Source organism: Alexandromys fortis, unplaced genomic scaffold, assembly GCF_014885135.2.
Source record: "Alexandromys fortis isolate MF-2015 unplaced genomic scaffold, M_Fortis_MF-2015_v1.1 scaffold_95, whole genome shotgun sequence".
Taxonomy (NCBI): Eukaryota; Metazoa; Chordata; class Mammalia; order Rodentia; family Cricetidae; genus Alexandromys; species Alexandromys fortis.
Genome location: NW_026067990.1, coordinates 2,304,358 through 2,376,446, shown reverse-complemented (window position 1 = coordinate 2,376,446; position 72,089 = coordinate 2,304,358). Strand labels below are relative to the sequence as shown.

Genomic DNA, 72,089 nt, shown 5'->3' with positions numbered 1-72,089 from the left:
GTTAATTTGCTAGGTAGCAATAGAAAACAGAGATAATTTGCCTTTTCAATCTGTATTTCCTCTCCAATGAGCAGTGACTGTAATTACCCTCATGTTTTCAAAAAAGGAAAAGGTTTTAGTGTTTAAAAGTCCTGCAGTTCTCACAAAGTGATTTAGTGGCCTTAACTTCATTTGAGATAGACTCTCATTTTATAATCTAGACTGGCTTCTGAGGCATGGCAGTCCCTACAGCTTCTGCCTTCCATGTACTGCAATTTAAAGTTTTAGCAACAGTGTCCAATTCTATTATAATTTTGTAAAGTTTTAGATTTCTTTATTTCATGTGCATGAGTATTTTCTCTCTCCATGTACATACACACACACACACACACACACAAACACACACACACACACACACACCTGTTATCTGTGGAAATCAGAAGGGGGCGCCAGAGACCCTAGAACTAGAGTGATGGATTGTTTTGAGCCCACATTTAGCTATTGAGAAGTGAACATGGGTTGTCCACAAGAACAAGTACTCTTAATAACTTAACCATCTTTCCAGTCCCAATATATTTTTTATCTATCCCCTTTGCTGAGTACAATCTTTTCTTCGTCTGTTTCTGTACCAATGATTTCATAATACTCTCCACCTAGAAATAGTCCCTAAAGGACTCTTTAGTATCTCCAGTATAAATATAATTCTTTAAGATTTAACTCAAATGCCATGTCTCAAAACCAGCTATTAATTCCTACAGCTTTTATGAATTTCACTTCTCTTTACCTTCAGAGATTTATCCTAAAGCTCTCATGAATTTTCCAAGTTCTTCACTGTATATTATTTATAATATTTTAATTTTCTTTTTAAGGAGGTATCATCACTATAACACTTTTGCTATCCTGCATATAAGTAGTAAATTCAGTACTGGGTGGAGAGATAGGTAGAATATAGATAGAAATAGAGATTAATGAGTTAGTGAATACAGAGAGATGACTTTTATTAACTTAATTATCTATTCAACTTTCCATTCCCCCTTTGTAAATTTCTCTTTCTTTGATTTGATTTTTACCCATCCTAGTCTTCTCATCTTCACACTTTTCCAAAGTTGAATTTCCTATTGGTGTTCTTTTCTTCCCAGACATATAAAGGAGTAACTTGAAAACCCACTGAATGAGAAATTATGCTATTATTTTAATGCTCTGATTTTGTCCAAGTGTTTTGCTGAATGTGAGATATGTGATAATTCAGCTGCTCTCACATAATTCTGAAATAACATTCAGAAATACATCTTTATTTTATATATTGATATGCATGTGTATGTGTTTGAATTATCCAGATATTTTTAGATTGTTTTAATTTGTTTGTCTATTAAGCATTTGCAAAATATAAGTAAAAGTAAAAATCTACTTCACCTGGTGGTGCAATGTTGAATTCAAGCTACTTGAAAAACTGAGGCAAGGGAACCATAAATTAATAGCTTGGTAGAGATGGGCATCAGGATAGGTCAAGGCAAATCTGAACAATCTGGCAAGATGTTTTCTCAAGATAAAATATTTTCTCATGGCTGATGATAGAATTTGGAGAATATTGGACACTATCCCTAGTACTCTCTTTCTCCCCCTTTTTTCCCTTTTCCCACACTTTCTTCCTTACCGTCTCTCACACACATGTGTACAATCTCTTGCTCTCTCTCAGTGTATGAATCTTTCTTATACTCATAAAAATCAGCATTTGCATACACACAAATAAGCATACATACACATAAGTACACAGACTAAAGAAGTCAAAGTCCTTAGAGACTAAGACAATAGACCTTTTTTGCTCTTATATTATTTTTAATTTTTATAATTGCCGTACAGAGTAATAGATCTCATTATGGCATATTTTCCTTTATTTTCATTCATATTTATTGTGATTATATTCACACATATCACTTTCAGACATCCTGTTTCTTCCCCTCTGAGCTCCTTCTTCCTCTCTAGTTCCCTGTTAGAGAAAATGACTTCTGTTTCTCCAGCAAGCCTTCAGAGTCATTTACTCCTCAGGAAGGCATGGGGTTTCATGAGCATGTCTATCCATGATGAAACATTGGAGGGTCCAGTCTTGTGCAGGTATCCAAAGCTGTTGTGCATTCATCGTTGCAAAAGAAATATACTTCCTCATCCTCAGACTCCTAAATTCTTTCTGTCCACTCGTTTGTAATGGTCTCTGTGCCTCGGAGAGTGACATAGATGAAGGATGAGAATTCACCATTAACTTAGTCTTTTGACTAAATATGAGAATTTACATTAATTATTAAATGAGCTTCTACCTGGGCTATGAGTCATATTTTTCGGTGTATATAAACACAAATATTTAGAAGATAGTTTGACGTGTCCATTTAAGAAAGCAACAATTGTTATGTTATGCACTCGGGCTTATGCCTTCCCAAGCAATAGCCTTTAGACTAGGTTCATTGTAGCAGGAACATATTCATTTCTGTGAAGTGAGCCTCAAATATGATTGCAAAATGGCTGGTCACGGCCAAGATACTTGGGTCCCTATTGAAGCTGTGGGTATATCTTGCCTGTTGTTTTGATATTGTAGCTCACATGATTTACAGCTTGGTAAATCTTTTTTTATGAGTTTAATCTCACAAAGCCTGCATAGCACCTTCCAGTACAATGAACTCTAGAGAGCAGGGCAGGAATCTCTGGCTGAGTTTCTGTTTTGACTTCTCTATGTCCCATAACCCAAGTTCATGATTTTTGTAGCAATCGGGTCTTACTATCTATTTCTGGAGGAAAGACCAATGGCAACTACAACAGCCTCCTTTCATGGAGGTCCCTGAGACCAATCAATTCAATAAATCGTGGGTAGATGTCCTGTGCTTGGCACCAACTTTCTTGTTTATAAGCCTATGACTTCTGAAGAGCAGTACTATATACTATATACACATGGGGAATACCTCTGTTCCAAGTACTCTTTGCTTTATTTTATTTTTATTCAGGTTTGAAATAATGTTTTTAGTTTATAAAACACGGCAGTTTTCTATGTGGCATAACAAATCCTTAGATTTGTTAACAACCTGAAGAGTATCATTTGTGGTGACAATATAGTGACAAATATGTGCCACAAGGGTGAGGAAAAACAATCACAATGAAATGTTTCTAGTGCCATGATTTTGTAAAATACATGGAAGTATGTGAATTTGAATGTTTCTATGAATATTTGATCAGGACAGTTACTTTTATTACAAAGCCTGCAAGAGTGATGGTAAATATATAGTGGCTGGGGATTTAATGGATAGTTTGTGAGTAATTCAAATGATAGTTGTTGATATTTCTTACTATTAGTACTAAAGAAGGGATTCCAATTAGTAGATAATATTTCAGTTAAATAGATGGGAATACATCATGTGTTTTTAACAATAACTATACTATCTAGTTGGTGCTTGTTGTGATAATATAGCCATAATTTTCCATGTAAACAGAAGTTTCTCTAAACAGAAATCTCTTCAACTTGTTCTCTTCCCTTTGTCTGCTTTCTTTCAGCCACTTTCTGTCCCCCTCTGCACACACACACACACACACACACACACACACACACACACACACGTATACATTTCCCCTTTTTCTTCTTTACCTTTCCCTTCATCAATGAGATGCTAGGAATAGAATCCTTGTCCTTATTCTTGCACATTTTACCACGGGAGTATATCCTTAGCCCCTGGTTTTTGATTCATGGCTATCTCTGTGATGATGCTAAAAGTCACCACCAGATAGTGAGGGGTTGTTTGTGTTATTTAAGTTAAGTGTTTATTTAACCATGTAAGTGGCAAGAAATTTCTGCCATTGGAAAGCAGGCCTAGCAATACATTCTTTAGGAGACTAGAACTCTGCAGACTTTCATGAAACTCAAACCCCTTGTCACTCAAAAAAAGTAGTCTAAAACACCAAGAAAAAGATATAAGCAAAGGAATTAGCTGACAATAAAGAACATAAATTTGAAAAAATATGTTAAAACAACATAAATAACAGAAAAATGAAGAAAAGCTTGGAAATTCTAAAAGCCTGATTGATCTAAGGTGTGAAGCAGAGACACTAGACTAGCAATACTGTTAAGTAAGCATACAAAGCAAGTTAGTCAATCAATACTAACCAATTAATTATGCATAACTTTCTGTTTTAGTTGCAATGAGGGATTAAATAAATAGGTATATTATATGTTTTTCCTGACTCTGAAAATGAGTTTTCTTGAACAGATGCTTTCACTTTGATAGATAAGCAGCATGAAGCTTAATAGATAATCTCTTACAAATCTAACATTGAATTTAACACTGGAAATTCCAGTCAGATCTAACATTGTAAATATAAGAAAAAGAACAGCTGAGGAGATGGCATATTTATAATGTGAACTTGAAAACTAAAACCCATATTTTATTAATTCTTTGTTTTTCTGCACAATGAAATCTTAATGGACAGTATGCTATACAAGTTTTCTATTGAAGGGAATGTAGATTCTATGTGTTTTACATTATGTGTTGAGCTTCATACAGAAACAATAGAAATTTTAATATGTATAGAGCTTACAGATTTAAGTATATGGAGAAAAGGAACACCAAACTGTGATTAACTATGATTCTGATAAGAGTGAAGAGAATATGAACTTATGAAGCACTTATAAATGTGATTCAATATGAAAATGGTTGCGTGAAGTTCTGCCTTGGCGCCTGCCCATCTCCTCCTTTCAATGCTATCTAATTGGTCTTTTAAAATCGTATCAGGTGGTCCAAATCAGGAGCAGAAGGAGAGAAAGCACGAGCAAGGAACTCAGGACCGCGAGGGGTGCACCCACACACTGAGACAATGGGGATGTTCTATCGGGAACTCACCAAGGCCAGCTGGCCTNGACTGAAATCTCAAGGTCCAAATCAGGAGCAGAAGGAGAGAGAGCACAAGCAAGGAACTCAGGACCGCAAGGGGTGCACCCATACACTGAGACAATGGGGATGTTCTATCAGGAACTCACCAAGGCCAGCTGGCTTGGGTCTGAAAAAGCCTGGGTTAAAACCAGTCTCGCTGAACATAGTGGACAATGAGGACTACTGAGACCTCAAGAACAATGGCAATGGGTTTTTGATCCTACTGGACCTACTGGTTTCATGGGAGACTAGGCAGTTTCGTGGATGCTCACCTTACTAGACCTGGATGGAGGTGGGTGGTCCTTGGACTTCCCACAGGGCAGAGAACCCTGACTGCTCTTTTGGCTGACGAGGGAGGGGGACTTGATTGGGGGAGGGGGAAGGAAAGGGGAGGCGGCGGTGGGGAAGAGACAGAAATCTTTAATAAATAAATTAATTAATTAAAAAAAAGAAAATGGTTGCGATACTATGGGTAACTTGTAGTTACAGTTACTAAGGATATCCAGATGTTTGGCAAGACACTCGGTTCATTTTTTCACAACATTCCAAGTCTCTATAGTTACATAGCAAGATTTTACATATACTCAGAGCCTTACCTGAAAAATGGGGAAGTTAATCTATAAAACAAAGCACATTGTGCCTAACAACATAGCTACTTTCCCTTAAAAATAGTTCCTGTGGCTATATTCAGTAACATAACTCAGAAAATATTAGCATACTTCTGACAGTTGGCTTTTAGCATAGCACATCATTGGAACAAGTTAAACCATCTAAATATTTTAACTCAGTGTTACTTTTTCTTGGCTTTTCATCTTCATCACCATTGCGATGGAAACCTTTTCAGAAGCCTTTTTATAGGAAATTCATAAATCTAGATAAATTGTCAAAATCCACATACTCTGCTTAATAGTTTTTTCAATCACAGTAGCACAATTAATATACAGCATAGATTTCCCAAGACTCAAGTGAATTTCTTTTCTTACTGCTTTACAAATACTTTATGATATGTCAAAAAATGCGTCCTGGTTGATTTTTAATTCAGAAAGGAATGTCCTTAAGTAAATGACATGTGTACATGTGTAGTTATTTTATAATGTAAACCATTTTATATTAGCTGTAAATAGTTCAAATATAATTAAAAACCCTATTTAATCTGTGAAAATAATAGAACAAAAGAAACTCATTCAAAGACTTTATCTTTGCCCTTTTAATAGGGAGGGTCTCATTCTGTTGGTAGACTGACCTCGAACTCATGGTCCTCTTGCCTCAAACTGTCCAGAGAGCTGGTATTACAGTTGCAATTTGGCCATTTTCTTTTAAATGTAGTCTAGTAGTTACATATTTTTTCATGTGTTTCCTATATGGCCAACCATTTTGGTTTAGAAGATTATAACATCTTTTTCTTTTCTCTTCATGATCTCTTGCTTGGGTGATGCTCGAAGGTCAAAACACTCCAGCCCTACATGTGCTTCTGAGAGCTTAAAAGGGGAAAACAATGGTTTCTCAGGGTGTATACCTATTCCTTATAAGGCAAAGCCTAAGAACAAGGTCCTGTGGCTCTGAGATATAACAGTAGGCCTTATGCTTCTTTAAACCTTTTCAGGAGTGACTTCAAGAAATAGCCCAATTCAGGGTCATAAATTGGTAGTAAGATGGGAGACCAGCCTGATATTTACCCTGGTGAATGACCAAGTCTATAAAGTTATATATGAGTCCTGTGTCTTTCTTCCCTAAAGCAAGTGACTATTTATGTGTGACAAGAGGATGGTCTAATACTGGGGGTTGGTGTTTTAAATGTCTTAGTCTGACATGCATGTACAGGAACCATAGTTTGATCACCAAAGCATACGTAAAAAAGCAGTGTATATTGGCATGTACTGGGGAGCTAGCATAGCTTGCTTTGCAAGACTCAGGCCAGTGAAAGACATTGTCTCAAAAATCAAGGTGGTATATCCTGAAGAATGATGGTTTTCATAACACATATACAAAACTAAATTATCAATTAGAATGTACAGTGAATCTTTTCTGAAAATTAATCTAAACCATAATTACAATCTCTGCTACACTAATTCACAAAAGAGGAGATCATAGTTCAGTAAGTGGCAGAGCCCTTTGGAATGAACACTGAATCTTTTTCCTTTTGTTCTGTTTCCCAAAGTTTTTCTTTCTTTTCGTCTGAAATTAATGTTTTTCTGCCCTCATTGACCTTGTAGGCTTAGCTGATTCCTAAGACTTCAGTTTATTTTCTGGAAAATCCAAGTCTATACTTGGTTGTCATCTTCCATCTTTTTCACTTCCTCCTTTCATTTCTCCGTGATTGTCTACCTATTCAAAGAGAGAACAAGTCTACACTGTCAGTTAGATAGGTGGGCAATCAGTCATAGAGTTGATATTGCTTTGTATCTGGTGCAGTGATTTGCACTAGACAAACAAGTAAGTTTTCCCATTTTTACATTCCAACCCAACATTCCTTGTCATTTGTTTTTTGTTTGTTTGTGTGTGAGAGTTGTTGTTTTTGACCCAAGTATTTCTGACTAGATTAACATGAAATCACAAAGTACTTTTATTTGCATTTCCCTGATAGCTAAGAATGTTGAATATTGAAAAGGTTTCCCAGTCATATTTATTTTTCAATATATTGCGTGTGTTGAAAATAAATTTCTTTTCATACAAAATATTCAGATCATAATTTTCTCTACCCTCAAACCTCCCTGATCCTCCTCACCTCCTCAGACACACCCAATTTTATATTTCTTTAGAAAACAAGCAAACAAAAAGCAATGAAAATGAAAAAGAAAAATACAAAAAAATCACAACACACACACACATGATCCCATAAAAAACAAAAGTGGAAACTATAATATCCAAACCAAAGGCCATTAAGACAGTATATTTTCCAAGACGGGGCTTCTCTGTGTAACAGTCCCAGCTGTCCTGGAACTAGCTCTAGTAGATCAGGCTGGCCTTGAACTTAAAAAGATTCTCCTGCCCTCCACCTCCTGAGAGCTGGGAATAAAGGTGTGTGCCATCACCACCTAGCTAAGACAGGTTTTCTAGTTTACTCACTGTCAAAAGAATAGCTAGTAAAGATTTTTTCAATCTTTTGCAAGCTTCCATCTCACTTGACTAATAGTGTCCCTTTCTGTACAGAAACATTAAGTACGGCATTGAAGGCATGGAAAGGGTGGACATACTTCTCTTGTTCTTGATATTTGGGCAAATGCTTTGAATTTGTCTCCATTTAGAGCGACATTGTCTATGGGCTTGTCAATTACCTTTTTCATGTAGAAATATGTGTACTATATGACTAAATTCTCCAGAACTTTTACCAAGATTGGCTGTAGGGTTGCATCCAAGAACTTTTCTTGGCTTCATATATCTGTGGGCATAATTTCAGATCTGCTCAATCATAGTTTCTTGCTATTCCATGTTATAAGATCTAGAATGAGGACATGATAAAACTATACATTGATTTTCTTTTTTATTTTTTTAATAAAAATTTCCACCCCCTCCCCTCCTCCCATTTCCCTCCCCCTTCCCCCATCTCCCTTCCCCTCACTCTCCAGTCCAAAGAGCAGTCAGGGTTCCCTGCCCTGTGGGAAGTCCAAGGTCCTCCCCCCTCCATCCAGGTCTAGGAAGGTGCACATCCAAACAGACTAGGCTCCCATAAAGCCAGTACATGAAGTAGGATCAAAACCCAGTGCCATTGCCCTTGGCTTCTCAATCAGCCCTCCTTGTCCGACACGTTCAGAGAGTCCGGTTTGTTCACATGCTCCATCAGTCTCAGTCCAGCTTGCTTTGGTGAGCTCCCATTAGATCAGCCCCACCGTCTCAGTGGGTGGGTGCACTCCTCGTATTCCTGACTTCCTTTCTCATGTCCTCACTCCTTCTGCTCCTCATTTGGACCTTGGGAGCTCATTCCAGCGCTCCAATGTGGGTCTCTTAATTTTCCTACATAATTTTATAGCAGAAAACACCCCAAATAACTTGGGATGGCCTATTATAGCCTATTAAGGAATCAGCTACAATATTTGGACTTTTATGCTTCCTGCATTTGAATAAATGCAATTCATTGTTTTAGGAGTAACTGTCCTGTGCAATTTGGAATATTTAAGGACATTCCCATACTCTATCTAGTAGAAGTCAATAGCACCATACACCATAGAAAATGATAAATATCTCCAGATTGCAGGATGTGCCCTTGCTTGAGCCCCTGCATTGCAGCATTGCTATAGTAAGGAAATGAGAAGGATTTTGCTTTCCAACAAGAGATAAGGACACATGCCTCTAAGTGTTCCTTAAACTTTGAACAGATCTGAATCAGTCTGACTATTTATTCACCGAGTCAGGCCTTTCTATGCCTAGTAGGCTTAGGTTTTACTGAGGGGATGTCAGAGTCAAAAGTTAGAGTCAGCAGGAAGGTGTTTTCCATGTCAGGGAATGGAAAACTCTCTGAGCTTGTTTAGAAACTTTGAGGAGATCCCATATAGATTATTGCAAAACTTATGTGTTCTCAGGACTAGAAAGAAACTTCTGAGCATAGAGAAAGGGCAGAACAAGAAGGTTGCAATGCCAATCACTATGCTTCATTTTCTTGGCAGAACTCTGGAAGCAGCCAGATTCAAGGAAAAAAAAATGCCTTAAATGCCTGAGGTAGTTTTCAGTACCCTAAAATAATAGGGAGTGGTGCTATGATTTCAGTGTGCCTCATAAGATACAAAGAGTTCCTTTGAGAGAGGACCATGAGTATGTGTGCAAAGATATCTTATTGTTGTTGAGAGACACAATGTTGATAGGCAGAAAAAGTCCAGAAAAATCATTAATAAAACCCATTCTCAAAAAAAAAAAGTACAGAAAATTTTGCCATAAGCCACAGAGGTGTAACAGATATTTCTGAATTGGCTTCTGCTACCTTAGCCAAATGGTACTTAAAAGAAAAAAAAAGGAAGGTTATATTTCTTGTTCCCCTGAGCAGGTGAAATGATATATAAATTGGTAAGTATAAAATGGAAAGTAATTCTTGTGTCAGAAGATTCAGACATGAAAACGTAATTTGATTTGTCAGTTAAACTGTGACTTAAGAAGTTCCTACTAGGTAGCAAGAGCTCTATGCAAGGCACCAAAAAGAAGAGAGAACTTCTGTCCATACAGAAGTGGACACAATAATTGATATTACTTCTTGTTATTAAGCTCTATTATAGAGTATGTTTAAGGTAATGTACGAACCCAGTACAGGGACACTTAAACAGCTTCAATGACAGCAGTAGAAAAGAATTCTGGATTTCTGAGTTGAAGATTATACAATATACATAGACTTCAGCATGCTCATAAGCTTTGAAGCAGCCACTATTTGCTAAACAAACTTCAAAGGCCAAATGTTATTGCATTTGAAAAGCACTAGAGACCTGGGTTTGTAATTTACACAGACTTAACACTTGAATTCCGTTGTATCTGTGCAAATATTTTAAGTGCATTAGCACAAAGTTCAAATGCTGACTCTGGTTTATGGGACCTTGTTTTTTGAAACTGGTAACACACAACTTTAGAAACATTCATTTTGATAGCTCCATATGAGTCCCCAGCATGCATAGAAGAGTTGGCTGCAGTTTGGTGGCTTCAGAACTCCAGATTTTAGTTTTTCGAATACAGATGGCAAATCCGGAGGGGATATTGCTAGTCACAAGGGATGATGCTAGGCACAGTCACTATCTGGCAGTAATAGCTGACAGAAAATGAAGTGATTATAAGTCCTTTCGTAGGCTGGATGGTTTGCACTGAATCACCACAGCTCTGTTTTCTTCTTTAAAGCAGCCCTCTGCAAACCCTTATGTTTTGAGGCTAATTAAATTTCAGCAGGGGAGAATGCATAATAAGCAGTGGGTGCTATGCACCTGGAATTTATTATTCATCTTCCAAGACCATACATACTCACTGGCCTTTGATGATTAGTAATAGGTTAATCATTTGAGAGTAATTGGCAGTTATATTAATCACCCCCTTCCTGAGCTCTCTAGAACCTGATGACTAGCTGCCTACAAATGATTTAATGATACCTAGATTGTTGACTTTATTCCTGATTGGTGCTGATACTGTTAGAACATTCATTTGATGCTTACAACGAAAATAGATAATTTTATATTCATATGCTTTCTATAGTAGCCTTACAAATTCATGCTCTATAAAACATTTCCAATTTGGGGAGAATTTTATGAAACTTTTCTCTAATTATAAGGTAGGACTCATATTTCTTTTTTGTCTGTGGGGCTACTTAATCATAGCTATTATCCAAGTAAAACAAATGTTTTTAATTATATCGTCTTTGTATTTTGCTTCGTAACTATGAATGTTTTATGCGATATGTTTAATATATCAAAGTCTATATTAGCTTCTCAATGTCTTTATAACAATGTCCCTTAGAACATTAATGCCTGCCTTTAAACTAATAATTCCTAACTATGGATATTTTGCCATCTATGGAATATTTAGCAATATTTGGTTGCATTATTGATTATAATAATGACAGACAATCGGGTGTTCTTAGCATTTCTGTAGAAACCAGGATGATTCAAAGTATCCTAAAGGAGAAAGGATAATGTTGCCAATCAAATAATTATCCTGCCACAAGCCCAAATCATGAAAAGATATAAAAACCTCAATTCTAAGCTGTCATAATACTAAAAATAATTTTAATTTTTCATAATTTCATGCATGTGTTCACCTGATTAGAATGATGTATTTATGTTGGGATACCTCTTCCCTAGCTAGTAAAAGATTGCTATGGAAATTGAAACATTGAAATGAATTTTCCTAAAATATCACTAATGTTTAACAGATATAAATATCCAGCACCAAAAGTACTCATTTTACGCAGTATAAACCAGTACAGGAAGATGATATTTAATTTGTGAGAAAATTAATAGCTAAAGAACAGTCTTTCCTAATTAGATTTTAGTTTGTGATACAACAAATTATAAGTTAAGAGTTATAGTATGTTTATAAAGCCACATTTATGTTTTCAAGAAAATGGTTGGTCATAAGCCTCTCACCATAAATAGTGATTCCAGAAGAAAGTTATAGCTATCACAGGATTTTAATTTTTAATTTTTCCCCAAAGAATGTGATCTGAGAAATATATACACATGCTACATAGAATTTGTTCTAAATAGCAATTTTCCATATACCTTTAAGAACATTTAATAAACTTGGCATCATGAGAACATCGTGATTTCAAGATGATTTTTCATACAAGTATTGTTTTCTTACATTTTCAAATTACAGAAAACGTCACCCCTCAATGAATCATGTAGAGAAATATTTGAAAAAGCATCAAGTAGTCTAGGCAGAGATCAATATGGTTATGAAACCAATGTTGCTCTTCATCTTCTACCATTTTTCCTCTATCTCCCAAATACTGGGATTATTGTCATATGCCACCATGCTCAGAAAGCATATCACCATTTTGAATTGGTACATTAAATATTTTTTCTTCAACTATTAAATTTTAAAATTATGTGAATTTTATGTGCATTTAAAATTATGTAAATTAAAATATGAAAGCAGAAATCCTCCTTCAAAGTGAATCAATGAGTACAGGCAAAAACAAGAGGGCAGGCAACAAAAACAAAACAGATACAAATAGTCAGTGAATATTTTATGAAAAAGATCATGGATTTGAATTTGGGGGGACAATATCGTGAATCTGAGAAAAGTTGGAAGGATAGTGGATAAGAGCAAAGTACACTGTATGTATCTATTTCTCACAGAATAGATGAATAAAGTTTTTGGAAACCGTTATATTCAAGGAGCTAGAGAATGAACCTAACTGTTTAGTTCTTTTTTTCTTTTTAAATCTGTCTTTTTAGTGAGAAATTAACCATGGTTCATAAATATATTCAATATTAAATAAAAATTATCATAAATAATAGCAGCCTTTTACAAGCTGAATTTTAGCAAACAATATGATACTCATTATCCTGTATCCCTCTAGCTTCTTCCTTTCTATTTCCTTTTATTCTAGTTAAACTTTCAGAATGCAGATTTCTCTTTGTTTCTTCTTTATCTAATGCTCTCTGAGTGCAATTGCTATTACTGATCAGCAGTTGCACTTTGAAAGATTAATAAGGATGACCTAATTATCAAATTCAATATCTCCTTTGTGGTCTCAAAACAAATCATATTTTCTTAGAGATGACCTTTCTGATCATCTGAAAAATGTCACAAGGTAGACTCACACATTACCATGTTTTCTTGATGGTCATTATTAGAGGTTTATGGCACTAGACTGATTTTCTTTATGTTTACATTAGAATATAAAAACTGAGTAAAGGGGCCGGGCAGTGGTGGCGCAAGCCTTTAATCCCAGCACTTGGGAGGCAGAGGCAGGCGGATCTCTGTGAGTTCAAGACCAGCCTGGTCTACAAGAGCTAGAGTTCCAGGACAGGCTCCAAAACCACAGAGAAACCCTGTCTCAAACAAACAAACAAACAAACAAAACCCTGAGTAAAGGGACTAACTTGCTCTTCCTATAGATCCAGCTCCTAAACTATACTTAGCATTTGTAAGGTAAATATCAACTAAGTTTCTGTTCACAATTGGCACTCATTTGTCTTCCTCTTGCAAGGCCTCTCTGAAGCATGCGTATAAACACATACACTGCATACCAGCCTCCTTACACAAAATCCAAAGCTGAATATACTTCAAAAGTGCTGTTTCACTGACTCATGCTGTAATAATGGAAATTATTACAAGATATACTGACAGTGTTGTAAGTTTTTTTTTTTTTTGAGGAAAAACTGTGTTCTTTTTTATTCATGGCTTCTAAGATTTCCCATGTGTTTAAATGTATTTTGCATCTAGATTTTTCTTTTAATGCATCATACCTTGTAAATATAAGCAGGGGCTTAGGTCATACACATGAAAGTGACATTTTCCCTGTTCAAATAGTGAGTCACTGGCTGATCTGGAAAGGAAAACCCCCAATTGGTACTCTTAGACTTCATAAACATGTCTAAAATGGGTTTTCTATCCTAAAATGATGACTATATAAAAAGAGTTCTACTTCAATTTTTTTAATTGCTCCTGTTCTAGGGTTACGAGTTATTTTAACTTCACTTTTAAGCTGTGTTTGATAAATATACATGTTCTATAGTTTATTAAATTATTGTTTGTATTGTTTAATTTATAATTTTGAGAATAAATGTATATTCTTGAAATGTATTGTTCTTATAACAGGTGGTTCATGAATAGGCTTTATTGTGTACACAGCTATTGATGAGTCTCAGTCCAAATCACCACCTGACTATAATAAGCAAATCATTCATTTTTTCAGCTTTATGGACACAGATATTAGAAAAAGTTTTGTTATTAGAGTAAATATGCACATAAGGGTTATTTTAATTAAAAATATGAATTCAGGAATGCTACAGGTTGTTTACTACCCAGTAGAAGGCATGCTTTCAAACTGGAATGTAGAAGCTGTAGACAAAATCTGCACATTGTTCAGCTCTGTATACAGTAATCAGCTACCCTCAAATAATTCAGGGTTTCACAATCATAGTTGAGGCCAGCTTGGGATATGTGAAACACTGTCTCAAAAAAAAAAAAAGGCTTGGAGATGACAACAAACAGAAAGCTTGGACATGAACTCTGAGTACTAGTAACCTAAAAGGAATGTTTAAGTCAGAAGATTGCAATGTGCACAGTCTCTTACGAAAGAATTGGTTTCTTTCCAGCACCACCAAAAATGCAGATTATGGTAAGTGAGAATGATATGCAACTGAAGAAATAGACTATGTTAAATTTTATTTTATTTTCCATGTAAAAGATAATTATCAACATATTTTCTTTCCTTCCAATTTAGACTTTTCATATATTCAAGAACAATATCACTATAACCAAAACATTTTATGTGAAGGAAATCTATCTCTGAGGGTTCTTACACAGTTTTGCTAGGTGACTAGATAGGTGTCACTGTAAAATGAATACTGACTACAGCTCAATTGAGTGAAACATATATGGGTTAAGAGGTTTTATTTTCCTTTTCTTAGTACTGTCTGTTTCTAAGTTCTATGTATTTTTGTCCTTGTGTCAGTTCAAGTTGTATAAGTTGATGTTCATTAACTCTAGAGGAGATCCTACTGATGATATTTTCCTAGACCAGTATAATTTCTAACTGGTTTCTAAATATAGATCCTTATGTCCACAAATATGTGTAGTTTCCAGCCTTCATGAAAGAACCTTATCTTTGTAGCAGAGGCCATTACAAAAATCTGAAACCAGTTAAAATACAGGAAATAACTGACTGTAAGGTGATCAAATCTAATTGATTCATTTACAACATAGCCCCTATGATAAATTTTGGGAGTATTGGTAAATATTGTAAGAACCAGACAACCAGGACTTCTCCTGCAAGAATGTTTCTTATAGATATGACAGTGGTGTGATACCCATGAAATATTATAGTTATATGGATACCTTTCACAATGATATCATTTGATATACCAACGTGGATGATGGAAATATCACAAATTCCCACCCCTCAGTGAAGAGTTATAAGTAATTAATGATTACTGAGAGAGAAACAACCAATCGCCCCCAAAGATGAGCCCCCTGATAGGTTATCCAATCTCAAGTAGTCAGCCCTAAACACATTTGAATATGAGCAACACTAAATGGCTCAGCAGATCGTATTTATTAACTTTTATATATATACACACACACACACACACACATATATATATATATATGTACATATATATATATATATATACGTAGCCATATAAAAAATAAGAGACAAAGAATTCAAAGCATAGATAGTCCACAAACCCAATTAATAAAATGATTTTGTAATGATTATAGAATATTTAAATACTTCTCAGTTGATACTTTTTATAATATTGTAATCTGATGATCAAATATATATGCATTCATAAATTGATAAATTAATTTTCTATATCAATTACATGTTTATTTGATGAAAATGACTTAGAAAGTATGACTCTACTCAGAAGTATCTATGGATTTTCTTATTGTACACAGATATAATGTAATTATAATGTGACTTACAAGAAAATAGAGAATTAACTACAAAGACAAATTAACCTATCATCAGTAAAGCAAGAGCAAACATCTCTGGTGTGAGATGGGAAAGTATTATTTTGTGGGGGACGGGATGATTCTAACTAAAATATATGTCTAATAGATTAATTCAGAATAGTCATACTGGGCATTTAATAGTGTTTTATCAGATTACGCATATGTGCAAGGCACTGTGATTAAGTTCACCAATACTGCGAACTGACATTAAATAAACAGCAAATTTGTTTGATGAAAGCTTGAAAACTATCTCTCATAAGAAAGTTATAAAATGTCTGATTACTGATATATTCCGGAACTGAAAAATTTTAGTGACTCACAAGTATAGGACACAGTAAACATGAAACTGCTGCTTTTAAGTCCAATATTAACTTTATGAACCATGTGCAGGATCAGTAAATAAATTGAAAGTGCCTAATTTATCCTCTGAACACCACATGTGGCAAAAAGAAAAGTTAACTCTCATAATATTCTCAAGTGTTCTGTTTACTGTTCAAAAAGGCAAACAAAGCACGATGTCCACTACTGGAATATCAATTGGTAGCTTTCAAACTCCTGAGATACCATCTGCACCAATAACAGTACTGAAAATGACTCAACATTCCACTCTAGAAAGGCTCAAGTAGTCAAACATGCCTTTAGCTCAGAGGCTTTATTATGAGAGATGTACCTTGTCATTTTATTGCGATCCACTTTTATTTGTTGTTCTCAAGATATTAAAAGGAACAAAGTGATTCCAAGAAATATACGCAGTATGCCACTAGACACTGGAACATGTTTTGTTGGAAGTAAATTGCCTGAAGAAACCTGAGCATGACTCCAGATGAGGCAATATTAGTCTCTCATATTTCAGAAGCCCTTTCTACAATACTTCTGTGTTCCCACTAATGCATCAAATATTTTCTTAACAGAAATAAATCTTAGTGTATTTGATGAAAGGATGAAACCCTTTTCATTCCTTGATTCATGATCAAATGAATACTAACAAAGTAGAAATAATTTTAAGATAAAATTATGTACAATTTATGTTAGTCTGTGACAGAGTGAATATAGTAGCCTAAAAATGTAAAGACAGTGACTAAAACATCTTTAGTGGATATGGCTTGTGTCCTCGAATATTTTTGGTCAGAATTCCATTGGAAAGCCTCAAAAGACTCTCTTCTTAGAATATCTGACTCTTAAGTCAAACAATTTATTCAATGAACACTGCTTATAACTTCAAAGGTTATAAGCAAATTTTAAATGGACATAATGGTAGCTCCTACCTCAAATGTTAAGGTGAATTTAACTTAGCATTGTGTGGACAGCATTTAAAATAATACAAAAGTGGTACAAATAAAACAACTAAGAACCATGATGTATGTTTAAATCAGCCTAAGTCTCTCAGATTAAATATCCTTTACAAAAATAAAGAACTCATTAGAATGAGAGTGGCTATGAAAAGTCCAGACTTTGAGAACTTGTAATTTATAAGGAAATTGGACCCAAGAAGTAGATCTGTTCATCTACAAACAGTGGCTCAATTACTGAAGAGCCCTCCCACAGGAAATAAGGTAAAATCTGCATTTTACTTCATGTACATTTTAGAATTATTCATTGGAGAACCTGGGATGCTAAAACTCTTCTGAAGTATTAATCTAATTAATCTTTTTCAATAAAATACTGGGAGTCAGATATATAGGGGTAAGAGCCTAAATGATCAGAGAAGCGGGAAGCAGTTACCAGGTGCCTCCTACTTCTTCCCTTCCTCCATCCAAACATCCTGAGATCCTCTCAGCCTTACCTTACTACTTCCTGTTTCCTCTCTGTCTAAAGTCCTCCAAACCTCTGTGTCTAATTTTGGTCAGCTAATGGCTAGCTCTGCCCTCTGACTCCAAGCAAACTTTGTCTGAACAAAATCAAAATATCACACAACACTCTTCATACATATTTCTCCCTTCCATCAATCCACCTCAGCCTCCTTTTACTCACCCTTCTTCCCCTTTCTTGGTGTATATGGGGAAACTAGAAAACATTTGGATTTCCAAGAGCCTAATGCAACAGTATTTCTATATACAAGGAAAATGAGCCCGTAGTAACATTTACATAGGTAATTAGGCAGTGTTTTTCTAGAACAGCTAAGAAAAGAGGATGTTTGTCCATCATTATGGATTGGAATAAAGTAAAGCAATTAGTTTCCATCACTTTTTTTTTAAAACTACACTAGATTGAACCCAGTGCCCTTGTTAGTCAAATGCTAGGATATACCTTTAGACCCTTTATGATATACATGCTGAGACAGGATCTCACTACTATGCTCAAGATGCATTTGGACTCACTCTCTAAACTAGGCTCTGACTTTGCAATCTCCTGGTTCCACCTCTGAGCAACTGAGATTTTAGACCTGTTACATCCAGAAGATGTTAAGCAATTACTTTAAAAAGTGTATTCTGATTAAGAATTCAAGAAAAGGGCAGATGAACCTAAAGATACATATGCATCTCATGTAATTTGAAGATATCCTGTGACAACTGGGGATGACTTCTCTAGTGCAATCAATGAAGAAAATGAATAGCAACAACCTTTTGCACTTCCTAAGTATTGTGACATTTAATATAATTTCTTTTAGAAGTCTCTGAACAAATCTTAGAGGCAAATATATTTATGGCAGGACTGTCTCTTGAGGGTATATAATGTAAGATCTAAATGGAAGCCATTATAACGAAATCTCAGTCCCATCATATCACCTACAACATTATGTATTATAAATGTCTCCAAGTACATTTACACTTCCTTGAAGTTAAGTCATTTTTCCTCATCATTAGAACATAATCTAAACTCCTTTATTTTTTAAACTTGGAAGTCCTTTTCTTGGTTCTGGTTCTTTTCTGGCACTTGGATCCTTGGCACCCACTCTTTCTTGCTTTACTTTTACACACACACACACACAGAGAGAGAGAGAGAGAGAGAGAGAGAGAGAGAGAGAGAGAGAGAGAGAGAGAGACCGTAGAGTTCTTTGAATATATCAAGATCTTCTTGTCTCAAGACATTGTGATTGTGTGGTTGTTATTCGCTGCCTGAACAACTTTTTTTCCCATTCCACAGTGGTCTTTCCTCCACTGATCTTATGTGTCTGCTGCAACTTCACCAACTTAGAAAAGCTTGCCTTGACATCTTGGCTCAATTCTCTTGCGATTTCCTGCTTCCTGCTTTTCACCTTATCACAACATTAAAAATCATCTAGCTGAGGTGTAATGTCATTCTTCATTATAATATTACTCTAAAAGGATAAGTAGGTGCTTTTTGCTGATGTATGCTGATTACATAATAGGTTTTGAGCACATATATCTTCAGAAATAAATGTACTTATGCATTGGTGAGAGGCTCAGCAGTTAAGGACATTTATGGCTCTTTCAGAGGACCCAGGTTCATGCCCCATCAGCCACATGGTTGCTCAAACCTGTTCATATCTCCAATTACAGGGAATTAGATGCCCTTTTTCAATTTCTGTGGGTAATAGGTACACCCTTGTTATACATACAAATAGGTGAAACTTCATACATATAAAATAAAAAATATAAGAGCTATTAAAAAATAAAAGTGTGTTTAATGATGAAATATGCAGTATGTTTTCACCATTATGGGAATGTTATTAATGCAAATTTTCTTCTAATGAAGCAAATAAGTACCTGTGTTTGAGTGATAGTTATGTTTTCCAGGAGGAAGATGAATGTAGGTAATCAGGGGAGAATTAAAGAATCTTGGTCTTAAAATTTGGATCCCCAGGGAGATGAATACTTCTAATCATTTTCACATGGAAATAGGGTGCATCATTGACACATAGATATTAGTTCCCTTCATAGTCTGGGCTTACTTTGTTTCCTAGAGTTAAATGTCAGGAGTTATATACTTTTGGGACATTGTTAAATGGGATGTTCTGGTGCTTGCTAGAGAGGATTCATAGACTATGAAAGAGCATGATGGAAAAATTGGTAAGAAAGACATCTGGGGAAGAAGTATGTGGATAGATCTCTCCAAATATGAAAAGGATGTGAAGATACACATATACTATGCAAATGTTCACTCAAAGGTGACTTAAGCTGAAGAGCATTTCATTAATCAATTAGTGTTGTCTGGGTTTTCTGTCTTGCCTGGTTCCCATAGTTGTGAGGTCCCAAAGAAATCACACAGAGGTCTACTTTAGCTATAAACTGATTGGCCCATTAGCTCAGGCTTCTTATTAACTCTTATAACTTATATTAACCCATTATTCTTATCTATGTTAGCCACAAGGCTGGGTACCTTTTTTAGCAGGGCAATCACATCTTCCTTCTTCTGTGATTGGGACAGGACTGGGGAGGAATGAGCTTCCTCCTTCCCAGAATTCTCCTGTTCCCATTGACCAGCCTCTACTTCCTGTCTGGTTGTCCCCCCCCCACACACACACATACTTCCTGCCTGGTTACTGGCTAATCAGCATTTATTTAAAACATAATTGATAGAATATAGACAATTGTCCTGCACCACTTACCCCTCTAAATAACAAAACCAAAAACAAACAAACAAAAAAAACCCATAAGAACATCCATAATTCATTTTTGGGGAATGTGGGCATAGTTTTCCAGGCTACTTCCTGCTGGTTGGGGTTGCTGATAATCTTATGGGGACCTAAAGAAAATTTAGAATTATGATCAAGTTCTGACTAGAGTATCCTGTGAGTCTTGATCATCTCAAGCAGCAGTCTTGAATCTGTTCTGAATGTAGAACTCAGACATCCAGGTCATCTGTTCCTACCAGAGATTTCTCAGGTGGTCTTCCATGATCAAACCTATTTTTCGTAACTGAGAATAAATTCACAGCCTCTCATTTTTTATGGAAAATGTGTACCACCACACCCAACTATTCTCTTTCTTTTTTATTTTAAGGACTTTAATCTTTAGCCTGCATATATTTTTAACACACTGTAAACCATTTAGAGGTTTTCTTCATCTTGTTGTCTGGGTTTCTGTCCTGCCTGGTTTCTTCAGTCATTAGGTCCAAAAGAAATCACACAGAGGTCTACTTTAGTTATAAACTGATTGGCCCATTAGCTCAGGCTTCTTATTAACTCTTATAACTTATATTATCCCATTATTCTTATACGTTAGCCACATGGATGGGTACCTTTTTTCAGCAGGGCAATGATATCTTCCGTCTTCTGTGGTTGGGACAGGACTTAGAAGGAATGGGCTTCCTCCTTCCCAGAATTCTCCTTTTCTCATTGAACCACCTATACTTCCTGTCTGGTTGTCCTGCCTGGCTAATGGTCAATCAGCGTTTATTTAAAACTTAATTGACAGAATATAGACAATTGTCCCACAACAAAGTATCTAGAATGTGTGACGTGTTTTGTGGACAGTCAGCCTCTTTCCACAGACATTCCTGCCATTGGTCAATGGGCCTATGAAAAAAGCAGCCATGGTGACAGAGATGGGAGTTATGTGTGGGTTCAATAAAATGGACCTCCATTCACCAAGTTTGACCCGGCTACAGCTGCTGGTGAGTGTCAGATCTGACAACAGCAGAGGCCAACACCGAGTCCCAGTATGGCAACCATTCACTGGAGTGACTAGCCAGCAACCTGCTGGAAGGTTGATTATATTGGATCATCTCCTCCATGTAAATGACAACACATTGTCCTACTGGAGTAGATACTTATTTGCCTTTCCTGCATTCAGTGCTTCTCATCAAAACCACCATCCATGCAATTATAAAATGCCTACCTACTGACACGGTATTCCACACAGTATTACTTCTGACCAAAGAAGTCACTTCACAGCCAGAGAAATGTGATGGTGGGCCCACAATCATGGAATGCACTGGTCTTAACATGTCCCCCACCATTCTGAGGCAGCTGGCCTGATCAAAAGATGGAATAGCCTTTTCAAGATGTAGTTATAGTGCCAATTAAGTGGTATCAGTCTGCAGGGCTGGGAAAAGGATTCTCCAGAAGACAAAATATACTTTGTATCAGCATCCAAAACATAGCACTGCTTCTCCCATAGCCAGGATCTATGGGCCCAGGAATCAAGGGGTCAAAAAAGAAATAGTTTCATTCACTATCACTCCTAGTGACCCACTAAGAAAGTTTTTGCTTCTTGTTCCCACAATTCTAAATTCTGCTGGTCTAGAAGTTTTGGTTCCGGAAAGAGAAATGCTCCTGCCAGGAGCTACAAAACATTCCATTAAACTGGAAACTCAGTCTTTCTCCTATTCACTTTGGGCTTCTAATGCCCTTTAACCAAAAGGTTAAGAAAGGAATAATAGTGAGAGGATGGGTGACTGATCCAGATTACCATGGGGAAACTGGATTGCCTCTCTACAATGGAGGTAAGAAGGCTTATGTCTGGAGTGCAGAAAATCGTTTAAGGCTTCCCTTGGTGCCACTGTGCCTTGTGATTAAAGTTAATGGAAAACTACAATAGCCTAATCCAGGCAGAATGACCAAAGACACAGACTCATCAGGAATTAAGGTATAGATCACTCCTCAAGAAAAACAGTCAAGGCCCGCTTAGGTGTTCAGAGGGTAGAGGGAATACTGAATGGGTAGCAGATGAAAATAGTTCTAAATAATAGCATCTAAGGCTACATGACCCAGTTGCAAAAATTAGATAATTACTGACATGAGTGCTTCTGTTGTATTTTGTTAAGAATGTATTTGCATAGGTATTTGTGTTTTGTTCAATTTCCCTTATATGCTGTAACATCAGTTAAGAGAATATCAATGGTTATAATATGTAAGTTTGAGGTAATAGAAGGATGTCCCCAAATGGGCATTGCCACTTCTAAATTTAAAATGTATTTGCGGTTGTACAAGGGATAGTTATATCATGTTAAACATAATTTTTTCTTGGTTAAATATATGTAATCTGATTGTATGTGTGGCAGTTACATTATGATTAGGCATTATTATGACTTAGTTATATTTTTCATTTGGAAATTACTCATGACATAAAGAGATATGATTGTGTAACATGTTGACAAGAGGTGGATTGTGATGGCTATTCTTGGTTGGCAAGTTGACTATATCTGGAAGGCAATCCAAACATGGAGAGCAAACTTGTGAACTAGATCTTGAGGCTGGAAGACAGATGCCTTTAATCCAGGTCTTAAGGAAGGATGACACATGCCTTTAGTATAGGTTTTGAGAGTGGAAGACACACCATTAATATGGGCCACACCTTCTGCTGGAAGCCTATATAAGGACAATGGAGGAATGAGGCATTGTTCTTTCTTGCCTGCTTGCTTTTGCCTTGTCAGCACATCCATTCCATCACTGGAATTGGAGCCTACTCCTTTGGGATTCCAGCATATCAAGATCAACTGAGATACACAGCTTCCTAGGACTGAGCAAATATTACAATTTTGGACTTTTCATTCACAGCTAGACGTTGTTGAACGACAACCTGTAAGCCATTCCAATCAATTATATATGTAATATTATATATACATATATATGTATATACATTCCATAAATTCTTTAACTCTAGAGAACCCTGACATTCATCATGTGTATTTTCTCCAAGGGTAGGAGTGTTGATTTAAGAAGTGCAATTTCTGGTCTAATGAGATAATATCTTGTTAACACAGAATGATCAAGACCGTATACAGTGAAGATTAATATTACAAGAATGAGAGAATCTCCAGTTTCTCAACCTTTACCATCAGTCTTCCCACTAAAAGAACTGAGAATGTAGCCCAAGAGCCACAGTAGGATGAGTCTCATGTCTGACAGTCATTAGTGTGAACATGAGGGTACCTTTCACTGAGGAGAGCTACATTCTTCACAAAGCTATGCCAATATTTCCCATTACTGAGGAGTCCCTGAACAGCTGTGTTTAAAGATGGTGTTCCATCACATCTTAACCTTCTTAATCTTAGGAATGTTGAGAGTTCTCCAGAGAATTTGACCTTAGCCTGCCAGGTGCATTGAATCCAAATCATGCTAGAGGAAAGGTGATCATAAAAAAAGACTAGCCAAACAGACTCTGGTGATCCCAGGATGTGGACTTACCTGTTAAGTCTGAGAAGCACAGAGCTGTGCTGGCATGCCTCACCTCAAGCTGCCTCTCTATTGCTCTTATAGAGCTGTCTGAAACTGTGGTTAGCTTATTGATGCCAGTCACATGCTCTCAGCGGTACAGAAGATTATCTGGAAGTGTCAAGAACCAAGATGAGATACAAATGCTGAATAGGACCCAATGACACAAACCAACTAGACTAGAAGAGACCCCCATGTATGCCATTCTACATATCTCAAGGAGGGTCCTGTGACCCAAGATCTTGACAACTTTCAGTGCCTTGAGAACTTCTCTCTCTCTCTCTCTCTCTCTCTCTCTCTCTCTCTCTCTCTCTCTCTCTCATATTGCTACCAGTTCCCAGAGGAAAAGCCAACTAGAAAGAAAGCTGACCAGTGAAGTTCTGTGATATATCCTACTAAGAAGATCTGTAAATTGGCTTTTCTTTTCACAGCCACAAGGGTTGAGAATTTTAGCTGAGAACATTTACTATTTCTCTCCTTTCCAGGCTTGTGGAAGCTCATCACCTATACATCTGCTCATACTTCTACCCACTGCTTTTTGTAAAGTCATCATGCGCCGTTATCAAAAGTGTTTATGTCTTCGTCTGGAGGGTGATTTTCAGGATCCAAATGAAGTGGAGGACTTGATGTTTGTATTGGTTCCCATACCTGAAGAAGAGGATAATGGGGAGGAGGAGGGTGCAGGGGAAGAAGAAGAGGAAGAAGAGGAAGAAGAGGAAGAAGAGGAAGAAGAGGAAGAGGAAGAGGAAGAGGAAGAGGAAGAGGAAGAAGAAGAAGAAGAAGAAGAAGAAGAAGAAGAAGAAGAAGAAGAAGAAGAAGAAGAGGAGGAGGAGGAGGAGGAGGAGGAGGAGGAGGAGGAGGAAGAGGAAGAAGAGGAGGAGGAGGAGGGAGAAAAAGGAAGAGATGACAAAAAGGAAGAGGAAGAAGAGGAAAAAAATAAAGAGTTAGGGGAAGAAGATAATGAGGAAGAAGAGAATGAAAAGGAGAAAGAAATGAAAGAGTGGGAAAAGTATGAAAAAGAGGAAGAAGGAGATGAGGAGGAAGATGAGGAAATAAGAGAATACGATGACTATGATACATCTTCCATACCTTTTTCCTATTTAAATGTCTCTTTACCTACATTGACACCTACCTTCCCCACCCCATTCTCCAGCTCCTTTCTGTTTCAGTGCACTGAGGAAGAGGGGTATGCTTCAGGAATACTGACCCCTCAGAAAGCTCAGAGTTCCATTGCATCCATATTTCAAAGAACTTTAGATGAAGAAAATAAGCACACAGAGGAAGAGGAGAGTCCAGGCATTATCCAGTCTTCAAAAGACACTCAATCTTTGTTGAATAGTCAACTAAAAGAAAAGATGACCGATTTAGTATATGCTATGATTTTCAAGTACCAAATAAAGGAACCTATCACAAAAGCAGAAATGTTAGAGGTTATCAGCAAAGAATACAGGAAACAATTCCACATGATCTTTATGGATGCATCTAAGTGCCTATACATGCTTTTTGGCATTGATATAAAGGAAGACTATGTCATAAGAAACTCCTATAACTTTGCCAATTCACTGAACCTCACCTATGAAGAAAAGCTGAGTGGACATCAAAGAATGCCTAGAAATGGCTTCCTTATATTTATTCTTGGCTTGATATTCATAGAAGGGAACTGTGCTTCTGAGGAAAGTATCTGGGAATTCCTGAATACAATGGGAATATATGATGGGGAGGTGCACCCCATCTATGGAGAACCCAGAAAATTTCTGACAAGAGACTTGGTACAAGAGAATTATTTGACATATCAGCAGGTGTCTAACAGTCATCCCCCATGCTTTGAGTTCTTGTGGGGTCCAAGAGCTCATGCTGAAACAACCAAGATGAAAGTCCTGGAATTTTTGGCAAGGATCAATGAGCGTGACCCACTTTCTTTTTTATTTTTGTATGAAGAGGCTTTAAGAGAAGAGGAAGAGAGGGCCTGGGCCCAAAGTATGTCTCCAAATATAAGTCAAGTCACATTGACTTCAGGGCATACACTTCCAGCTTGTACCCCGTGTGATGGATTTGTTTTTTAATGTATTCACTCTGAGTTTGAAAAGAGAAGTCAAAAGTCTATATAATGGAACTTGAAAGTTAGCTTGAGTAGAAAGCAGTGGAGCACAACATTGTTTTACATACCTTATGATGGGATTATTATTTTTCATTTGAGATAAACTATCAAATGTTATTCCTTGTAGTAAAAATTTATTAGCTTTGCTATCTATGTTATGAATGACCTTGATCACATGGTCCATATTATTTATTATGTTTTTGGAAAATATAGAGAACAAAACTGGGTAATGTTTTCTTCTATTCTGTAAAGTTAAATGTTGTGTTTTATTATTTGTGGGGCTTACTGAAAAAAAAACAGAAAAATACCAGTAAATTTTAGCAAAAACAATCTTAGCTCACTGACTCATTCATTTATGAAATGTTATTTGACTATTTATCTTTGGATGATACTACTTTAATAGCACAGAAAACATGGATAAAGCTACACACCTACTCAGAGAATTATAGAATCTACAGAGAACTACTGTATCAAGAACAAGGTGAAAGGTCTTATAGGATAGAGGTAAACAAAAGAATAAACAAGAAAAAAGAGCTACCCATCAGGAGCAAAAGCCAGAACAATTTTACTGGAGACTTGGCAGACTATAACTTCTTTTGACATAATTTTATATTAAGGCATAGAGAGTTTCAGGGACCATACAAACAGAGTCTTGTAGAAGAAAGATAACCATTAAATGAAAATTACTCTGAGCAGTTTTCTTGGCATTTGGGATAAACAAGAGAGGGTTCTTGATCTTGTCAGTGTAGAAGGTGCTCTAGTCTGGACAGTACATGCACTAAATGTTATACTCACAAGAACTGAAAAAAAAATTCATGGGGAGTAATGTGGGAATCTCTTTGACTGATGCCCCGATACCATCAGACTGTCTTTTTTTCCTGGTCTGGGAGAGAAAGGACCCATTCTATTATTATTTCATCTTGATTGCTATTTGTCTAAATCTAATCCGGGTCATGGATTTTCTGGTGTTAATTTAAAAGTATATCCAGAAAATGAGCAGCTAGAAGGGAGGAAAAAGTTAGTCTTTGACTGAATTCTAAGAATCCTGAGTTACTTTTGACTGAGTTACAGTACTTTAACTATTGTATAGTTAAGCTTCAACTACACAATAATTTATCGTCTGACATGGAAAATATCACAACTTTTATTTGTAATGCTGATTTTTTCATTGTTTTGATATTCTTTACCATGTTGAACTACCTCTTTTCTGAATTACAGACAACAATATGAAAACCTGAGGGAAAGGATGGCAGGGTTCACCCCACCATTCACTAAACTATCAATATGTCTTGGCAGTGTACCAGGTGATTTATTCACACTCAATGAAGTTTTACTATGCTCTCACATCTCTCAAAACTGATTCTGAGAGGAGCAATCACAGGTTTCTAGGACTTAAGAATTACCCCCAAGGTCATGTAGCTGGTGCATGCCAGCACTCAATAAACATTTATCTAGAGTGCACATTGCTCCAACTCTGCTCAGCCTCAGGTACCTTCAGTTCATTACCTGCTATTCTGAAATGTCTTACTGGAAAACATCCTGCCATGTTCCCATAATGGAAGCATAAGGAGCTAGACATGAAAATAAAACACAATGTGAGATGAGTCTTCATTGTATGAGGATTGTCTTGTTCCATCCCTTAGGAGATTTCATTACAGGATTTCCTGGGATGCTGGAAGTTTGTTACTATACCCTCATTTCAAAGCAACCTTCTTCTGTTGTTTTCCATTGTTTACTCCTCCCCAAAGCAGAAATCTACTATATTGAGCATATCAATACTGCATCCTCCTCTACGAGCTATGGGTCTCTTCTAGTGGCATTATTTGTTGCATCATTCTTTGTTCTTCCCTTGACATTGAGCATTTCAATGCTTTGTAAAAAGTTCCCAAACACTACTCTCTTGATCTTTGGAGCCCCTCTGTTTTGCTCTGATTGTTGTCCCTTCAAAAATTCTCAGGGAAGCTTAATAGAAGGTGAGTTTGTTATGAGGGGCCCTATCTTATAGCTAGATTCACAGTTTTAAAAGGACATGACACTCAAGAGAAATTTTTCTTCTTTTGTCCTTTCTGGAATAGAATCAAACATCATTCATACTCCCTAGAGAATGATTGTACAGACTTGGGGCTTAGTAGCATTGAGCAGCTCACACTTGACTCCAATTCTGCCATTTTCTTATGATTTTCTTACTTTCTTAAGCAAAAGATCAATAATACCCTCTATAGAGAGCAAGAATAAGGCAATGATCCCCAGAATAATAAGACTCCTATGGACATGACTTAAGAGACTGAAACAGTTTCATTTTACTGGAATAAACAGGGATTTCGCAAAGTTTTTTAAGAGCTAGGGTGAATGTTCAATCAGAACATTATCATTGAGTGAATGAAGGTAAGTTTACAGAAACTATGAAAAGGCTTAATGGCAATGCTTCTCAATCCTGAACTCCAAATTTGACAGAGGGAAGGAAATGATTCAAATGTAATATTTTTTAAAAGTGCAGAATATAGGTAAGGTTTGGGCTGAAAAGGAGACCTTTGGAAATAGAATTTGGGAATACTGAGTCATCACTACCAGTCAGATGTTTCAGTGTGGTCCAGTCAGGTCTAATAATGGATTGGGTCAGTGAGTCACACCTATGTTCATTCACAAGGACACAACAATGTATCCTGCATCCATTTGGTTGATCCACTTCTTTTGGCTACTTCGGTAGTTTAGTGTTCTTCGTTCTGTGTCAGGCCTGGAACATTCTTGAAGCTTACTGAAGGATGTTTAGTTTCCTTCATTGATGGAGTTCCTCTATAGACTGGAATTATGTTAGTGTCTCGGGTAAATATTTTATGACTTCAGCTGAGGCAGGCAGATAGGGAGCAATGAAGACAGTATGAAGCAACATAGGGTTAAACAGAGGTGGGGATTTCTTTGGACTTGGTATAAAAATGACGTTGCAAATAAAAAAAAAGAGTAATGAACATTTCTAAAACAAAAATAATAATATGGGTGTACCCAACTCAGATGTTTCTTTTGGATTTTTAAGTGTCAGCACACTAAGGAGTAGATACTATAATGCTGCAGTGGCTGGCCTCCTCCATTCACATCACATTCTATCTGGGGTAAGTTCACAAAGATGTAAACTTTTGCAAGAAGATGTAAATGACAGAATTCTCTCTGAAACAAATGGGGTCTGTTGGATTCAAACCTAAACCCTGATACATCATGTGGCTGAGAATACTATTGCCTTGAAGATGATTTTGTATATCAAAACAAGATTTCTATGTTAATTTTAGCCATGGCACTCTCTCATGGGAATTAAAAAGTTACATGAACAATTATACACTAGAATTTTTCCATGTGGATAAATAAGACAGACAAAGGACATGTCATACAATTCAAATCCCTGAATATGACTATTCACTCTTTTGATTTAATAATTCACCCTTTTGTTTCCTTGTTTCTCCATAACAATTTCATGAACTTATAAGTCAATAAGAATAGTAAATATACAAAGCAGAACAAAATCACAAGACATTTAATTTGGGCAGTATGTGAGAGAACAGAGGGGTAGAAAGGATCCTGGAAACTATAGGAAAGTTTTATGAAATGGTAGAGAAGTGCATGCATATTCTGAGTCCTGGAGGTTCCTGATGAGGCATGATAGTGTCCTAGTTTGCTTTATATTACTGTTATACTGGCTATGGCCAAATGCAACAGGGGGATGAAAGGGTTTATTTTGCTTCCACTTCCAGATCTTAGATAATTGTTTAAGGAAGTCATGTAGAGAGATCAAGGCAGGAACCTAGAAGCAGAAATTGCAGTACAGGCCAAGAAGAAACAATGCTTACTGGCTTGCTCCCATTGCTTTCCTTGATTTGAATTGTATATACCCAAGATCACCCACCCATATAGCACAGCCTTCAATAGCCTAGGCTTGCCACACTAATTATTTATTAAGAAAATGCTCCATAGACTTGCCTCAGAATGATCTTATGGGAATTTTTACTCAGCTGAAGGGAGAGCAGGAGGCAAGGGGCCCCGAGCTCTGAGCTGCAACTGCCTATATAGGGACTAGGGGTACGTGCAGGCCTCCTATTGGTCAAAGTGTCTCAGACTTGAGGGAGTTTTCTTCTGTTTACATATCCTGATCACAGTCTATCATGAAAGGAAATCAAAGCAGAAACACAAAATGCAGGGAGCCAGTACGTGCAGCCGCCATTACAAGATGGCGCTGGGCCCCTGCAGGCTTGGGATAAACAATTCCTTATAAGGTCATAGCCAGTACCACCATCTCGGGCATGCTCAATGTCCTCAGTGTGCCGGACCTATCAGGGAGCTTGGAAACTGCATCTTCCAGACACAACAGGGTTTATACGAATGTGAACTCAAAGATTTCATGCAGAAGACCTGTATAAGATAAACCTGACAACATCTTTGTCTGAAGAGGGGTAAGCAGACAAAAATTTCCATGACTAACAAAGAAAGTTTTTGCAATTGATACATTCTGGAAAAGAAAAAAAAATATTTTTCTCAACTAAGTGTCCCTAGGTTTATCAAACACACTCTAAGGCAGGCCTTATGCCCATGAATAGTTGCTCAACAAAAAAACAAATTCCTTGTTTCTGTGTGCATTTGTTTTTGCAGCTTGTATCTTATTGTTTTGTTGTTTTTGTTGTTGTTGGTTTGCTTTGCTATTTTATTTTATCTTATCTTATTTTTATTTTGTTGAGAGATGCTGGTGACACAGAATGAAGTTGTCTGGGTAGGAAGATAGGGAAGATATTGGGAATTTTGGGAGAGGGGAACGAATGTGATCAAAATACACTGACAGAGTATAGAACCACATCAGGAATAAGAAGGTGGAAAGGAAGTGCTTTCAGTTCAACTAGTGGGAATACCAGTGACTTGAGCTTTGTCTGCCCCCTGAACCCCAGAAGTCAGAGAGCTTCTGGGTAGTTCCTGTTCCAGAGCTCCATCTACAGATTCAGAAGAATGTGGCTTCACATTAGTATAAGGCATAATTTTAAACCTGACCAATCAAGAAAAGAATGTGCAAGTCTCTCTCATAACAACTAGGAGGCACTAGAGCTTGGCATCCACCATATCTCTGGCCTGGAGATTTATAGATTACAGTTTTTCTTTTGCTTCATGCCCTTTTTCAGGCAAGTAGGTTTTTGTGAAGGACATAAAATCTGGTTTGGGAGGCAGAAGCTGTGACTTTGAACTATCAAAGGGTGTGAGAACCAGAGGAGGGAGGAGGGACTTTTCTTCCACCACAGGAATAGAGGAAACTTTGGAGGAGCTAGTATATAATGGCTCCAGTGCCATTTGCCACTGGTACAGGCAGTCACATTCAAAGCATGAGTGTGAGGGTCCCAGTGCTTTTTGTGATTGGAATTGAACAACATTTTCTAGAAGTTCTGCCTTGTGTAATACTGACTAGGAAGTGGGGAGAGGCTGTCAGAGCATCTTGAGGACAAAGCAAGGTACTCCCACCTTTCTGGAGAAATAGTGCTAGAGGGCTGCCTAGACTGCTAAGCCAGTGGAGGTGGTTGATTGTGGGGGTAGATAGGTGGGTCAGTGATGGTCTTGGCTTGTACTGGCTGCCTAGTGCCGTTGTGTCAGTCTCCAGATAGTGAGGCTTTCTGTAAGTCAAGCAAGAGGCCAATGCAGTAAATAAATTCTGGAATTTCTCCCTTTCAGTACTAATAGGGGGAGGTCACTGGAGTACCATAAGAAAGGAAAAAGAGATTTCCATATTGGAGGACTGGAGAGCTTCTTGTTGTTTCTTAGCCACCCTGCTAGCTTAGATCCATAATAACCACACAGAAACTGTATTAATTAAATCACTGCCCATTATCTCTAGATCTCTATTGGCTGTTAATCATGTATCACCACGTGGCTGTGACTTACTGGCTAAAATTTCAGCACATCTGTCAATGGTGGCAGCCCCAAGGTTTCTCCGTGACTCTGCCTTCCTTCTCCCATGATATAGGCCGAACTAGTTTTTTTAGTCATTAACTAATAAAAGCAACACATAGACAGAAGGACCTCCCACACCACTTCCCCTTTTCTATTTAAAGAAAAAGGAAAGCTTTAACATAGTAAAATTACCTATAACAAAAAAGTTATAAATCAAGAATTACAGTTATAATATTTATATATACTTTATCTTTTATCATAATTCACAAAAACTATGTCTACTTCTATCTATTCTTCAACTCCATCAAAGCCTCGAGGATATAATATTACCTAAGTAAACAGGAAGTACATTGTAAGCAACTTCCAAAACTCTAGAAACGACAGAGACATCTCACTACCTGGACAGTCACCCAAAGTTCTTCTGTAACATTGGGGCATCCATCTTCAGCCTACAGGCTCATAGTATCCAGCAGACTTTTCCACGAAGCAGGAAATTTCAAAGATAGTTCTGTCTATATTGGCAGTTTATCAGTCACTTTCTTCTGTGTCCTGCAAAATGTCTCACAGACTCTATCATGAAGCAGGAACCCTGAAGGGTCGTTTCACCTTTAGGCAAGTTCAGAAGTCATTTCTCTGTTGATCCTGCATGTCCAGTTAAGCAGTCCAGGCAATATCAGTTTCTTGCCCAAATGGCTATCAAACTCCATAAGGAGCCCCCTTTATGCCCATCATCCTTTTGAAGTAGCTTGTGCTGTCAGGAGTAGATGTGTCTCATTGTCATGAGTTATTAAGTTATTTAAGTCCTAAGTTATTAAAACATTTCAAATGCCATATTCTGAAGGTCTCTGCCAGCTGAAAAAAAAAAATGCAGCTAACTTTGTGCGCATGTGTGCATGTCTAGAGTTCCTTTCCAAGCCCTTTCATGTTTTATATGGATTTAGTCCACTACATTGGCACACCAATAAAAGCAACACATAGACAGAAGGACCTCCCACACCACTTCCATTTTCACCATAGAATCAGTGGGTACTAGAGTCGCAGCTTTTGAGCCCCTTAACCCAGTGAGTGGAAAGTGACCTTCAAGTTTTGTACTGGCTTTCCAGTGCCATTGTTGCTGCCTGAAGATGGTCAGGCTTTTGCTTGGTGTCAGGCCTCAGGATTTGGGGGAAGATCTCATACCCTTGGGAAATATCAAGGGAGGAAGTATGTGTGAGGGGATTCTGAATAAAGAACAAAAGGCTGCTGGCTGATGACTGGGGACCTGGTGTAGGAGGTCCTTCTGTATTTGTGTTGCTTTCATTGGTTATTAAAGAAACTGCCTTGGCCTAGTATAGGGCGGAAATCAGGTAGGCAGGAAGACAGAACAGAATTCTGGGAAGAATAGCAGTGTGGCAGATGCCATGAATCTCCCCCCTGAGATAGACATAGGTTAGAATCTTTCCCGGTAAGCCATGACCTCGTGGTGATACATAGATTGATAGAAATGGGTTAGATCAGGATGTGAGAGTTGGCCAAGAAGAGGCTAGATATAATGGACCAGGCAGTAATTTAATTAATACAATTTCTGTGTTGTTATTTTGGGGGCTAAGCTATCCAGGCAACAGGACACAGCCAGCCCTTTCCTCTTACTACAGGGACCTTTCTTGCAACAGATATATGGGAGTAGTATATCTACTACTTCCTTAACTGTTTTTTTCCTAGAAGCAGGCTGTGACCCCTCAACAATTTCCTGAGTTCAGTCTGTTTGCCTAAGGGAAGATGCGAGCTTTTCTTCTTGTTTGCTCATGTGCTCTCTCTCTCTCTCCTTCGTTTCTTTCTCTTTCTCTTTCTTTCTCTTTCATTCCTTTCTTTCTCTTTCCTTCATTTCTTCAGCTTTCTCTTTGTGTTCTCTCTCTTTTGTTCTTTCCTTGCTTGATTCTTTGGAGGGGAAGAGACTCAGATAATTAGGGGTAAAGTCCTACACCTAAGGCAGAGGTCACTGTGGGAGGAATGGAGCAGTCTTATCCTACACAGGAATGCTTATGGGAGGGGTGAGTCTAACTTGTCCAGAAAGTTGCCACCAAAGGCTCCTACCTAGGTCCTATATTGAAATATTTGTTTCTATGAGTACCATATCCAGAGTTCAGGGAAGTAAGCTGTTTCAGAATATTACTTAGACTTCAGGTAGGTTTGAAAAATGTCTAACCTTGGCAAATGCTAAGCGGGGGGGATCTTGAGGGACACCAGTAAGGACAATGAGGACGATTTGGGAACCTTTACCCTTCTTGCATTTAGAGATCTGTTTCTACCTTTCCCAGCTCTCTTATCTGGAATCTTTCAGGCAGGCTGACTGGTGTGTGGTTTCCAGGGCTCCATCATGGGAGGCATAAGGAACTGGTGTTAAGTAGGCACAAGAGTCTGAACTCACCACTGGGAGGTCTCTGAGGGATTGATTTATTCTTTCCCTAACATCCTTATTTACAGACACAGTTGGGCATTAGTTACAGACTATATCCCCGATAGACTTTGGGCAGGGTGAGTGATATGTAGGTCCCAGAGGGGGCTCAACTGTCACCACAGGAGAGTATGCTTTTCCACACCTGAGAAAAAAATGGTGTTGTCTGCTCTGATTGTCCAGACAGTTGTTCTGGGAAGCTCCATGTTATGTTTTCATATGATACATGTTGGCAATACAAAAGAAGAGGTGAAGCTGGGAGTGAGGAATGACCTAAAACCAGAGAGTATCATTGCCTGAGGGACAGAACAATCACAGGAGAAAGAAAAATAAATAAAAAGAAAAACAGAGGCATTCTGAGTCTTATGAGGTTTATATATAACTAATCACCATCCCACAGAGAATTGACTATATGCCTACAATCTCAGCTACACTTATGCTAAGACCCTAGAAGTAGGGGAATCAAAGTCCATTCTCTCACTCCTAACTTGCCCTTTTTAGGATGGAGAGGGTTTCCAGGATCCAAAGAACTCAGGCCTAAAGAGCCCAGACAGTGCCTCAAACAAGAAGAAAATTCTAAGTAGGACCAAGTTTTTCCACTCCACACATCCTTAGCAATGCTCTTCCTCAGCAATTCTCTTTGAAAGGTGAAAGGCAGGGTTCCTAGATTTGGCATACTCTGACTTCTGTTATGGAAGTCCAAGGGAGTAAGATTTTCCTCTGAAAAGTCAAACTTTGCTCAGCTGACAGTGTAGTCTTTGACTTGGTAAGCATTAAGTAAGAAACCAAAAGAGAGGGATCTCTGTTCAGATAGAACATGATAGTCTCATTGGGCTTTGGTTGCCATCAAGAAGACTCAAGGTGCCTACCTACACTGTTTTCTGAATTCCATTTGGCAATTCTGAGGTTTATGTTTCACAGAAGGTGAAGGAGGTTATCAAAACCTGGCCAATCAGGAACAAAATGTTCCAAATTTGAACTAAAAGCCTCTCTCACCACTGCTGTAGAGAGTACAGAGTTCCCTAGGTTACTGAAGTTTTCCCTGAAGCACAACATGATAAGACTTGTAATCTTTCCTGACTTCAGTGTCTAGAGTCTGGGGGGGGGGGGGGGTCAAGGCTTTGTGATAGCGCTGGACTCTGGTCTGCAGTAAAACAGTCCTAAGTTTGTGAAATATTAAAGAAAGGCTTTTGGGTGAGGACTGAGCAATCTCCCCTGTCCTGGAGAAACAGAACTCCTAATCGTCTCTTCTTAAGCATTAACCCCTTGAGCTTCAATTTCCTGTCACAGCTTCTATAAGTAATAGGAGTGCCATTAGGAAGTCTAGGGGAGGTGAAGCAGTATTTGGGGGGACTGGGCTGAAACTGTGACAGCAGAGAGATGAATCTTAGCCTTGGAAACATCAAGAAGAAGAGCATCTGAGACTGAGAGGACTCTGAAAGATTAGGAGCTTTGACTTTCTCTAAAGGTACAGAGGATCTTGATTTTTCTTCTAAAACAGATAACCCAGAAAATCTTCAAACAGAACAAGTAAAGTAGTTTCTAGGGTTACAGTTTGGGAGTTAAAGGGAAGTGAAGCGATTATATATGCAGATAGACTCTGGTTAGCAGGGTTGGGAAGTCAGTGAAAGAGCAGTTGGAGCATGACATTTGCTCTCAGAAAAAGCTTGCTTCCGATACAATTTGCCTATGTAGTGGCTCCACAAATCTTGACAAATTTTTGTACTAAACTCAGCCACCAAGTTCTATGTTTGGAGTCTGAGGGAAACTGCATTTTTAAGGAGGTGATTTGCTAGATTGGGTCTAGTATAGGTTTAAGATGAAACCATTTCCTTAACTGATTTTGTGTGGGTACTTTGAAAGAAGTTAGGCTACTTGAACGTTGACTTCATTTGGGTCAGGGGTTACCCTGCCTAGATAGCCATTGAGAGGAAGTCTTTAGGAAAGTGCTGGGAGGGACCAGAGAAATCCTTATAGGGGTAAACCAGTTTCACCTGATCAGGCAGTTTCCTTGCTTTTACCATTGTCATTCTGTGTTCCGTGCTTGGAGCCCAAGGTAAGGTTTTTCTGAAGGGCTTATGAGGACGGGAAGGGAGGGGATAGAGCCTGTTTTCTCACTCATTGGACTCCAAGATAAGACTCTTTCTGAGGGGCGTATGAGGATGGGGAGGAAAGAGATAGAGCTTTTTCTCTCACTGAGAAAACCCACATGCCCAAAGAGACGGCCTGGGAGCCTCTGGGTCAGGTACATTTAGGGAAACACATTAAACGATGTAGTTCCATAAATGTTGTTAGAAGTAGTCTTAGGATTTCAAAGAAATAAATCTCTAACCTGAATAAAGTGTCCGGATATGACAACTTTACTTCTGATCAAAAGGGTGTTGAACTCTCACTGAAATGGTGGAGGAAGCACATCCAGCAGATAAGGTCTCCAACTTTCATCCTTAACACCAGAGGGACTTGGCTGTTCCTCCTTTGCTGAGATCTAACCTCATAGTCTATTCCTGCTTGGCTAGCTTTGGAAAACAGCAGAAAAAGCAAAGGGGAGGAGGTGGGGAATGTGGCGGACTGGATAGGCATTTCTATCTTATTTTTTCTTATTTTATTTTTATGTGTATGAGTGTTTTTCTTGCATGTATATATAGACTATAGGTGTGCTTCATAATCACGGAGGTCAGAAGAGGAATTTGGATGCTCTGGGGCTGGAGTTACAGACACTTTTGAACTGCCATTAGGGTTCGGGGAATTCACTCTGGGACTTCTGGACGAGTAGGCTGTGCCCTTAATTGTTGTGCCATCGCTCTACTCCATTATTCCTTTTTTTTTTTAAAAAAAAAAGAAAGTCGGTTACACTGACTGGTCAAATATTATTGGAGCATAAAGGACAATAGGAATAGAAAAAATAAGATTAGACCTTTCACAGAAGGCATCTATCTCAGACACAAGTCTGAGAGCTTGTGTGTTCAGTACTGGACAAAAAGAGTTCAAGGCTTCTTATAAATTATTTGAAAGGGAAGATGGAAATTTGATGGGTTGTACAGTTGGAAACTGGAGGGATATAAGGCTTTCGGATTTTGGACTGAACTTGGGTTGGCAGGTAAGGAGTTCTAGTAATGAGTGTGTAGGAGCCTTTCCCTACAGGAAGATGACGGTGTTGGTCCCACACGCAAAGAAAGTTGCTGAAAGACTCTCCATTCCTGGCCATGACTCACACTAGCTTGTTTCCCAGATTTTCATGTCTTGAGATCATGTGTACTCAGATCGCTAAGGGAGGATTTCCAGCCCGGGAAAAATATTGTGGGTTTTATAGAGATCTCTTGGTTCTTGTCTTCTTGGAGGAATGAATTCAGTTACTCAAGAAACTTAGACAGTTTAAATAGAAGTTTATTTAATAAAGGTAAACAAAGAAAATACCCCAAAGACAGAATGGACTGCGCTGCCCCAAAGAAAAGAGCTGTACTGAAGAGTCTATATAAGGATTTTTTTAAAAAAAAGTTTTATGTGTATTCATTCATCAGATGTGTGGCACATTTCTAGGATAAGGTGACCAACAATTTCCCCTTAAAAATAATGGTGGACAAGGTCTCCCCTTTTACAGTTTTTTTTTATGCCAAATCCTCTAGAAAATCTGAGAAAGGGTCAAAACCATAACATAAGTGATATACTGAAGTTAGAGCCTTTTAAGGCTATTGCTTTCCATGTGTGGAAAACTGTTCTGGTATCTTAGTTTCTGATAAAACAGCAGCAACCTAAGCATCACTTCAGGAATGTTGAACCACAAAGGTGAATACCTTCAGAAGAGACAATTACCAGGGTCCTGCTTGCAGCTTTGAGCAGTTCATTCCTATCTAAGTCTTTGCTTTCCCAGCATCATCATGAAGGCCTTACCTTATAGGAGGTCTGGGAAAATTCGTGTGTTCTAGGCTCCCACAGATAGAATTATTCTGCCTGTGCCCTCCCAAGAAGCCATCCCTGCCTGGATAAAAGAAGGTGATACAATGTATGCTTTCCTGGGTTTTGTCCTGCAAGGTCAAGGAAATTGAGAGTTTGGAAAGAGAGCTGGAGTTTGAGTCCTGAGGAGGTGGAACTTGAGTGAAGAGTATGAATATTTTCCTCACCCAAAGCCATTACATAATTCCAGCCCCACTCGCCAGGGTACTTCCTCCTGACAGTGGGGGCTCCAGGCTATCACAGTTCTAAATATTTCCCCCATGTTCCATTTCTGGAATACAAGCGGGTTTGCAGCTTTTTCGTCTGTGGTTTCACTCCCTTATGAGGCATATCCTTCAGTGTAAACAATGGTCTTCAGAATAGAATCTTCTTTTCCTTCACAGAAACAGTGAATACATCATCTTTTGTACCTCAGGGTACTCTGCTTTAGGTCATGGCTCAGAATCCTTATTTTTAGTAGTGTCATGATCCCAATCTAAAAGAGGTGGGGGTTTGGAGGTGTGTTGGACTTAGGACTGCTGGAAAGGATTCCCAGACAAGGCAAACATTCAAGTGAGGGAGAACTATCAGGGTTCCAGGGGGGATTAAGAGGCATCCCCCAGGCCGGGCAGTGGTGGCGCACGCCTTTAATCCCAGCACTCCGGAGGCGGAGGCAGGCAGATCTCTGTGAGTTTGAGACCAGCCTGGTCTACAAGAGCTAGTTCCAGGACAGGCTCCAAAACCACAGAGAAACCCTGTCTCGAAAAACCAAAAAAAAAAAAAAAAAAAAAAAAAAAAAAAAAAAAAAAAAAAAAAAAGGCATCCCTCTTCCAAACAAAGAATGGAGCTGACATTGTCTACCCTGGAAATCATCTCTCTGGTGCACTATGGGCTGGAAAAGCAGTGTGCTGTTTGGTTTGTTGGATTACATATTGCTAGACTAGGGGGATGGAGGCTTTTGGATTGTATAGTTTTAACCTTGGTAAACATCAAGGCAAAGACAATGGCAGTTGAGGATTGTCAGTTTTCCCTTTCCCCATAAATATTATGGCCTCCACTCATGTGTTTTTAAGCAGTTTCCCTAAAGCCTAGAGGTTGCATGTCAATTTTGGATGAAATAATTGTTTCCCTGAATCCCATGTGGGAAATACAAGGAAGATGAATATTTTAAGGAATGGGCTGGATCCAGGTCAGCAAAGGAAGTGGTCCCAGGATTGAGAAATATTGAGGAGAGACCCTCTGAAGAGTGAATGGAAGTTCCTCATGGGGCTTTGGGAATATCCTACTCCCTTACATGTACAGGGATTTGGGCCTCACCTTCCCCAGAATTCTTAGGAGGAAGCATACAGAAAGGGTGAAGGATCTGCTATTTGTAGTTTGTATCTTGTTGGCTGGTGGCAGTGAATTATTTTGAGGAGGTAGGATTCTCCCACAGTCATCTTGGGAGAATGCTAGCTTTAAAGGTTATGGTCCTAATGGAAGAATAGAAGGAAGTCTTTCTGAGCACTATAGAAAGAGTTAAGTGACAATGCTCCTTAACCAGGCTGTGCCCTGGGAATTTCTAGGCAACGTTGCAGCTCTAAACATTGTTTCCATAAATTCAATGTCAGAAGTCTGTGGTATCTGAGGCTTTCTGAACAGGATGAGACTCAGAAGAATTCCTAATCTGGAGGGAAGGAGCATGAAGGTTGGATGGGAGCCTTCCTACCTCTACAGAAATAATAAGGCTTTAGTCCTCTTTGACGAAATTGTGGTCCTAGGAATCTCTAAGCAAGGTTGTAAGTCTAAACATTGTTTCCACAAGCTCAATATCAGGACTATGGGACTTGAAGTTTTTGAGAAAAAACGCGAAACCGGTTTATCAGGAGCAGTCTCAGCCTTGAGTAGGAGGAGCCTCAGAAAATAGCGGAGGCTTTCTCTGGACAAAAAGAGGTGTGACCCATTCCAGTTGCTCAGACTGCTGCCCCAAAGGCATCCAGTCTGTTCCTGCTTGGTGTTTGCTACCTGGAGCTTCCTGTCCGAAGCCTAAGGGAGGTAAGGCCTTTCGTGAAAGGGCTTAGTGGAGCACAGGTTCCAACCTCAGGAAATGTTGAGAAGAGAGGTTTGAGAGTGAAATAAGAAGTTGAGGGGCCATCAGACCCACAAATATAGGGGTCTGTCCAGCATTCATCTCAGAATTGATCCAGAAAGGGCATGTCGTGTGCTGTTCCCAGCTTTCGCCTGGGATACTGAAAGCAGTAAGACATTGAGAGTGGGCAGAACTCAGTCAGCAGGGTCTAAGTCCACGTCTGGAGGAATGTAAATAGAGGGCCTTGGAAGGACATTAATGGAAGATTGGGAAACTTGGTGCGCAACACAAATAATAGGGGTGTGTGAATCCTTTCGTAGTTGAAAGAGGCTTTTAGGGAAGGAACTAAACTCAGCACATTGGAGGTGCTTTGAGTGGAAAGGTGCTAAAGGATAATATGAGCCTTTTCTTTCCACAGAAAGAGGCATAAATAGCTTCACTTACTAATGTAGGACCTCCAGGGAGACCAAAGGAAAATAGGTTCACGCTGTTTGTTTCTGCCTTCTGTGCCCAGAGTTCAAGGGAGATGAGTTTTTTGTTGTTGTTGTTGTTTGTTTGTTTGGTCAGGTGGCTGGATTATGGCTGGCAGGGGAACAGTCCCAACTCCAAGAAACATGGAGGAATTTGGGGCCTACCCCTTCTCCTCAGATAGAGAGAGGTTGTTCCACTTTTTCAAACAGCATTCATCTCAGGCATTATGAGGAGTCTACTGTTTCTAGAGGTTTTTTTTTTCCTAAGAAAATAATGAACATTGTAGTATATTTTCAACTTCATTTTCAGTCCACATGAATAAACTAATTTTCAAGCCGAATATAGAAAGATGCAATTTGAACCTTGGAAAGGAAGAACTTGAGAGAGCAACCTTGTTGCCATCCCCTCCACTATAGAAATTGAGATGGAATGTCAGTGCTCCTTGCGCAGGAAATTTCTTATTTAGGCTCTAGGCCAGTAATTCTCAACCTTCCTAATGTTACAACTCTTTAATACAGTTCCTCATGTTGTGGTGACCCCCAGACATAAAATTATCTTCATTACTTCTTTATAACTGTGATTTTGGAACTATTCTAAACTGTAATGTAAATGTCTGATATGTGACTTGTGTGAAAGGGTCATTTGATCCACAGGTTGAGAAACATTGCTCTAGGCCATGAAGTCTTTTGCTACGACCCTGAAATGTTCAGGGAATAAGAGAGGTAATAACTTGACTTCTGATACTGACTTGGATTTTTCACTTTAATTCCTGCATGGAGAAAAATCAGGAATAGATCTCTAAGGAGGACTGGAAAGACTCTGAGTAAAGATTAAAACTCTACCTGACCTTCACAGAAATAGACCTCTGCCACAGTTTTCCTCAGTTCCTGCCTCTATGTGACTCTAGGCAGAATGATCAATGGGGCATTTCCCTTACTTTATGCTGAGTCTTTTCAACAGGGTACTAGACACCAAACACCATGAGTAGGAGTTCCAGCCCTGAAGGACATGACTCTGGGTGAAGAGTCACAGCTTTTCCTTCTCCCACAGAAACAGTAGGGAAATAGTCCTGCTTGCTAAGGTATTTGCTTATTGGTTATTAAAGAAAAAAAAGTAACCTGCAGGAGGCTTATGAGAACTCTAAAAGAAGAGGAGGATCCTCTGGGAGGAGGAGTGATACTCTCCCTTTCCCTTCAGAAATCAGTAGTGTTTGTTAGTCTTGATTCTTCAGGCAACCATATCAGGATGCTAAGATTAGGTATCAGCAAGAACACATTTTAACCATAATTCTGTATTCATATCCCAAGGAAGATTTGTCCTCTCAGAAGGGGACTGTATTCCAAAAATCTGGGACGGATTCTTTGCCTTGGAAACTATCCAAGAGATTGCTCCAGTGACGGAGCACTGGGGAGAGTCTGACAAGGTTCTCACACTGATATTTTACAAACTGCTGCGGCTGCTCACTGTCCATCCTCTTCACAAATTTAATTTACTGACATAGTAAACCCCCTCTCCATCTGCAGCTCCCCAGACTATCAGACAAAAGGGGAAGTGAGGTCCTTTCCATCTGTAGGGGATGAGAATAACCACTGCTCTCAGTCTTCTCTCAGGGTCCTTTTCTGCTCATTTCCTGAAGCTGGAATTCCTTACCTATAGAGTATAATCCAGCATTCTGTATAAGAGCCTCAACTTCAGAGTCCCAACACGGAACTCGAGAATCTGTAACAGTTCTTTTTTTTTTTTTTTTTTTTTTTTTTTTTTTGAGACAAGGTTTCTCAGCTCTTCTAGACAAGACTGGCCTTAACCTCACAGAGATCCTTCTGCCTCTGCCTCCCGAGTGCTGGGATTAAAGGCGTAAACCGCCACCGCCTGGCAACTTTAACAGTTCTTAATTACCTGGAGCATTCCAAGACAACCACCTGGCCAGTTAGGCATGGCTTCTTTTAATTTTGTGGTAGTAGAGAAGATTTATGTTTCTTACGGCAAAGCCTCACAAGTATTTTACCTTCTCACTGCTCTCTGTATTCCCAGGCAGTAAACATCTTCATCAGAAGAGAAGGCCATCTGGAAAAGAACAATAACAGATCAGAAGAGAGAAAGATCTGTGTGGAGATAAGGTAATATTCCAGAATGAGGAGTGAGGACACAGTTATCCTCCTCTTTTGAAGGACGAGAAGTGTACTAAGCTTGACTATGTCCTCTTGCCATCTCCTAGAGGAGCTGTGTAACATGGTCTTTTGTGGTTCATACCCTATCTCTATGATCAAGTAACTGAGTGCTTGTTTTGAGGTGGGCAGACCAGGGACAACAGAGAAAGAATGCTGAAAGTTGTCATGATAAAGAATGGAAGATCTTATGGCAGCCTGAATATGCCATGCTTTGTTGATACCCACGGGAGGCATATCTCTCTCTGAACAGATACAGAAGAGGAGTAGATTGGGAAGAGCAAAGCGGAGGCAACCAGAGGACAGGAGGGAGTGGAAACTGCAGTTGGGTTGTAAGATGATAGATAGATAGATAGATAGATAGATAGATAGATAGATAGATAGATAGATAGAAAGATGGGATGGCGCATAGATAAAAAGGGAAAAAGGAATGAAATAACCTCTAACCTAGAAGAGTTATGATCCCTGCAGTTTGGCTGGTACTTTGTTGTCATTCAGGTTAGACTGATATGGTTTTGAATCGTGCTCCATCACTTTCTCTTCATAGTATTAGGAATGTTAAGTTTTGTCCTGTGAATTAGACCTTAGTCTACCAGATGGATATAATCCATCTCTTCATGGGGCAAAGATAAGCACAAAGGGGGTCTTTCACTCCACAAATGTTCAGAGTTTAGCCTGGACAGCACTGCTCCACATTGATGGTTGTTTGTTTATAGCCTGGAAAACACTGAGAAACTACTGCTCCACATTGTTGTTGGTTTGTTTATACCCTGGACAGCACTGAGAAGCCACTGCTCCTTATTTAGTCAGTTTTTTCAAGACACATTTTCTCGGCAAAAACATTTTCCTGTCCTGGAACTCATTCTGTAGACCAGGCTGTCTACTTTTATTTTAAACCTAAGGATGATACTACCTAGTTTTCTATTGCAGAGCTTCAAGGGACTATAGTGAGAAGCTTGGGATTAATTTTGTGTTTTCAAAATCATAGAACAAAAGAGATCCTGAAAGTGTCAAGAGTCCAAGAGTCCAAGTGGTGTACATACCTCCATATACACAAACATTGTACTGCAGAATGCAGGGACCCCAACACAATTCGTCCCACGTACTCTTGTATGTGTACTCCTTGAAATCAGACTCTGACTTCTGGATGAACTCAAAGAACCTTTATCATTTTCTACTGTAGGTTCCTAAAGGACAAACCAAATAGAAAGCCTGTGGAACTCTGTGGTTATACCATATCACCTGGAGAAGATCGGTAAGTTGGCTTTTGTTAGAACCTTCATGAACAAATATGTCCCTGTGTGCCGGGTTGCTCTGCTTTTCTCTTACTTCCCCATGCCTGTGCAATCTCATCCCCCTTGACCTGTTTGCCTTTCTGTCTTCTGCCCCCAGAGAGCAAAATAATGTCTCGCTACGGAAAGCACCCACGCCTCAGCCTGGAGCAAAGTGTAAGCTTCCAGATCCCAGGTGAACCAGACGAGTTCCCACTGGTTCCCACAGCCGAGAAAGAGGAGAGACAGGAAGAAGAGGAGGTAAAAGAAGAAGAGAAAGAAGATAACAATACGCAGAAAAATGAGGAAGATAACAATGAGAAGGAAGAAGAGGAAGTAAAAGGGAATGAAGAGGAAAAGGAAGAGTGTGGTGATGAAGTGGATGAGGAAGAAAATGAGAAGGGAGAGGAAGAAAATGAGAAGGGAGAGGAAGAATCAGACATAGCTTCCATGTTTTTCTCATCTTCTAATGTTTCTTTACCAAGTTTCACCCCTCCTTCTCCTTCTTTCTCTTCCTCCTCCTCCTCTTCCTCCTCTTCAATCTTTTCTCTGTTTGAGAGCAACCTGGTGGGAAATGCGGGCTATGCTCCTGGGATACTGAGCATTTTTCAGAATGCTCAAAGCTTCTTCCCCTCATCTATTTTAGGGGGGGATTTAGAGGAAACAAGCAGCAATGACGAAGAGAGTTCAGGTGCCAGTCAGTCTTCTGAAGATCCTGAAGCCCTGCTGGATGTTGTGATACAAGAAAAGGCTACTGATCTGGTGTTTCTTTTCATTTACAAGTATAGAATGAAGGAACCCATCACATTATCAGAAATTTATGAGGTTGTCACCAAAGATTATGAGAACCATTTTCCTGTCATCTTCATGGAAGCTTCTAAGTGCTTGGAGATGACCTTTGGCATTGATATAAAACAAAGTGATCTTCTAAGCAGTGCTTATGTCTTTGTCAACTCTCTGAACCTCACCTATGAGGACACGCTGAGTGACAATGATAGATTGCCTAGAAATGCTTTCCTGATAGTCATTCTGGGTGTAATTTTCATAGAAGGGAACCGTGCTTCTGAAGAAAGAATCTGGGAATTCTTGAAGCTGGTAGGAGTGTATGATGGGGAGGAGCATTTCATTTGTGGGGATCCCAGGGAGTTCCTCACTATAAATTTAGTGCAGGAAAATTACCTAGAGTATCGGCAGGTGCCTAATAGCCAGCCTCCGTGCTTCGAGTTCCTGTGGGGTCCAAGAGCCTATGCTGAAACTACCAAGATGAAAGTTTTGGAGTTCTTGGCAAAGATGAATGGGTGTGACCCAACTGATTTTTCAGTCTGGTATGAAGAGGCTTTGAGAGATGAGGAAGAGAGGGCCTGGGCCACAAGGGACTCCGAAGATGGAAGCCCAACCATGTGGCTTGCAGAGCGCTGATTGTTAGTTTCTCTTACCCAATGCGAGGGACCTGTTTTTGCATGGGCTCACTCTAATTTTGAAAAATGCAGCCAAAATTTTAAGTAAGGGAAAATCAAGCCTAAGCTCAGTAGAAAAGGTTAAAAAAATACTAATTGGGGGTTTGCTTAGCTGTTTAATTTTGGACTAATTTTAAATGTTATTCCTTGTAAGTAGAATCTATGATTGAAACTGGTAACACAATTTTACTGTTTTTTGTTCAAACAGTGTAGTGGAAATTATGTAATGTAGCTTACTTTTGAATTGTTTTAAACCTATTAGTTTATTCTGTAAAATTAAAATGCAGAGTACATTTATTTACCAAGCTCATGTAAGAAAACAGGACATATCAATAAATCTTAATAAAGACTGCTTGCTGACTCATTCATCAAATATGAGTGAATCTTTTCTGTTGGGAAAATAATATGATATTGGGGTGAGGTGCAAGAAAAAATAATACACTTCCCTACAGAGGGAATAGCAGAGTCTGGAAACAGCTATCATATAAGGGACATGGTGAGATGTTTGTCAAGTCATAAAGAACAAGTAGAAAGAAGGTACAAATGAGGAGGATGGGTTCCAGTTATCAGAAGTCAAGTGCAAACATTCCAGAGCCTGTGAAATTTGTGATTTGGGAGAGTAAATGCTTTGGGATATATTTTACACTAAGCCATGAAAGGTATCAGAGGCCACAAGCTTGGTAAATCAAAACTAAGTGTTCTCCACTCAAAGGTTCAGGGATTTACTAGGAAAAAAAAAAAAAAAAAGAAAAAAAAAAAAAAAACAGATGCATCCTTTGAATCTGCCTACAAATTACCAGTGCATCATTATTTCCCTTTCCCTGTGAGTCAGAGCCCTCTCTCTTACAATGTATTAAAGTTGGAGTTCTTGACTGCCATTTGTCCAAATTCAAACATCTTCAAGAAAATAATGACAGTGAACTTACTGTAGACAGAGGATGAACAGTCAGGAGAGGAGAAAAGAAAAAGCTAGTTTTTAATTTAACTCTAGGGGTTTCCAATTTTATTAGTAAGCATGCCAGACTTATCCCCCAAATAATATATTGTCTAAAAGGGAACATATGAGTTTTAGTTGTAAAGTTTTTTTTTTCTTGATTCGGTATTTTTTCCCTCCTTTAGTTGCATTTTTAAACACACTCTGGTTAACGACATCAACAAAACCCAGGGGAGGAGATGGCAAAATTTATTCTCAAATTAATATTCAAAATAATTTACATTCATTTAACCAATATGTTTGAGCAGGATGCCAGGTGTTCTATGGTCACTGCATTCTCACTCTGGTGCCACATTTCTCAAACCTGCTTCTGAGAGAGCAAATGAAGGCATCTGGTTCTTTATAATTATCCAAAGATGAGGCACCTGGTATATGCCAGGGTTGGACAAGAGTCTATCTATAGCTCACTTTGTTCCCTATCTCCAACCCTAAGGTATATCTTTGGTTTATTACTTCATTTCTTGCTGTTCCAAAGTCTCACTTGACCAAAAAAAATGCTGTACAAATATTTGAAGCATAAATGGAGATAAAATTTCTCATTTCTTTTCACAATAGTGCTGGAGTTTTCTTGACCTTATAACCAGAACATTTCTTAGCTGTGTCCTTGGAAGTAAACAGCATCTCCCATCAAATGTCAAATTTACTGGTCTTGAAATTCAAGCCTCCAGAAGCACTTTATCATTCAAACAATCAGAAAATTAGTCTTCACCCATAGATTGTTATATTTTTGCAATAGCATGAAGATTGTTAGGGTTCCTATGGATATGATTTAAAAATTAAGTATACCAATAGAAGCTTCTTGCCAAACTGAGCAACATGGATCTTCTCAGAAAATCTATAGTCAGTGTATAAACAAACATAATCTGAGAGGCTACTGAAATATTCATAAGAGAAAAAGTCCTGAAGTCCTCAGGAACAAATGCAAAATTAATCCAGAGCCCAATAATAGCTCCCACTCAGGTGTGACACTAGTGTTCAGTATAGCCTGAAGATGTGTCCAGAGGAGAGGTGGTGAAGAATCTTAGTAAGGACTGTGGTTGTGATACATGATTCTTTACTGACCAGGCTTGATGTATCCTTGAATTTTCAGTCCAACTTTAGGATTCAGTAAGATCTGAGCATGCAGGTACAAGGAGTGTCCCAGAGATGTTCTAGATATTATCTGTTGCTGTACAATACCACTGGGTATTGTCACAGAAAGCCAGTTGTGTCTTCTGGACAATTCCGAGTAAGCCACCTCCCTTGATCACTCTGACAAGTGTCTGTGGTCTACCAAGTGTACTTAATGCTCACTAGATGGTATGTATTTAATTCTTCATGATGGCCAAAGCTACAAAACTGTTAATAGGGTAAGGGCTACATGGCCTGTAATTTAAAAAGGAAAGAAAAAAATTCAAGTTCAGTGAATAAAAGTGTTTAGTTTGGGGATGAAGAATTTAAATGGAAATTCATAAGGATACTATGTTGAGGGAAACGCATCTGGGAACATCATATAGTTGTTCTAAGACTTAACCCCTATAATTCCTAGATTTTGTCACCTCATAGGTAATTATTTTAAGGTTGTCACTGTTGTTTTATGTTGATACCAGATATTATATGTGGTATTAGCATAAGGTATAGTCAACTTATTCAGCATAGATTTCAAACATATGCAGACAAAATAGATCCCTTTTCTGGCAACAAAAATATGTAGTTTGAGAAACAGGGAGCTCCATTGTTGTAATAAGAGCAGCAGGGCTGCGTCCCCAGCACCCTGGCCACCTGGCTAACTTATGCCCCGAAATAACAACACACAAATTGTATTCATTTAAATACTGCTTTTCCCATTATATCTAGCCTCTTCTCGGCTAACTCTCGCACCTGGACTAGCCCATTTCGAATAATCTGTGTAGCCCATGAGGTGGCTTACCAGGGAAGATCTTAACCTACGTCCATCCTGGGTTGGAGCTTCATCGCGTCTCTCCTGGAGAGAGCTGCATGGCATCTCTGAGCTCACTTCCTCTTCTTCCCAGCATTCTGTTCTGTTTACTCCTCCCACCTATGTTTTAACCTATCAGGGTCAAGCAGTTTCTTTATTAATTAACCAATGAAATCAACAGATTGATATATGACACTCCCACATCACTCCATGAATCACACTTTTGAAAGCACCTCCATAATGAGAAAATGTTTAGCTGTGAGTAAGAAGCATACAAATGGCACCATGCCCTTGCTCCCCATGAAAATGCTGAATAAACAGATCATTGGTAACATTTTGATTTTCTACCAAGGAAATGAAAGACCCAGGTAAAGCTCAGGGTCTACATTTTGATTCAACACGTGGAACATCTGCAATTTTATGCATTCATTCCCTCACACATTCTTTCTTTCATCAAATACTTATTGAGTAAATGTAACAAAAATAATTAAAGACAGCATAGGATTATAACTAGACTTCTAACTGAAACAGCACAGAGAAATGGGCAGTTCTAGAGAATTTGAGGAAATTCATAGCATGGAAGTGGTGGTAACTTGTACATACTACCAACTAATCTTTCATAATTAAAAGGAAAAAGTCTTTTAAGCTTTCTTTTTGTTGATTCTTTCTGAATTTCACCTTATACATCCTGATGTCACTTATCTCCCTGTCTCCCTTCTTTTGCCCTCTGCTCTTGGAACCTCCCCCACAATACAAAATTTAAAGGTAAAACCAACAAAACAAATCACAAACAAAAACAAAATAAAAACATATGAAGGTGCTTTCAAAAGTGTGACTTATGGAGCTCCCTGTCTTTCAACAAGAACAACAACAACAAAACAAATAAGAAAATCTCAGTGTGGAAGCCGAAGTGAGACACAGTGAGTCACACAGTATGCAGTTTAGTCCAGACATCTTTACTTGTAAGTGGTCATTGCAATCAGTCATTGGTCTGGTTGAGGCCACTGAAAAAATACTATCAAATTTAGCCATCAACATAAATAATGGATGATCCAGTATAACGGAAATTTATTCTAGGAATTATTTATTTTAGCATGACAAAATAATGTATGAGAACCATATAAAATAATGTATAATAGTTAAATTATTGAGTTGTTAATGATAATGGAGTACAAACTGCCTCTATGTAACCCAGTAAAATAGAAGAGTCCGAATATCAAAAAAAGAGAAAAAAAGAAATATTCTAAAGAAAGAAAGTGAGGTAGAAACCTCAGAAATTCACAAGTTGTTGACAAGTTACCTGAAAATTGTGTAGCAAAACTGTGGTGACTCATGAAAAAAAAAAAAAAAAAAAAAGAATGTGCTCCAGACTCTTGATTCCCAGTAAAAGATTCCTCCAAAAGATAAGCCAGAGAGGCCTGAGGATAAGGATCTTGCACTCATTCCTGCCTGCAAGAGAAGGCCATAGTCTTTCAAGATCCCAAAGCAGATGCAGGTTCTGGTGAGTGAGTAATCATGTACAGGTTGGTCAGCAAGGGAGAAAAATTTCATTATGTCTTTCTCTGTAACTGGAGAGAACAGAATGCAAGCTATCTTGAGAGATAACTTATCCTTGGAAACTGAGCTACACTGGAGCCTTAAGGAGGACTAGTATAAGATTAGAAGTTGATATGCAAACAACTCTAGGGTGAGAGATTGCCCAGGGATGTTACTGTGGGAACAAACACTGGCAGAGATTTAAAATGTCACATAGACTCAGTGCAGAAATAGTGTTGTTTTTTTTTTTTAAATTGAAAAATTTCCACCTCCTCCCCGCCTCCCATTTCCCTCTCCCTCCCCCCACTCCTCTCCCCCTCCCTCTCCAGTCCAAAGAGCAGTCAGGGTTCCCTGCCCTGTGGGAAGTCCAAGGTCCTTCCCCCTCCATCCAGGTCTAGGAAGGTGAGCATCCAAACTGGCTAGGCTCCCACTAAGCCAGTTCTTGCAGTAGGATCAAAACCCAGTGCCATTGTCCTTGGCTTCTCAGCAGCCCTCATTGTCCTTCATGTTCAGAGAGTCCGGTTTTATCCCATGCTTTTTCAGTCCCAGTCCAGCTGGCCTTGGTGATCTTGAGAGGACAATAATCAACTTTATATGGAAAAACAAAAAACCCAGGATAGCCAAAACAATCTTATACAATAAAGGAACTTCTGGAGGTATTACCATTTCTGACTTCAAACTCTATTACAGAGCGACCTATTGAAAACAGCTTGGTATTGAAATAAAAACAGAGAAGTCGATCAATGGAATTGAATAGAAGACCCAGATTTTAACCCACAAACCTATGAACACCTGATTTTCGATAAAGGAGTTAAAACTATACAATGGAAGAAAGAAAGCATCTTCAACAAATGGTGCTGGCATAACTGGATGTCAACCTGTAGAAGAATGAAAATAGATCCATATCTATCACCATGCACAAAACTCAAGTCCAAATTGATTAAAGACCTGAATATCAATCTGAACACACTGAACCTGATAGAAGAGAAAGTAGGAAGTACTCTACAACATATGGGCACAGGAGACCACTTCCTTCGTATAGTCACAGCAGCACAGACATTAAGGGCAACATGGAATAAATGGGACCTACTGAAACTGAGAAGCTTCTGTAAAGAAATAGTGTTTTAAGGAAAAGAAATGTGCTCTTAGAAGCAGATATCAACTGAATGTAATACTGAAGTTTGATTACATTAAGCCTGAGATCAGGCTAAAATTCATTCACTGCTACTGAGCCTGAAAACTCTGAAACTTTTGAATCACACTTAATAGACACATCCACCTTCAGGAGATGAAGGACATATTTTCTTCCGATACAGATTTAATTGCTGTGACTTCTTTTGAGTGTACCAACACTAACTTAGCAATATTTTTATATTGTTATTTTTAAAAGCATGTTTTTGCTTCTTATTTTCTTTGATCCATTCCTCCAATTATGTTTATACTTTTAGTCATTATCTAGCATTTTTCCTTTCTTTATTGTTCTTTTTGTCTTATGTCCCCTCTGTCCATTTTTTCTCTTTACTATAATTTTCATATTCTTTAGTTGCTGTTTAAAAAATAATGCTTTCTATTACCCTTCATAAACTAATTTAATCTCTATTTTCTTTTTTGTTTTTATTTGGCAATTTCTTTCTCATTTGATTTCCTCTCTATAACATTCTTCTCTACCTATCTTGCCTTTGTTTTATTTATTTAAACTTGCTGCTTTGATGTTTCTCTTTTCTGTTTCCTGCCTTTTTCACATTCCCTTGCTGTTTTTGAAATTTACACAAGGAGATTTTAAATTTTCTCCTTTGATTTCATCACTATATGTTTAATTCTCCAAGTACTTGTGTAACTTCTTTTATTTTCTTTATTATTGACTTCTGATTGTAATTCATTATTGGGTGCAAAAGTTGTGCATGTGAAATTGGTAACATACTTTGATTTAGGAAAAGTTGCATTTCGGAGAAAAGAAAACGATTCCCTTTTGCTGGCTTATGATTACTGGCAATATAGGCTTTAATTCAATTTTAAGTGTCTTTCTACATCTTTTACAGTTTGATGTGATTCCATTGGGGATGAAGCCCTCATAAATACTCTGCTCAAAAGAAGGAAATACAGATAAAGCAGCGAGACATATCTTATTCAATAGATGATCAAAATGTTTCGAGGAAGTACAACAGGTGTTAAAAAATTGTTAGCATGACTCCTCCAAAAAGACAAAGACAAACAAGACACCAAACCAAACAAAACCAAATCAAACAACAACCCTGGCTCCTCTCCAACTGAGTAAAAAGGCAAAATACAAAAAACTTGCATAAAGATTTTAAAAGTTCAGTAATAAATTGAGCAGTAATTTCAGAGACTACAAGGCAATTAATCTCAAACTGAGCTTGAGGAGCAAAGTCAGCAAATTAATAGAAAACATCAGCAGAATAATCAGTAATATTAATGAAACAGTAAACAATAAGGAATGAAAATTCAATGATGAATTTGTGATTTACAAACTAAGAGCATATGACAGAAAAACAAAATTAAGAAAATAATTTAATTAACAAGACAATAAAATTATAATTAATCAGTATAATACGCAGGATTGAGTTTTATATAATATATACATAAATTATTAATGAGAAACTACAAAATTGTTTATTTAATTTACTGGAAAGAAGTCATAAATATCAAGGTTAGACATGGTGACATATGCCTTTAATCCAAACAGTTGGAAGGTAGAGACAGTTGGATCTCTTGTGAGTTGGAGGTCAGCCTGGTCTATAAAGCATTTTTCAGGACAACCAGGGCAGTTATATTGAGAAACCATGTCTCAAAAATTCAAAAAAGAAAAAAGTCATAAATATTGAAATATATGAAACAGAAAAATTAATATTGTTTATGGGGTAATTAATACTTGCAAATTTGTCTATAAGTCCAGTGCAATCTTTAGTATTAGTTAGAAATTGGAAAGCTAACTAAAATTTATATGAATTTGACTTTGAAGTAGCAAGATAATTTTGATACAAAAGTAAATCAGATGATTCTATTTTCGAGTTTTAAAGAAACTAAAGTAACCACTAGTCTCAGTTACATAAATGTGACTAAAGAAATAATCCTTATTTTGTCATTAGTCACATTTTTAATAAGGGTGTAAAGACTACTGAATTAATTAAAGTCCAGTTGTTGCAACAAATACTGCTATAAGCAATGGATGTAATTGTACCCACAGTATGTAAAAAAAAATAAATGAAAGTGGATCAATGAACAAAGTTATAAACATTTCTTAGGAGAATTTGGGGACTGATATAAGACAACTCTGTAGGAAAAGTAACTATCACACAATGACAAAGACCGGAGTTTGATCCAAATATTCCACATATAAAAATCAGACATGGGGATGGGAAGTTGTAACCTAGTTGTAACGAGGCAGAGAACAGCAAATACTTGAGGTTCAGTGACCAGTCAACTTAGCTTATTGTTTGAATTATAGGCCACTGAGAGATCCTGGAACTTCTGGTTTCCATAGGCACCTGTATTCAAGTGAAACTATACTTCATAGAAATAAACAAACACAAAAAAAAACTCTTAAAATTTTACAAAGTTGTACTGCTCCAGAGGAACAACACCGAAAATTATCCTAGTGACTTCAAATATACAAGCTCACCTACACAAGCAAAAGCATGAGTACATATGACCATACTTGCTGGTGTTTGTGTTTGTGCATATAGACATGCCCACAAATACATACACACATAAAAAACAAAGGAAATATCTGTAAGTCATCATGACTTTGGATTAAGCACTGGCTTTTTGCAACTTTCCCTGTTGCTAAAAGAGATTAAAAAGTTTTAAAGTTTAATTTCATAAAAATATTTTATTTTAATGTACATTATAATGAAATGTAAAATAACACACCAAATATAAAGAAAACACATGGGAAAGATTTATATGAGGTTCCTTTCTGTATATAAGCAACTATTAAATGTCCAGCAAAGAGAATCAATAATTCAGTTTTTATTAGTTGTACTAATGGGAGTAACAGACATTTCTCCAAAATATATATTAAAATAGTTAGCAAACTCATAAATAGATATTCATCAAAAGTTGTAGCCAAGCATAAATGAAATGCAAACTTCCCATACTACTGGAATAAAAAAATAGAAAAATCCCATAATAATAGGTGCTAACAAGGATATATGAAAAAAAGTGAGAAGAGGAGGATGAGGAGAGCTTGAAGGAATGGGATGGTTGGGATAAAGGAAGGGTAGATATGGGAGCAGGGAAGTATATATCTTAATTAAGGGAGGGATTTTAGGGTTGACAAGAGTCTTGACTTTAGAGGAGTTCCCAGGGTTCCAGAGAGATGTCCCCAGCTAGGTCCTTGGGCAGGTGAGGAGAGAGAGCCTGAAATGGCCCGATCCTATAGCCATATTAATGAATATCTTGCATATCACCATAGAACCTTCATCTGGAAATGGATGGAGATAGAGACAGTAACTCATATTGGAGCACTGGACTGAGCTCCCAAGGTCCTAATGAGGAGCAGAAGGAGGGAGAACACGAGCAAGGATGTCAGGACCACGAGGGGTGCACCCACCCACGGAGACAGTGGGGGCTGATCTATTGTGAGCTCACCAAGGCCAGCTGGACTGGGACTGAAAAAGCATGGGATAAAACCGGACTCTCTGAACATGAGGGACAATGAGGGCTGCTGAGAAGCCAAGGACAATGGCACTGGGTTTTGATCCTACTGCATATACTGGCTTTGTGGCAGCCTAGGCTGTTTGGATGCTCACCTTCCTAGACCTGGATGGAGGGGGGAGGACCTTGGACTGCCCACAGGGCAGGGAACCCTGACTGCTCTTTGGACTGTAGAGGGAGAGAGAGGGGAGTGGAGGATGGGGAGTAGGGGGAGGAGCAGGGAAAAGGGAGGCAGAAATTTTTAATAAAAAAAAAGAAAGAAAGAAAAATCACTTTAAAAAGAACATTTTTTAGTTCCTCATTTATTCAACATGTAATTACCATGCATCAGTAAATCAGATCTCAGGTATATATACAAGATATTTAAAAATACATGTACTCAGAAATGTGGTCACAAAATCTCATTACAGTATTCATAATTTCTGAAACCTGAAAATCCAAAATATCCATAAATTTAAAAATGGACACACAAATATGTTTTACTTAGCCACATCATGACATGCTATGGCATGCTACACCATGGCTTAATCCTGAATAGTATGATAAATGATAGAAGCCAAATAGAAAAGATTCATTTTGCTTTTGTATGCTTAAATAAATGTGTAGAAAAAGGGAAGTTGAGATAGAAAATAGAGTAGTTCACATCAAGAAGAACAGTTATATGTAGAAATGCGTATGTTTTTGAGATTTTAAAATTTTCCTTGAATTGGGTAGTATTATTGCTTGAATGAGAAATGTTGTCATACTCTTGGGCATTTGAACACTTAGTCTCCAGTTGATGGTTTGGTTTGTGCAGCATTGCTAGAAGAGGTCTATTGCAGGCACTGGGATTAAAAACCCTCACCTATTGGTCTAAAAAATTAATAAAATTATTTATAATGATATTCACTATATTCATAGATCAGTGCTTTATCCAGTCATCATTAGAGGGGCTTCCTCCAGGAGCAGATGAGAATGGATGAAGAGACCAACTCTCAGACAGTATGTGGAGAGAGTTTAAATTGGAGGTTTTCATCAAATTCCTCTCCTTGGAGCTTAAGGAATTCTATGGAAGAGGAGGTAGAAATATTTTAAGAGCCAGAAGGGATGGGGAGAAACTAAGATAACAAGGACCTCTGAATCAAATAAGCAATGCTACAGAGACTGAAGACTCTAAAGCCTACAGGGAGTAAAGCACCAACCATAGGGCCTATGTGGGTCTGCATCAGTTTTTCTGTGAATACCTTTTACCTGTTAGCCTAATACTTTTATGCATCTTCTGGCTGTGAGAATGGGTGTTTTTCTCACTCTTGTACCTGCTCTTAGGACTCTTTTTTCTTCCTGTTGCTATGTCAGACTTCAGTGTGATAGCTTTTGTTTTATCTTTCTATTTTTGTTTTGTCATGTTTGAATGTTAAATCTTGGAAGACAGAAAAAGAGTAGACCTGGGGGAGAGGGGAGGTTGGAGAAATTGAGAGCAGCAGAGGGAAGAGAAATTATGATTAGGATATATTGTATAAAAAATCTACTTTTAATAACAATAATAAAAAGAAACCTCACCTGATTCCAGTTTGCTTTGTCTGCTTCATATTTGCATTTGCTTCAGTGTCCCATTCTTGCTACAATGTTTGCTTGTCATGGACCATAACACTCTGGAATCATAAGCAAAAGTGAACTTTTACCTTAGTCATGGTGTTTTATCACAGCAATAGAAAAGTGACTAATACAGGTAGTGATGATGGCTCTACTATATTTTGAATGTATTAAAAATTATTTATTGGAAATTCAAAGATAAAATTTTAAGTTATGTGAATTATATATCAAAAATAATATAAAAATTTAAGCAATATTTGTCAAAAGCAAAGTTCATTTAATATTCTTACTCTGTATTTGAACTCAAAAACAAGTGTCAGTTCTGATTTTATATTTCCAGAAGTTTGGTATATATTGCAAATGAGTGAATATTAAAGTTGTACATATAATATACTTATTTTTTATTTCATTATAAGAGTTTTTTTTCATTTAGCATGTGTTTATGGAAAGCCTACTATTACTTACGTACTTGAATGTACTATCTTACATTGACAGAAGTGAATTTCACTAATCCTGACCTCTAATGCTTCATCCAAGGAAAACACAAAGGGAAAGAAAAATGATCAATCCTTTCAACTTGTTACTTTGACTGAACAAAAGGAGGCAGAGGCATTATTTCAAGGATGACTAAGTGCAACGGAAAGGTGAACGTGTTCATAATATATTGCAAATGTGTATGAAATTCTCAAATCACAAATTAACATATATATTAAAATGAAAGCCTGTGAGTGACTTCAGCTTGAAAACATGCCTTTCAGTCAGAACAATGTAGAAGGCAAGAGAAGCAGCTTCTATCTGGATTCTACATTGGACTCTTCCTAAGAGTTATTATTCAACAAAACCATTATAGTTTGAGGAATGTCTTGTGTACTTTAGACTGTGTGAGCTTAGAAGTTACCTTTGACCTCTCTTTTCTTCTTTCTGTTTTTATTTTTCTGTGAATATATTCAATTTTTTTAAAATCACCAGTTCCTTTTAGGAGACATCAGAATTGAAGCATAGAGAATTTGGTCAGGGAAAGACACATGTATTTACATATAATTAAATCTTTCTTCCCTGCAGCGCACCACACCTGTCTGCGCTCTCTGCGCCACCACACAGGTCGTGACCCGGGCAAGGGGCTGCAGATAGAAACACACAAAGACTCCCAGACAGAGACATGGATCATCCTTGAAACAGGAATGCCCGCTTTATTGTGTCCAGGGGAAGCTTATTAGGGATTCTTAACTGATAGCCATGCCCCAGTCAAACGCACCAGAAACCACTCCCCTGCCATCAGGAACTCTTGAGGGTCATGTGCTCAGAGCAGCTGCAAGCATTACAAGTTGCTTACCAGAAATTCGGGATCTGGGGGGTTCACAGCTCCCAACACTTCCCATTTCTACTTCTAGGATAATTTTAGCCTAGTTAGTGCCATAAATACTTAAATGAAAACTACTTTAATTTTGTCTATGGGATAATAATGTGCATCCTAAACCAAAACAGTGTCTATTATCTTCATACTGTAACTTTATTTCAGGAGAAAATAAATACTTTAAGTTTAGTATTCTTGGTCATAAGGCAATAAGTTTTGATTTAAATTTCACTTCCTCGGGATATTAAGAATATTGTTGTTACTCTGACTTTTATGGGGGCAGAAAAAACAGAGGTGGCAATTCATATAGGATTTTCCAACCCAACAACATTAAAACCCTTGATAAATATTTGATCCAATGAGTTGGACTCTCAGCCAAATCATACATCAATACTATGAACACTATAACTGAAAGTGCACATTGCAAAAATATAGCATTTAAATGTCAAAGTAATGAGCTTTTTGAATTTCAGCACTGAGGATTTAAGAAAGAAAAAGTCTTAGATTAACAATAAATTGCAAATGAAGCAAAAATAAACTTGATAAATTAATGTATTGCCATTTTGCATTAGAAATAACTAATAGATTTGAGACTGCACATAAGTGCAATATTCATCTCACATTAAGCATTTTTCAAATGGAAATATATACTAATAAGTTTTTTACAGTTTAAAACTGATTAAGTGTATAATTTAGATGCTTAATTGAAGTTTTATTGGATTTTTTCACAATAATTCTCTTTGATATATATGTATAATTAAGCTCTGGAAACCATGTTGCCAAAATAAATTTATACATTCTATAAAAATTAATCATTGTTCTAATAATGTGCTATACATTTTGATCTATGTTCAGTTATACTTTCCTATTTTTTTCATAATTACATATATGGACACCATTTCCACCTCTCCTCTCCTAGCTAACTCCTCCCATGAACTTCTTCAGCTACTTCTGTAATTTATGACCTCCTTTTCTATAGATATTATTGTTCAAATATAAATATGATTATCAAATATAAATAATTGTCAAAATATAAATAAAATGTACATATATATAACATATTTAATCCACTTAGCATTGCCTATATGTACATGTGGGTAGAGCCTGCCACTGTGCAATGAATAATTTGTGGATTCAACCCTGGAGAAAATGAATTCTTCCTCCTTCAGCAGTCATTGACTATATGTAGATATTTGTTTGGGGCTTAGAGACTACAAAATTTCCTTTATCCATATCATTGTACTGTGATTATGTATGTATTGTTTAGCAAATCATATTTTTCACGTTGTATGGGAGTCGCATCCCTATCATGTTTAGAAGACAGTAAATCTGGTCAGTCATTTGTCTATTATAATCTTGCTTAACCCTCTCCTGAAAGGTCTTCTGAGATTTAGGTCATGTAGTAAATATATCAGTTTTGTCTAACACACCATTTATTCTCTGAACCTTTACAAGCTATGGATCTCTGAAGTATCCTTCTACATCAAAATGAAGCTCATTTGGTGAGATGTTGGAGCTGTACTTACTGCGCTATAAGAATAGTATTTAGGATGAACCTTTTGCCCACAAAAGGCAGGCACCTGGGTTCCAGTTGCAGCTCCTTCATCAAAATAAAACCTTCCAAGCATTTATCAGGTATTGCTTCCATCAGCCACCAGAGTCCCATTGGATTCTTTGATGTCAGTGGTAACTTTGGCATGGCCCTGGGCACCTAAGCCAATGATTGGACTTGCCACCTCTGTTCACAGGTGAGGGGCTGGGAGACACCCCATGACACAAGACCTGTGAGAACTGTTAGTGATACCATGGAAAAATTGACCATTAAGTACAAGTGTATGTTGAAAACCATGCCCAAGGTCCTGTGGCTCATATGCAGGATTACCTCTGATGTGGCCTCCTGCGAGGCCTACAAGGCTTTCAGATTTAGAACCCTTCAAGAAAATATACAGTACAGTTTCCTGACCACCAGCAAATGTGAAATCACAAAACAATTGCCAAGTCCTTTCAGGTCGGCAACTTAGTGTATTTCTTCAAAGTGGGGATGCTTAAAGAAGATGTGTGCCTTTACTGAAGGCATGGAGGCCACTAGAAGTAAAAGTACTCAGAGAACAACCCATATCCAAGATCAAGGATTTCTCTACCTGATAAAAAGCCACCGACTAAGATAGTCCCATATCTTCTGGTGGCCAAGCCAAAGAAGTTTTATGCAATGCCTCCCATTTCTGGCATGCCAATCTCAGTAAACTAGCAGATCCAGAGATCATGGTCATCATTAGCTATGCCAAGCACATCCTTAGTTTCTTAAACCTGTCACTGGGGAACCAGGTGGGCCTTCTGAACAGTGCCTGTAGGGAGACTTTCATCTTAGATACCTTGTACTTCTCATTGCCCTATGATGACAAGCTGTTTTACTTGAAAAACTATATCATTGATAAGGAACACTCTTGCCTGACCAAGTTGATGGAAATTTACCAAGCTATCCTGCAGCTTGTGAGATGGTACAAGAACTCAAGAAGGAAAATGAGGCATTTGTAACAATCAAGTCTCTGGCCCTGGCAATTGCCAAGTCAGATTCCATGTACGTTGATGTCCTAGAGGCTATGCTGAAATTTCAAAACCTGCTTTATGGGGCACTGCAAAACTACAAGCTGAGTCAGCACCATGAGAAGCCACAGACCAGCTGCTGCTGACACTGCTCCCTGCTGCAGAAGACAGCAGCTAAGGCCATGAAACAGTTTTATACTGTAAACCCACAAGTTAAATTGTCCACACACAAACTTCCTGGAGATACTGGAGGCCAATGCATGACAGCCCAGTACACATACAAATGAACAGAGCCATTTGGAGACCTCCACAGTCACCAGCCTCAACTTCCCCCATCTGCCTCCTCCTTGGAGCTGTAAGATGTCTTAGTCTTAACTCATTTCTATCCATCTGTGTACTGCCACGTGGCTGTGGCTTACCGTCTAAAGTTTTGACATGTCTGAATCTGGCGGGTTCATGGCTTCTCTCTGACTCCACCTTTTTTTCTCCCAGCATTCAGTATAGTTTTCCACGGATACCTAAGTTCTGCCCTGCTAGAGGTCCAAAGCAGTTTCTTTATTCATTAATGGTAATCATAGTATACAAAGGGAAATCCCACGTCACTGGGGGGCAGCACATGGGGAACTGGTGATTAGAGCGCTATAGGGAGTGATCATTTAACCACATTTTCCTTGGCGTTTTTATTTCTCAATGGGCCAGTGCTAAGGCTTTAGCCATGACTGACATCCCTTAGGGCTAGAGACTACCAAAGGAAGCATTCTTCCTCACCTAACAAAGGCAGCACATTCATGTGCAACCCCTACATCTTCAAAACCTCATTGTGCCCAGGTGGGCATTACTTCATATCCAGTACCAAAGAGACTTAGATTGGGTGCTCCTGGAGGTGTTGATGCTACAAAGGTCAGATTCTTTAAGGTCCCTGTGCCTTTTCCTGAGACTCTGTGCCTTCCCAGTTCAACTGGATCTCCCTCTATCCTCCTTTTCCATTACCCCAACATATAAGAGGAGACTGCTCATTTATTTCCTGGCCACTCAGACCTGAATAATCACACAAAACTATATTAATTATAACACTGTTTGGCTAATAGCTTAAGTGTATTTCTAGATGTGAGAGACATCTTAAATAAATCCATTTCTATTAATCTGTGCATCCGCACAAGGCTGTGGCTTACTGGTAAGAACCAAGTGTCTGTCTCCTTCAGCAACTACGTGGCATCTCCTTGATTCCCCCTAATTTCTCTTTATATTTGTCTTCAGATTTACCACCTGGCTTTGCTCTGATAAGCCATCAGCTGAAACAGCTTTATTCATTGACCAATGGTAATAAAACATATTCACAGCATACAGAGGGAAATCACCAGCACACTCAGATCCCAGTTGGCATTCCTAACAGCCCAACAGTGGCCACTCCACCTCCAAGAAGTGTTTCCTCTGTTTCTTTTCTTTAGCTCAACTAACCTAGAGAAATAACTCCATGGTATCAGCATGGGAACTCACTGGCTCAAAAGTTCTAGTTCAAGGTCCCACTGCCAATTCTGTTCTCTCTTCCTCCTCCTGAGACTTGTGGAAAGTTAATGGCCTGGCCCTATCTGAGGGCACTTGGGAACCTTCACTCAAGCTCAGCAGCTTTGATTAGAGTATAGGATGGGCAGATGTCCAGCAGCAAAGAAGAGATGTAGTTACCTAGAAAGAAGAGAACATAAACTTCCTTCTTGGCCCCTCCTCTGCATCACAAAATGTGAGGTTCTTTCCATAGGAAGGCTGCTTGCTACCACCCTTGTAGCAGCACTATTTTATGTAGAAATTTGAAAAGGTCCTGTGGCCTGATTATTGTATAGGGGAATCCACCAACCCTTCCCACTCTTTCTGAGAGGCTTTGTCCCCCAAAAACCCTTAGACCTGGTTACATGGACATAGATTGTCTCCAATTTTTAGCCACTTAAGGGGCTGTCTTAAACACTTATTGGTATTTATGGGCTGACAGGATTTCAGCCCTGGAGATGAGGACATTCAGTCTAGAAAATGTACATGCCAAACCACAGGGGGCACTAGACTGTAAAATCCCTCAGGCCAAACCTAACCTGCTTCCAATGATTCGGAGAGACAAGCAGCTCTTACCTCTCCCTAGAATTCAAAGAAAGCAATGTGTAGTCCTATTTAGTTTAAAAAAAAAAAAAACTTTTAAATAACAATGACCAACCCAGAAAGATGGTTTGTGGTGGAGTATTGACCTTTTGACCCTGGAGATAACAAATACCTGTCATTTGGATTAAAGGCCTGACAATAGAAGTAAATTAACTGATGCCTGATACTATGAACCAAAAACAACTAGACCCTAGAAAAGAAGCTACTACCATCAATTTTCTAAATTATACAGGTTATGACTATATACTAAATACATATTCTTTATATAGGAGGAGGGCTTTCCTTATTTATTAGATTACAGAATAAGTGGGGCTGGATGTGAGAATCCCTCAGGTGATGTGGAAAAACACATAGAAGAAATACATGCACATAAGTAAGGAAGCACAAGAGACTGTCAGTATATATTCATTCAAGGAAATATGTTTCAGGCTTTCTGAAACCAGAAACTGCTAATGGCGCTGCTTCACTTACTTGGCACACCTAACAACTGCAGGGACTCCAGATTAGAAACTGACTATTTCCCAGAGATAATGTCAAGCTTTTCAGGAGATTCCCCTCCTGCTCTTTTCCCTATGGGGAATTGCATCTCAGAATCACTCAATGAGTGGATACCAAGGCATCCATGTTTTTGCCATAGCTGCCCATGTAACTCCTTGCTTTGATCCAAGGCAGATGCCACTACTGTATTAAGGAAATGGGCTAAATGTCTGTAATGTTAAGGTATGCAATTTTGGCCTAGAATATCTGACAGACTATTTTCAGAAGCAGTAAAATTTGAAAGACCACCCTTTCCTGTAAACAGACTGCTTGTTCATTTTCCAGCTGCCCAGACCTGAATAATCACACAAACTATTTTAACAATACTGTTTGGCCAATAGCTTAGGCATATCTCTAGCTAGCTCTTATATAATAAATTAACCCATTTCTATTAATTTGTGTATTACCACGAGGCTATGGCCTATCAGTAAGGTTCTGGCATCTTTCTCTGTGGCAGTTACATGGTGTCTCCCTGACTCTCCTACTTTCTTACTCTCTCTATATATCTCTATTCAGATTTCCCTCCTGGTTTTATTCTACCCTATGACAGGCCAAATCAGCTTCTTTATTAACCAATGGTAATAAAACATATTCACAGCATACAGAGGGGAATCTCACATCACTACTCTATCTTGGCAAGGTTTAGTATTTGTTTTTCCTTGTATCCTGCTTGTCCGGATTAGACAGTGTTCTTACTGTCAGTAGTTAAGACAAGGACCATTCTTTGCCCAATAGGCCAGCTGCCACTGAGGAGAAAACAAGCTCCACATATAATGTCTTCAGTTCCCTTTATCCTCTTGGGAGTAGATCAATGATGGGAAGAGAAGTCATGTCTCGTGTCAACAGAATTATGTTATTAAAATATTTAAATGCCATATTTGGTAGGTCTTTGGGGTATTTGAAGATTGCCCATCTAAATGGAATACATCTTTTTGCATCTAGAAAACCAAACTATCACAAATATAACTATGACAAATACAGATGATTATTAACCTGTAATTCTTAATAACTTATAAAACTTCAAAGTTACACAGTATAAAAATAATCTGTAAGCAGATGTATAATATTAGGACAATGACCTCAAAATTGTGACACTATACAAAAAAATCTGAATCAGAGGTAGAAATGTATAATGCAATATGATACAAGTATCTTTAATTTACATCAGTATACAAAATATTTTAAGCAGAAGTAGAAACATACAAATAACACATATAATTTTTAATTTTATCAATAAAAATTAGCTTTAACAAAAATAATTTTACTTTTCTATAAATATAAAAAATCCACAACATTGCAAATGATCTAAAATTGATAGTTGTTAATTTAGTTTATGAGTAGATACAATAATTTACCTTATTGTTCTAAGGAGCAGAAACAATTTTAAAAGGATTTTATCAGAAAAAAAAGATTTTTCTTTGCTTTGGTGGTTTGAGAGATTGTTGATGAGAATGGCCCCCATAATCTTGAATAATTGATTTTGAGTTGGTGAAATTCTTTGCGAAGAATTAGGAGGTGTATGTGACCTTATTAGAAGAAGCATAACACTGAGACTGAGCTTTGAGGTGACAAAAGACTTGTGTAATTTTCTTTTAGCTCCCTGTGCTTCCTGCTTGTGATTTGCACCTTAACTTCACCAAAATGGACTCTTAACCTCTGGATCTATAATCCTGATTAATGCTTTATAAAATTTTTAGTAATATTGTTTTATCACAGCAATATAAAAACAATTAACATATTACCCATTTTTAGTTATTCTTTGAAAAACCCTCTGTTCAGATCCATGGCCCAAATTTTAAATGGGTCATTTGTTTTCTTGATTTTTGGTTTTTTTGAGTCCTTTGTGTATTCTGGATATTAATCTTTTGTTGGATATATGGTTAGTAAAGATTCTCTCCCACTCTTTGACCCTATTCTTAACTTGATTGATTCTTTTGTTGGAAAGACTTTTAGTTTTATGAGGTACCATTTGTAAACTGTTGATCATAGCTTCGGAACAAATGGAATATTATTCAGAAAGTTCTTTCATACACCTGTACCTTGTAGGGCACTGTCCACATTTTCTTCTAATACTTTCTGCATTTCAGATTTTATATTGTGGCATTTTATCAATTTGGGGTTGACTTTTGTGCAGAGAGATAGGAAAATAATTTTATTTTTCTACTTGTAGACGTCCTATTTTTCAACACCATTTATTTTTTTCTCTAGTGCAGTGGATCTTCCTAATGCTGTTACCCTGTAATATACTTCCTTATTTTGTGGTCACCCCTAAACATAGAAATATTTTCATTGCTACTTCATAACTCTAATTTTGTTACTGTTAAAGATTATAATGTAAATATTTTTAGAAATTAAGGACTTTCAAAGGGGCCATGACCCATAAATTGAGAACCACTGCTTTAGAGCATTTTTGGCTTCATTATCAAATGCTCGATGGCTGTAATTAAACACAGTAATATTTGGATCTTCTGTTCTGTTTTATTGATCTACCTGTCAGTTTGTATTCCAGTACCGGTGTTATTTTTATTACTGTGGCTTTGTATTATAATTTGTATTATAATTTTTATTACTGTGGCTTTGTATTATAATTTGTATTATAATTTGAAATCTTTTATGATAATTCATCCAACATTATTCTTTTTGAAAGTGTTTCAGCTTTCCAGAGTCCTTTGTTATTTCATTAAATTTTTAGGACTATTTGTCTATTTCTTTTTAATTTCATTAAATTTTTAGGATTATTTGTTTATTTCTGTGTTTATTATTTGTTTAGGTTTTGTCATAGAACTTTTGAATAAAATTTTATTGAATCTGCAAATAGCTTTTCACAGGAGAGTCATATTAACAGTATTGATTCTATCAATCAATGAGCATGGGAGATCTTTCCATCTTTTACTATCTCCTGAATTTCTTCAGTGATTTAAGCTTTTCATTGTGAATGTATTTCACATTCTTAGATATGTTTATTATTAGATATTTATTTGAGGCTGTTGTGAGTAAGCGTTTGTTCAAGCTCTTTTTCTCAGCATGTTTTTGTTGATACATAGATAAGATACTGATTTTTATAAGTTAATTTTGCATCTTTCCTCTTTGCTGAACATGTTGATTATTTCTAGAAGTTTACTGGTAAGATTTTTGAGATGTATTATGCATAACATCTTATCATCTGCAAACAGGAATAGTTTGACTTCTTTTTCTTTTAGCATCCCTTTGATCTTTTTCTCTTACATTCTTATTATAACTATGGATTCAAGTACTATATTTAAAAGGAGTGAGGGTCATATATATATATATACACACACATACATACATACATACATACCCAAAATGATATTGCTGGGTCTTGAGGAAGTTCTTTCCTAATTTTCTAAGAAATCATCATACTGATATCCAAAGGTGCTGTATCAATTTGCACTCAAACAAGAAATGCAGGAGTCTTCCCTTTACCTTACATCCTCTCCAGCGTAAGTTGTCATCATTGTTTTTGATCTTGGCCATTTTTCCAAGTGTAAATTAGAATCTCAGAATTGTTTAGATTTGCATTTTTCTGATGGCTAAGGATGCTGAGCATTTTCTTAAATGTCTTTCAGACATTTTTAGAATCTTCTGTTGAGAGTTCTATGTTTAGATCTGTACTCTATCATACCACAATGACGTGTACTCAGCTATGTTCATAGCAGCATTGTTCATCATAGACAGAACCTCAAAACAATCTAAATGCCTCTCGACTGAAGAATGGATAAGTAAAATGTGGTACGTTTGCACAATGGAGTACTACATAGTAGAAAAAAATAATGAAATCTAGGATAAGGCTGAATACAAAAGACATCTGGGAAATTGAATCAGGCAGGAGCCATACTGGTGCAACTCTGGATTGGTCTGAACAGAAAGAGGCAGTACAGGTGGGAGTCTTGGAGATTCACTTGTGTGATTCATACTCACTGGCATAAAGTGGGTGTGTTGGACTCGCACAGCTGGTGCACAACCAAACTAATGCACAGTAACCACCCAGCTGGTGGAAACTCAGAAGTGGGCCTGGGTGTGTGCGAGTATTTTCAGTGGGACTCAGGGGCTCAGATAGGCTTTTATAATTATAGTTTCACAAGAACAATGCTATTTAGTGTTTTCATTTAAATATATATGTTGTTATTTCTAGTTCTGGAATAGCAATATTGTTTATTCAATGATATTATGATTTTTTATTATAATCGATTTTAAAACAAATTTATTTAAGGTACTAGAGTAAGGATAAAAGCAAACAGAGATTGAAGTGGATTCAAGTTTTGATAATAGGGTTCATTGGGTAAGATTCACAATTACAGGATTTTCTGTGACAATCCTTAGTCATTACTGAACATTATTAAGCAGAAATTCACCATTTAATTGATCTTCAATATTAACAAACATTTTTATTATTGAGGAAACAAAAGTTAAGAAAGTATAGCCCCAAAAGAAGAATCCTAAGACAGAATTGTGTCAAACATCCAATTGTTTATTTTTTTTTTTAACCCCTAGTGATTTAGGGAAAATTTCACATTTTTCTTTCATGGTTTGTAGAGTTTGTTTTCATTCCAACAGTTACAGAACTTGGTTTTAAACCTTAAGAGTTCACAGACTAATTGTAACAAACTATAAAGTAATTTTCTTAATGCATGAGATCAAACATTAGTCTATTTTATAAAATAACACCTCCACCAAAAACAAAAACAAGGCATTCTTCCAAAGAAGACAAATGATCTTAAGAACTAAGTCAGAAGTTGCTTGTTGCTCTTTTAGAGGATCCTAGTTAGTGTCCAGCATCCATATCAGGTGACCTGCAAAACCCTTTGTAATTCTAGTTTCAGGGAGGCCTAATGTTCTCTTCTGGCTTCCATGAACACCCCTATTTATGCTCTCTCTCTGTCTCTGTCTCTCTATGTCTCTGTTTCTTTCTCTCTCTCTCTCTCTCTCTCTCTCTCTCTCTCTCTCTCACACACACACACACACACACACACACAGAGTAAATAGTATTTTTTTTTAAAAAAAGACAGTATATCCAGACTTTCTGTAATAGACAAATAAAATAAACCTTCCATCTTATGACAGTTACTGGACTTGTAAAGTAGAATTATATTAATCTTGACGATCATACAAATTGGATTACAGAAAAACTGAACTTTTTAAATGTATCAAGAAATACACCATTAAATCTGCGAAGTAAGCAGCATGAAATTGGATGATAAGGGGCAGGTCATGTATCATACAAGGTTCTATTGTAGAGTATGTGATGAATGCTTATAACTCACCAACAAAAGGCAGTCATGATATTTGAAATGTTGAATTGATATTTTAGTGGGCATTTCTTTCTATAATGTATAAAATTATTAAGAGATGCAAATGTAAACTAAAACAAGCTACAATTTCAGAGTCATCATTACTCTAGAAAAAAATTATGATAATAATGATATTTATGGCAAGTAATATTTCGAAGCTTACTATACTATTTATATTAGAGGAAGTAGATTATTATGTCTATATCTATTATTATTATAATAGTAGTTGATTTGGATAACAATTGGATATAAATTATAAAGATTAAACATACAACTCATAAATTAGAGATATACACTTAAAACAATAAAATATTTTTATTTAAACTTGAATATAAATGTTTGTAGCAGAATTATTTGTCATTTTTAATAAGGAATAATTCTAATCTCTGTGACTTGATTAACTGCAGAATAAATCTGTGTATATCTATATGAAGTAGGAGATTTTTCAGTCATGAAATATAGTTCTGACATATTCTAGAGCATAAATAAAATTTTATATTATTATACTCAGTGAATAAAGACACATAAAGAAGCCACAAATGGTCTAATATGACTTTCATAGGTGTTAGTTAATATGCACCAAAGCAACAGCCGACTTTTGTCTTTCAGGGTGAAGTAGGGGACACAGAAAGTAGGTATGGTAGTGATATTGGTTAATGGTGTTTTGGGCATTTTATTCAAGGGTTTCAAAATGTCTACAAATAAGATTGTTTTTAATATTGTACAACTCTGATTGTACTAGAAACCACTGGAATCTGTAATATAATTGTGTATATTTAATGACATGTAAATTATATCTTAGTAAAGCAATAAAAATTAAGTATCTTTTGAAGTTAGTTCAGTTAAGAAAACAAATCAGGAAACACAATTGAGCTGTATATATAAAACAATGGACTTTGCAATTAAAATTCTTCCCAGAAGGAAAACTTTTAAGAAGTCATTATTAGTCAATCTTCTGGAGCACTTAAGGAAAACTTAACATTTTTGTACAAATTCATCCAGGATGAGATTAGTCTCCAAAGGTTTTATGATGGTAACTTGATATTGAAGGTAGAAAATATAGTAAAATGTAAGTGAAACTTACACAATACATGTTGAAAACTATATATAATCACAGAATTTTATATAATTCATAAATTATAGATATGCACCTAATATAAAAAATTGTTAGTGACTAAGAGTATATATGTGTGCCTGCAAGATGGCTCAGAAGTAAGCATAATTGCCACCAATGCTGAAGACCTGATTTTGATCCCTAGAACCTACAGGGTAAGGGGAGAATTGAGTATCATGTGCTTATCAGAAATATCATATAAATGTATAATATTAATTATTATTAGTTTTGGAAAGAATATGTATGTAAAATGTTTAGCTCAATACTGGCAACTTATTTGTCTAAAAATACAAAGCACGCTTTATATGAAATAGATGTTTACACAAGAAATATGAGTTGTTCAGATTATGAAGACTGATCAGAATAATCCTGTTTGTTGATATAATGAAGGCTTAAATTCATATATTTTCTTTACCAAAAACAGAATAGCCATTACTGCTTAGAAGAAAAAAAATCAGTAAATTGAGAATAAATGGCACGTATCACATGCCGCGTCCACCCTCGTACCGCAAGGAAAAAAACAACACCCGGAGCTCTTCTTACAGCAGTTTTCAGGACTTTATTCACAATAATCTTTCCCCTTCTCCTTCTCTCTTTCCCTCTCTTTACCCTCTCTCTCCAGACAAACCTCTCCCAGCCCTTAAGTAGGCATGGGCTGCCAACCCCGAACTGCCAGGTGGGCACTGCCCATAGGTTCACGCATATGCAGGCAGCTGATAATCATTGCGTGATCATAGCATAGGTCAGGCCTTAGCCATCTCAGGAGTTGATTATACATCTCCATCAGGTGTGACACCACGCAGCTCGCTACAGTTCCCCCTTTTTGTTTTGTAAAGCTACAGGCAAGAGTAGAGGTCTGATCTCTGTTAAAAATGGAACATGTGCTAGTGTCCGTCCAGGTGTCATCCACTCAGCGAACACTAGACCTGTCCGGTGTCTTTTTACAGAGGTGGGAGTTAGACACCAACGCACATGCAATCAGACTTGCTCTTCTTGAGGCTGATGTATGCTTACCTCAAGTGCAGTGCTCAAGCCTCGCATCCTGTACTCGCTTACGTCTCTAGCCAAACTTGGGGAGACTGTCCTGCTTCAATGACTGTGAAGGCCTGAATGATCATAACTGCATTGTGATGCTGTGAAACCCTTATGTGACAAATGCACCACAGGCACACCAGGGAGGCAAGCACCATTAAGCTTGCCAGGGTTCTTAATCCCACCCACTCCCTCAGATGATCCATGGAGTGATCCAGGAAGATAGTTCTTCTGCCAGGCTGGTATCCATGTGTGTGGAATCTGCAGTCACCATTGTCACCCGCAACTTTTCCAGTTGTTCGAATTCACCAGACCAATTACCTAAAAGATAGCTAGACAAATCTTTAAAATTTTCATATCACACACAGCCCCAGATACTTCCACTCACAGCCAAGCTGAGCCAATTGCTACAGCCGTGGCTGTGCTTGCGGCAGCAGCAAGGGCAGTCAGAACTGGTAGCAGAGGGGCCAGCACAGAGGAGAGGAAGGGGAGGCAATCTTGTTTTCCCCTCCCTGGCTTTCCTCTGCCTGCTCCTGTCATTAGGAGTGGCTTTGCCATGACCCCAGGAGCAGTTAGAAACTACTGTTCCTTCAGCAGACCCCTATAAACATACCCCAGCTGCCATACCCCCCTGGCTCATTTATTCCTGTCAGCTGAGTGCATGGAAGACACCTTCTCCCTCGTGCACCTCTTTAGCTTCCCTAGCAGCTCAGCTGATCCTGCTTCTGCTGAGTGACCATATGCTGCATTCTCATGGGTTGTCTGATCTTACACAGGATTCAAAGATAAATGCCCATGGCAACAGGTGTTAAGATCGCTAGCAATAGGGTTCCCAATCACCACTGGACCCAACCTCCCATTTGGGCTATGGTATTCCACCAACCCTTTGGCTAAAACAGAGCACACAGGTACCTGCTCCTACAATAGGGCAGTCTCTTGATTTAAATTTGCTCAGCTGCAGACTCTTCAGCGCTGAAACTGCCAGAGTCTTTTCCTTGCCCTGCGGCTAAGCTGCGTTCTCAGGCAGCTCTGTGAGTTCTCAGCTCCAGCACTTGTTGCTTTTGCTCTGAAGGGGCCCCTCTTAAATTATCTTATAGGGAATTTGGGCGTTGTCAATCACTCTGGCTACTTCCTGCTGAGCGGGGACCTAGCATTCTTACTACCATTTTCCAGTCATGCTTGGACCTCAGGTCGCAGCTACAGGGGAGAGGCGGAGACTTCACTTCCCCACAGAAGTGTAGGGTGAAGGCCTGGTTGCCCAGGGCTAGGACAGAGGTTCAAGCCAACAGATCTTACCGATAGTGCTGTGGCTTCTATGCCCTGAGGCCCACGCTGGGAGTGGCCTAGTGTTCTTGCCTTGTCAGAGGTCCTCAAGGCAGGTCCTGAGGTTTGTAAGCTTTGAAGACCCTCAGTGGGCTGCTTGGCCTTGGAGCCCCCTAGAGCTCCTTGGCCTTGGAGTCCCAGCTGCTCACAATCCACTGCAAACTCTGGAGGCCTAGGTAATTCAAACCACATGA

The 72,089-nt window shown here is 37.9% G+C and overlaps 2 protein-coding genes across 3 annotated transcripts; both read left to right on the top strand.

The window, feature by feature from the left end:
* The first annotated feature begins 24,587 nt into the window (after positions 1-24,587).
* LOC126512128 (melanoma-associated antigen B4-like) lies at positions 24,588-42,448 on the top strand. The gene is made up of 2 exons (XM_050159697.1): positions 24,588-26,013; positions 42,255-42,448. The coding sequence occupies exons 1-2, from the start codon at positions 24,588-24,590 to the stop codon at positions 42,446-42,448; spliced, it is 1,620 nt and encodes a 539-aa protein (XP_050015654.1).
* On the top strand, positions 36,493-46,192 carry LOC126512089 (melanoma-associated antigen 10-like). Of its 2 annotated transcripts, none has more exons than XM_050159650.1 (4): positions 36,493-36,534; positions 42,979-43,064; positions 44,296-44,367; positions 44,505-46,192. In XM_050159650.1, exon 4 carries the CDS (start codon positions 44,516-44,518, stop codon positions 45,800-45,802), a length of 1,287 nt encoding a protein of 428 aa, XP_050015607.1. In that variant the 5' UTR covers positions 36,493-36,534; positions 42,979-43,064; positions 44,296-44,367; positions 44,505-44,515; the 3' UTR covers positions 45,803-46,192. The 2 variants fall into 2 exon arrangements, with proteins under 2 accessions (XP_050015607.1, XP_050015606.1); XM_050159649.1 differs by lacking the exon at positions 36,493-36,534 and adding an exon at positions 40,362-40,442.
* Positions 46,193-72,089: the final 25,897 nt, after the last annotated feature.

Coding starts and splice junctions, on each gene's coding strand:
- LOC126512128 (XM_050159697.1), top strand. CDS start 24,588: ATGCGCCGTTATCAAAAGTGTTTATGTCTTCGTCTGGAGGGTGATTTT. Junction 26,014..42,254: donor AGAGAGGGCCTGGGCCCAAA/GTATGTCTCCAA, acceptor TCATATCCCAAG/GAAGATTTGTCCTCTCAGAA.
- LOC126512089 (XM_050159650.1), top strand. CDS start 44,516: ATGTCTCGCTACGGAAAGCACCCACGCCTCAGCCTGGAGCAAAGTGTA.